This window comes from Phaethon aethereus, assembly GCF_964289735.1.
Source record: "Phaethon aethereus genome assembly, chromosome: 1".
NCBI classification, from domain to species: Eukaryota; Metazoa; Chordata; class Aves; order Phaethontiformes; family Phaethontidae; genus Phaethon; species Phaethon aethereus.
The window spans coordinates 210,933,064-210,999,589 of NC_138575.1; the positions used below are offsets into that span (position 1 = coordinate 210,933,064).

Genomic DNA, 66,526 nt, shown 5'->3' on the forward strand with positions numbered 1-66,526 from the left:
GAGCATTTAGTTGCAATGCCTTAGACCTCCTCCTCATTCACTGTAAAGACTTTAAGTACCTCCACAGGGCTGTAGATGGAGCTTGTGTGTGTAAGAAGGCAACTAATGAAAATAAATATACACAAGGGTGTAATAAGCTATGTAACAGGAACCTCGGGCTTCTCTCCCTCACTGGCAAGAACAAAAAGCTTCCCCTACCCCATAAAGAGCTAGGAAAATGGTCACCCATTCTCTGCAATGTGTGGCTTTTGAGAAAATTAGATTTCAGCTACCCTCTCTCCACCCCTGCTAAACGGCTTACTTGCCACGAAGAAAGGGCCTGGCACGCTTTCAGTTTATAGAAGTTTAAGAAGAGTGCTGTTATTTTAACTTTGAACTACAATCAAAGCTTTTGTTCTGAAAGCCAATTGGTCCAGAGATATTTTAGTGTGTGTGTGGGCTACGAAGGGAGATGCTTTACATACAGGGGCCTCCAGAACTGGATCCAAATAGTTCAGAGATAATGGAAAGCATAGGTAAGTATTTGTTTGTGCATGAAACTGTACATATCAGCTCAAAATAACATTCTTGTCAGCAATACATACGAACAGAATAAATGCCTTACCCGATTGTTTTCAGCTGCCCAGAGCAGCAACTTCTCTGGATTTTTTTCCATTTTTTTTTCTTGCATTTCATACCATTCCTCACTTCTTTCTTGTTCCTCGTCGTCATCATCAGACTGTCCTGACCAACAGCTCTGAGTCCCTACAGGAATCAAATGCCTGTGCGTCTCCAGCAATTCCAGTTGGTTAAAATTTTCCATAAAGTCTTCGAACTGCTCGCTGTCATCATCATCTTCATCGGTATGTTTGTCTTTATTCATTTTCAGTTCGCATCTGTAAGTAGCGGATATACAACGATATTTATAACTTTCACTGTTATTCAGGCACTAATTATCAATAAAAACACCTGACGGATGATGCAGACATTGGCCACACCACGAGCAGCAGAACTCAAGAGCAAACTCCACGTTCCTCCACTACGTCGGGCTGTGCCAGCCCTGCCAGAATCCCCGGAGTGCAGCAGCGGTGCCAGGGAGACGCCGCGCTATCCCGGCCCCGAGGCGGCACCGCCGGTGCTCCGAAAAGACCAGCGTGCTTTGGCTTTACAGACAGCAGATTTGTCGAAAAGACCAGACTTCACCGCAACGTTTTTGCTGGCCGAGAGCCGGCCGCGCCCGGCGCTGCCCTCCCTTCCCCCTCACGCCCCGAGTGAGGACCGGGCGGGCCGCGCCAGGCCCGGCCCGGGAGCACCGGCCTGGCGCTCCTCCGCGTGGCCCACAGCACCCCAGGGGGGGGCGCCTCAGCGCCCGCCCGGCAGCTAGCCCGCCCCCGAGGCCAGGGCCGGCACCCCCCCGCTTCCCCGGCCCTGCCTGCAAGCTGCCGGGCTCGCTGCCGGCGGCCGGTCCCAGGCCACGCCGTCCCCCCGGGCCCCCATCCCCGCTCGCCACCCACCGGACCCCGCGTAGCTTCGCCCACCACCCACCGCGCGGGCGCACGCACCTGCGGCCCGCACCAACGGGGAGCTGCAGGGGCGGTGCCACGCTGGGGCGGGGCCAGTCGCCGAAGGACGCACGCCCATCACCCGCCCAAGGCGTCCTTCCGGCTCGCGCCCGCCAGCGGATGTGACGCCAGCAGCTGCAGGGACCTGTCCCCGGCCGGCCAACGGCGGCGGCCCCGCGGGAGAGCCGGTGAGCGAGCGCGCGCTTTGAGCGGGGTGGCTCTCGCGAGAGCGGCGCCCGGGCCGCGGCGCCTGGCCACGCCCTTCTCGGCGCCATGGAAACGGCGCGCGGTGGCGGGTGGTGGCCGCGCTAGGCCGCGGGTGAGGGCCGGAGCGTGGGCCCCCGGCGCAGGACTGCGGCCTCCCCCGGCGCTCTCCGTTCTGGGTAGGGCGGCGCCCCGTGGGGTGTCGGGCGCCGGCTGCTGCCCCGCATGCTGAGCCCGATGGTGGTGGTGCTCGTGCTCGTCCCGGGGACCCGGCGCCGCCGTGCCTATCCGCCCTGCCTCCGTTTTGCGGCCGTTCCCGTGTAGTTGCCCGTTCCTTGCCAGCCTCCTTGCCGGGGAGGAGGGCGCCGGGAGCAGCTCTCCGTTCCCGGGCGGCCAGTGTGAGAGGGCTGGCGGCGCCGCGCCGGGTAGCCGTGTGTCTTGTGCGGTTGTAAACAGTTAAACCGAGCACGGATCTTTCCTTATCTTGGGGTTTCTTTGCAAGCAAGAATTACCAGTAAAAGACTGGGTCGTTCAGCTCACTGTGCCCTCCCTTCCAATTCGTTTATGTTTTTGTCTCTTAGGCTTTAGGTAGCATCTATGAAGATAGAAACTGACTTCCCGACCTGACTTACCAAGTTGTGTCCAGAGCATTTCTGTGAGGAGTCTTGGCACGAAGATGAGTACCATCAACTCGCAGTAAGCTCCTGTTGACTGCAGCTCTGTGCAGTTCTGTCATCAGATAGCAAGTCTTTTGTATGCTTGGAATAAGTTAAGAACTCAGATCAGCATTTATATTTTCCCTTGGGTCCTTATGATCATCATGCTTGCTTTCATACATATGTAGATTACCAGTGCGAAAAGAGAAATTGGATGTTTGTTCACCAAGTCTTTTTAAAAGCAGAAAACATAAAAAGGATTCTTTAGTTTTTCATTAGATACTTCACAGACGTGGTTGCAGCCCTTTACTACAGTAGACTGATTGGCTTAACCAAATTTTCAAACTGGTTGGTTTTTTGAAGTGCTATTTGTGATGAAAGTAGTGAAATGTGTTGAGAATATTACAGGAATGAAATTTTGATAGGGTTCTGTAACAAATCTCCTCTGTATTTAATGACTTCGGACAGAACACTTTACCTTAATAAAGTCTGTGTTGAAATTCTTAAGTATATTGCTAGCTAATTTTTTTAATTTTCCTGCCTTATTCAGGGATGATGAAGATACTTTTAAAATACTTATTGCTACCGATATTCATCTTGGCTATTTGGAGAAGGATCCAGTTCGTGGAAATGATACATTTGTAACTTTTAATGAAATTTTGGACCATGCTCAAAAAAATGAAGTAAGTACTGCTTTTTGGACAATGAAGGAGTGAGACTGTGGAAATTACATTCCAACCTAACAGAAGCTATAAAGCTCAGTCCTGGTGCAATCTTCAGTAATATCAAAATAAATGACTAAACTGTTTATTGCAACCAGTTACGTTTCTGTTCTACTAAAAGGAATGACTACTCCTTTGTGAGAGCGTTCTTATTAAATTAGGACCCTAGTTGCATTAACGGTATTTTCAGATTGCCTGCACCAGTTCCAGTGGTGTTTAGAAGGCGTTTGTCACTGCAAGAAGGGAAGATAATTGGGGAGAGTGAACATAAGGATACAAAGTCCTCAGACAACTCAGAAAGTAGGAAAAAAGTTAGAAACTTTTAAAGTGTTGTTTCTGTTTTTAAGGATTGAATGTTTCTTAGTCAAATTATTTGTAATTTTCATGAAGATGATTTTTTTCCCCTAATGCTTTTTCAAAAGCTAAATATATATAGAAACTGCAACTAGTACCTTCTCAAAGTAATGTGGCGATACCTACTGATTTGTTCCCACTAGGTATCTGTGGTGGGTTGACCCAGGCTGGATGCCAGGTGCCCACCAACGCCGCTCTGTCACTCCCCTCGTCAGCTGGACGGGGGAGAGAAAGTATAACGAAAGGCTCGTGGGTCGAGATAAGGGCAGGGAGAGATCACTCACCAGTTACTGTCACGGGCAAAACAGACTCGACTTGGAGAAATTAGTTTAATTTATTGCCAATCAAATCAGAGCAGGGTAATGAGAAATGAACCCAGATCTTAAACCCCCTTCCCCCCACCCCTCCCCCTCACCCCTCCCTTCTTCCCGGGCTCAACTTCACTCCCCATTTCTCTCCCTCCTCCCCCTGAGCGGCAGAGGGGGACGGGGAATGGTGGTTGTGGTCAGTTCATCACACCTGGTCTCTGCCGCTCCTTCCTCCTCAGGGGGAGGACTCCTCACCCTCTGCCCTGCTCCAGCCTGGGGTCCCTCCCACGGGAGACAGTCCTCCACGGACTTCTCCAGCGTGAGTCCTTCCCACGGGCTGCAGTTCTTCACGAGCTGCTCCAGCCTGGGTCCTCCCACGGGTGCCGTCCTTCAGGAACAGGCTGCTCCAGCCTGGATCCCCTGCAGGATCACAAGTCCTGCCAGCAAACCTGCTCCAGCCGGGGCTCCTCTCTCTCCCCACGGGGCCACAGGCCCTGCCAGGAGCCGGCCCCAGCGCGGGCTGCCCACGGGGTCACGGCCTCCTTCGAGCATCCCCCTGCTCTGGCGTGGGGCCCTCCCCAGGTGCAGGTGGAGATCTGCTCCCCTGTGGAGCTCCATGGCTGCAGGGGCACAGCCGGCCTCCCTGTGGGCTTCCCCAGGGGCTTCCGGGGAACCTCTGCCCCAGCGCCTGGAGCCCTTGCTGCCCCTCCTTGTGCTCTGACCTGGGTGTCTGCAGGGTTGTTGCTCTCACATACTCTCAATTCTCTCTCCAGCTGCAGTTGTGCAGGTTTTTTCCCCTCTTAAATGTGTTACCCCAGAGGTGCTGCCATCCTCGTTGATGGGCTTGGCCTTGGCCAGTGGTGGGTCCATCTTGTAGCCGGCTGCATTGGCTCTGTCAGACACAGGGGAAGCTTCTCTCAGAAGCCAGCCCTGCAGCCCCGCTGCTACCAAAACCTTGCTACGCAAACTGAGTACAATACCATAGCAATGAAAATATATTGTATCTTTTCATGCCTGTCAAAGAAAATGTTCAGGACCCTATTTGGAGACCCTCATTAAAACACTTCACCAGTATTTTCTTTCAACACTATCTTGTTTTCGCCTATAACTCTTCATAAATGGGTCTTTTGGGCTTTGGTTTTGTTTTAACAAATAATTTAGTTAATGTTTTTTTCATGAGGTAATTAAATACTGTGTTTGCAACTACCAACTTGTTTTACCTAGAAGTCCAGATATGAGAAGATATGTGGAACTCCTTAGGAGAAATAATTTAAACAGTTTGCTTGGAAGTCTTTCAAGGTAATGCAAAATGTTGTATTAAAATAATAGAGCTTTTTATTACATACAGGTGGACTTTGTTTTATTAGGTGGGGACCTTTTTCATGAAAACAAACCTTCCAGAAAAACAGTACACTCTTGTTTGGAGTCACTAAGAAAGTACTGCATGGGTGATCGTCCTGTTCAGTTTGAAATTTTGAGTGATCAGGCAGTTAATTTTCATTATAGCAAGTAAGTATGTTCCTATAAATTAAGGTGTAAGGTTTAGTTTGCATATTCGGTGAATGTGTTGTGATTTTTATGATTTATATCCTCTGTGACTGGAACCTTGAAGTTTTAGGCCTGTTTGTATGGGACAGTTTACAGAATGACTTCCCCTGTCATCTTTTATAATCTAAGTTTCTAAAGGAATGTACACATTTTTTTGAGAAACTTCTGAATGTGTTGTGACATTTGATACGTTTTTGTAATATATAGTTTCTATCCTGCAAGTACAATGCAATTAAACCAATTTACATGAATTGCTGTGGTAAAATCAGCAGAGTTCTTTGTGTGTAAACAAAGGTGGTACAGCCCAGTCCGCTGCTCTTGCACGTACCACATGTGTTGTACAATTCTTTTCATAGGCTTGCTCTAAAAAAATTGGATTTTTCTACCCTGTTCCCAGCAGGAAGTGCCATTCCAGTCCATGAGTAAGAATCTTATGCTGTGCATCTTATTCGTAGCCACTTAGTACTCATTTGTGCTGCTATCATGGTGTATTTGTGATGACACTAATTTGAAGAGAATATTGGGGATTGTCCACAAATTTGCAGATACAGTTTAACTTTTTTTCCCTCTTCTTGTTCAGGTTTCCATGGGTGAATTATCAGGATAGAAATCTCAACATTTCTATTCCAATTTTTAGTATTCATGGCAATCATGATGATCCCACAGGGGTAATTACTATCATAATTGTGCTATACTGTTATATAACAAAAATAATAATATAGAAATAGAGACTTGAATAGAAATACCATTCTTGGAGAACAGGCTAGTTTTAGTCATCTGCTCCACTCTTCACATAAATATTTTGTGCATCTTCAGGAATTCTCTTAATTAGTGACGAGAAGTTAAGTATGACATTAAAAGAGAGAATGGAAGAACTTAAGGGATCCATATGAACTATGTTTAAGTTCTTAATTTACATAGATTTCTGTCATTGAGAACAGCATCACTTTTCATGCCAAGAAATGGCAGCCTTTCAGAAAGCTTCTAAACCAAATTCTATCTGTAGAGACTGAAAGCTTTTTTCTTAAAGAAGGGGAAGTTTGATACTTTGACTTGTGCATATGCAATTGATATGCATCTTATATTTTCCAGGAAGATAACCTAATAATGATGAAATGGTAGTTTAAAAATCAATAACTAAAAGCAAGCAGGAAAACGACATTTAGACAGAAGCAAAGCACATGTGTTGAATTAATAATTTTGTGTTTTGTATCAAATAGCACTGTATCATGGAGATGAGTGTTTAACAACAGAAGTTTAACTTTGATCTACTATGAAGTCGTTAGCTTAGTCAGATAATTTTCTGTAGTAGTTTAGAGACTTTGGCTGTTTGGTTTTGGTTTTTTGTTTGTTTTGTTTTTCTGAATGATTTAATGTTTAATTTCATGTTGTTCAAATGAAGCAAGACTTGTAAGGAAAGGAGATTTGCTTCTGTACCCATGAGTACTAAAAAAAAAAAAAAAAAAAGCTAATATATGTAGTGAGGTTTTTCAACTGCAGAAGTTACTTGAGGAAAGATACTCTTTTTCTTTTGAGACTTTTTCGCTTAGACTTTAGAGACTAATTGTTCTGTTCAAGGTTCTTACATTTGTTTCTTAATATTTTCTACAGGCAGATGCACTGTGTGCGTTGGATATTTTAAGCTGTGCAGGACTGTTGAATCACTTTGGACATTCACCTTCTGTGGAGAAAATAGATATTAGTCCCATTTTATTGCGTAAGGGTAGAACAAAAATTGCTCTGTATGGCTTGGGTAAGTATTAGTCTGCCAGACTGTGGCTAGACTGTTCAGGTGTTACTGAAGCTCCGTGGGTCTAAATGAAGTTGGAACAAACATACAGTGCTGCAACAAACATGAAGGTCCAATTAATGCTAAATTAAAGCGTATCAATTCTGTGATGGTGTCAGGTTTCTCCTCCTGCTGTTTTTTTCTCTTCCTTTGTTTTTTTTAATTAAAAAAAATCCTTCAATAACTTTATTTCTATGCTTTTATTGGTCTTAAATGAACCTGCTTAAGTTAGTCATAGATAGTGCTTGTGTATCGAGTCAGGGCAATCACGTTCTTAAATTCTCACTGTTGTATATTAAGGTTACTTTCTCCTGTTCAGGTAAAACTTAAACACTGTATATTCATGTGCCATTTTGGTTATATTTAAAGGCATAAACTGTCTGAGCAGAAACCTAATGTCTGACATGTCTGTCTGAAGTGGTTCATGAATAACATCTGTCACAGGTAAACTCAGTTTCTTTAAAGGAACTTATGAAGAGTTTCATATTTTAAAGGTGTTCTATGGTGCGTTTTCAACTTCGGTTTGTCCCTTTTTATTTTTTCCTCCACCTTCCCCTCTACCCGCAGTTCTTACTTAGAATGGTTATGTTTGACTGCGTTCTGTCTAAAGAAGTTAACTATTAAGATCTTAATTTTTCCTTTTTATTTTGCATCCAGTCATGAGTGCTTAAATACTTATTTCCAAGCAACTTTTGTAGCTATAAGTTAAGTCCTAGTTGGCCATGATTTCATTTGTTTAATAAGATACTTTAAAAGCTTCCTAGGTGTTCTGAAGGTTATTAGTGAGGGTTCTAATACCACAATATGAAAGTTTTCAACAAGCATTTGAAGTTTTAATACACAAAATCAGTACTGGGAAATGCAACAGCTTTCTAAATTATGGGTGTTGCTGCATGAAAATGTTCATGAGATGTTTCTTTGAGCTTGTGCCAGGATTATATACCCTCTTGACTTTCCCTGATTTAGAGAGCACTTGTTCTTATACAAAATATGTAAATTCCATATGGGATTTTATTGAAATGCATCATGAACCCTGGATACGGATGGTTTGGGTTTGGTTTTTTTTCCCCCCTTGTTAAAAACATCAAGGAAATAATCAGTGACAAACAGTGTAAAAGTACTGCAGACTTTTTCCAGCTGTGTGGGAAAGAACAGACTTTGCAGAATTCATAGTTTATTTCTTGTTTTGCAGAGAATTTTAAAGTATGTTTAAGAACTCCATCTCTACGCAGTATTATCTGTTTTTAGACTCCACCTTACAACAAAATATACTTCTTAATCTGTCAACAAGAAACAAACAAGCTCTTCTAATGTTTTTAATTCTGCCCATAGTCGGTTGGCACAGAAAACTGGAAGGAGGTCTCTAACTAGATGTAGTTAATGAAACTGCTTTTAGTGGTTGTTTAAAGGTAGATTTCACGTTAAAATATCTTATTTTCAGAAGTCTGTGTAGTAAAATAGCCAGTTTATACTTCGATCTGTTCAAATTCATAATCGTGCCTCAGATTTCTTATGTCATGAAAACGAAGATCTGATCTTGCCACAAAGTTGTGTTCTTCATGCTCTTTTTAATAGAGTTGCTAATAAAAATGCTTTAAAATAAAGAGTTGGTTTACCAGACAAAAATAATTCAAAAATAATTCAAAAATAATTCAAAAATAATTCAAAAATAATTCAAAAAATAATTCAAAAATAATTCCGTTCCAGGAGCTATTCCAGATGAAAGGTTGTATCGTATGTTTGTCAATAAACAAGTAACCATGCTGAGGCCAAAGGAAGATGAAGATAGTTGGTTTAACTTGTTTGTGATTCATCAAAATAGGTAACAGTATTGAATGAATTACACTGACTTTTAAACTTATTGTGTTACTTCATTAAATTGCCTTGAAAAGGGTAGTGTTTGTCCATCTTGTGAGTAGCTGGTTTCTTATAGATTTTTCCAAATGAAAGTGTTGTTTTACAGCTCTGCTTACAGAAGAATCATAAATAAATGAATTAGGAATGTTGGGAAATCTCTTCCCAAACTCTTATAGTTAGGGCCAAAGGAGGGTTTGTGTTGTAATATGCATATAATTAAGTCTTGTCTGCTTATTAGAGCTGAAAGAGCATTAAACTTCATATTGTATTTTCTATCCTTGTTTGAATCATAATTTGACAGGTACTCTGTCTTCAATTTCACTGCTATGCGTTACAGTTTCTCTTGAACAGAGGATAGGCAGCATGTGTTCTTTCTGCCTGCACGCTTCTCCCAGCAGTGGTAGTAGGAACAGGCAGAGTTCTTTTCCAAATACTTACAATTTTTCCTGAGTAAGAGTGCCATCCTCATGTGCAAGTAACAATGAGGCAGAAGTAAACAAATATAGCTCAGATAACCCTGTCTACTCATCACTGTCCAGTAGGCTGAAGGAGCTCACTTCTCCATCTCCTCCATCTTCTGGAAAGGGACTAGGGGAGATGTCCCATGTCTGTTTAATTCAGTGGGTTTTACCCCACTGTCAAAAAAAAACCAAAACAAAAAACAAACCCAGAACAAAAGGCCATGAGGTACTATAAAAGCATTCATATGGAAAAACACCCTAAAGTCTTGCAAGCCAAGTAAGAAGAAAAGGGATATCCAAATAAAAGGAGGGAAGCAGAAAAGAATGAGCTGTGTAAGTTGTCTTTTTGTTTATCCAAACACTTTAAACCATTGCGTAAGGAATAAATGTGAAGAGTACCAGATGTGAAATGTATATCAGATATTTTTGCTGGAGTTCCTGTATCTTTAAATCACACTGATGTCTTTCTCCTCCTTCATTCCCCCTTGCCCTCCCATGACTGTACACATTCTAATTATTTTTCTCTGTTCTTGTACAGGAGCAAACATGGAGCCACCAACTACATTCCAGAGCAGTTTTTAGATGACTTCATTAATCTTGTTGTGTGGGGTCATGAACATGAGTGCAAAATAGCTCCATCCCAAAACGAACAGCAACGTTTCTATGTTTCTCAGCCAGGAAGTTCAGTGGTGACATCTCTGTCCCCTGGAGAAGCTGTGAAGAAGTGTGTGATCTTTTCTGTTTGTTCTTGTTTATCCCTTGCCTTTTGTCTCTCATGGTGTTGTGTTGAAAAAGGAAAAATATTTCTATTAAGTATGAAAGGACTTGTCTTATAGTGTGGATTAGCTTCAGAGTGTAACATAACAAATGAAGTAGATGGAATCAGTACCTAGAATAACTTTTGCTTTACTTAGGGTTAAACCTAAGGTTTAGGTTCAACCAAATCTTAGGTTAAACATTTGAAGCAAATGGAACTTGTCTAAGAGGAGTTGCATCCTGATCAATTGGAATGCAAGTGATTGTGTACATGTGCTCATGTATAGAACAAGCATAATCTAAATATAATAGAACTTAAGTTTGGCAGGGCCAACCCTGAAGTACAGATCCAAGAACTTCCTATAGCTTTTAAACTTTTGTTCCTGAAAATTGAACATGAATTTAAAACAAATTTTTATACCATAGTTCTCATAAGTTTATCTTCTATTAAGTTATCTTTCTCTTTTCTAGACACATTGGTTTGCTGCATGTCGAAGGGAAAAAAATGAAAATGCAGAAGATTGCTCTAGAGACAGTACGAACTTTCCACATGGAGGATATTATTCTAGCTGATCATCCAGATCTTTTTAATCCTGACAATCCTAAAGTAACTCAGGCAATACAAGCGTTCTGCATGGAAAAGGTAACTTGTAATGCTAACAGTATATGGGTAATAGTGTATGGACAGGGAGTGGGATCTATGACAGAAGACAGTGGCAGAAGTAACTAAGCAGGTTTATTAAGTGGTCTTGGTTCTTAGGTCTGTGAAAGTTTGTTCCTGTTTTTCCCCGGAACTAGAAATTTAGCAAAGAATAATGGCTATAAGGTAAAATAGTATGAGTGATCAGTGATGTAGATACTGCTGGACTATGCTATATCTGAAAGCTAAGCCTTTCCTTGTGACTTTTTTCGCATTCATTCCTGTGGCTTTTGGCTGGATACTGGTACGTATGTGTGTTCAGGAATGACAGCACATCATATGATTATTTATTTTTATAGCTTTCCCCTGCAGCTGGATGTGTTTTAGGTTATACTTGAAGGACTCGGGCATCTGTAAGAGAATAAAGTCAAACTGAATTTCTAAATCTGCTTCATAGGTTGAATTGATGCTGGACGGCGCAGAAAGAGAACGCTTGGGAAATCCACGTCAGCCAGAGAAGCCTCTGATAAGATTACGAGTAAGATATTGTTTAGTTTGGATTGCTTTGTTTTGAAAAGTCACTGTGAAAAGTTTCAAAGCAAAGTCGTGCTTTTTGTATGACTACATAATATATAAAATTTCTTACTGTGTACAGGCAAATACACATCTCCTTCATACCATGATTTTCTTTACCTGTGGCATAAATAGTATTCCATGGTAAAGGATGAGATTGGTCATAAGTGTACTGAATGAATCTGGGCTGTTATTAACTATTCTGTTAATATTATTATTAGCTATTATTATCCATTAACTATTCTACATAGTATGATAAAGCATTAATTTTAGGTTGACTTATTTTTTACTTTAATTTTTCCTTTGAAGGGTAAGAAATGCATCTTGATTTGTGTGGCTTCTCTATTTCTGTTTGTTTCATATTTAATTTTTTCCTTTCCTCTCTTAGGTTGATTATGCAGGTGGCTTCGAACCATTCAGTGTCCATCGTTTTAGCCAGAAGTACATGGATAGAGTGGCTAACCCAAAAGACATCATACACTTTTTCAGGCATCGTGAACAAAAAGAGAAAAATGGTAATTTTAAAAGGGAAAGAATCATTGGCTTGCCTTGATTTTCATTCTTATTCCTTTATTTTGTTACACAGCACTTGTAAACGCTTGATGTCTACCATATAACGTGTTACAGGAGGAGTAAAGGTGCATAGTCTCATTTAAGTGTATATATCACAGAAGTATTTCTGTTCTCTTTCTGGGTTTGTCTAAAATTCTGATACTCAGCATAGCATCTTCTGACAGTTAGTCATAAATAATTCCTTTTTCTTTGGCCTCAAACCTTATTGAGTTGCTTATAGGAATACATATAACCCCATACCAGACTGAGTTACTCCATGATTCTATCATAATTACCATGAAAGGTATTAAACATCTCACTCTTGAGATTTCTCAGAATGAGGTGGTTGGTTTTGGGCACTCTGCAGGAAAAGAGATTGGTGTTGTGCTTTTTCCCTTTGTTTTTTAATCTACTTGCTGTAGGAATTCATCTGTTTATACCTGAAATAGTAATGGAGGGGATCAGCTTGTATATATGTTTGTATACTTAAAAAAAAAAGGTCTGAATGTATGACAGCATTTTATTTGCCTTAATTAATCATGTGTATTAGGTGCTCTTGGCTTGTCTGTTCCAGGTATGTCTCTATTCAAGCATTTCTACAAAACAAATAATAACTGTTTTACTGTAGCATTTCTCACTGTGCCTGGAGTTTTTAATAAATAGTTAATAGATGTTGCCTAAATACTGGATTTGTAATAGCTGCTAATGAAGATATGGATTGCACAAGAACATACTGTGCTGAAGAGCTGTTAATATTTCACCTTAGTTCATTCTAAGTACTCCAGTTCCATTGACAGTTTTTACGTACACTGTCAGTTTTATAAAGTTCAAAACATCATGTTTCCTGAATAAAAACTGCTTTTAGTGAGGTTTTTTTTTAATTATGATGTATTGATCTTGTTTTATTTTGCTTTGTTGTTTTTTTTAGTAGTTGTGTAATCCCATTAACATTTTCATAATACAAGATGGCTGCTACATCTGTCACCATGTTTCATCAATACATTTTTTTAAAATTTTCCTACTTAACATGCATCTCAGCTTCAGGAAGGGAATATAAAAAGAATACCATGGTTCTTTGCATTGCTTTATTAGATATCCTCTAATACAAAGGAGGTGGCTAATAAAGCAGTCAAAATGTTCAGTACATGTGCACATAATGCTATGGTTCAGTACAGGTGATGTTAAGACTTGATGAGCTCAGAAGTTGTTATTGTTTCTTTTGTCATAGCTGCTTATATAACAAGGCTAACAAAACAGTGTTTTGTGCTTGCAAGTGGCAGATATCTGGAAGCAGTCAGTAGTCACTGTATTTTATGTTGCGTGGTATGTGCTCATCTCAGTTAATTATCCCTTTAATTCTTCTGTCATTCCTACCTTGCTGCCTGAGAATGGGGGGCAGCCTCAGTGAGCTATGGACATTTTCTACTGAAAATCGGTCAGCGTGCTTTGGAGGAACATTTTGCCTCTATTAACAGAGTTACTTATAAAAAACCCCTTGTGCTTTGATGGGTCCTTTGATTTTCTTCTATTTGTGATCTTCTAGAGTTCAATTATAATATCCTTCAGGACATAGTGTTCAATTTATAATTCCAGACATTTGTCTTGTACAATTATTGCATCCGTTATGTTTACCTGTGTGTCCAGGCAATAAGCTCTACAGTTAGAACAAACAACCTTTACATATAAAAGGGACAATAATTCTTAAGAGGCCTATATTAACGTTTTTTCCTATTACTATCAGTGGGATGATAGTAATTAAAAGCTGCAAATGTGGGTGACAGTGCCACTGTGCTTTTCTATTCTAGACAGTGATGTTAATTTTGGAAAACTGGTTAGCAGACCTGCTTCTGAGGGGATGACACTGAGGGTGGAAGACCTTGTAAAGCAGTATTTTCAGACAGCAGAGAAGGTATCTTTCTACCTTTTATAATTTTTTAAAAATGGAACATAACCTTTTTATCTTTTTTTGCATTCTTAATGGAAATAGTGTGCCCTGAAAAGACTCTGACATTCACCAAGGAGTGAGTTTATTTCCTGTATAACTGTATGTGAACTCCTGTATGAGGTACATGTTTTAGGTTAACAAGTAACTGTTGTATATAGGTTGTATAGGGTATGTGAACACATGCTGGTTTGAGAACATTATGCTAACTCTTCATGTGAACTTGTAACGTCTGCCCTGTACTAATGATGTGTCATATCCTTACGGTAGGAAAATGTGAGGCAGCATGCTCTGAGAAGCTACCTTAATTTACTATAGGGTCAGTGTGAGACTGTAGCATTTATTATTATCAGCTGCCTTGGAGTAACTTGTTACTTTGCAGTATATTTGTGTCCTCAGACATAGTGCAGTTCTGCAGTATATTTAAAGCAGAACAGGGAGAAGGAAGAGAGCCCCCCCCCGTTTGCTTTTCCCTCACCTTTTCATTAAACCTGATTTATTTCCCTTTCCCAACACCAGGGCAGTAACATGTCAGAGGTACAAAATAATAATCAGTGAGTCAGACTCCCAAATGCTTGATCTGGATGATCAAGCATAATGTTCAGAAGCTACTTCAGAACACGCTTTATAGAAAGTCATTAGAGCAAGGATTCCCGAGGTAAAGATCCCCCAAATTATATCATTTTGCCTAACCTTAGACACATGTTAGGAGTATTAAGATGGCATAAATCATGCCCTGGAAGGGCTGTTTGCTTTCTGAATATGATAGGGAACCCAGGGTGACTAGTTCAGAAGTAGATACTTCTTCAAATGCATGTGACCCCTAAATCCTATGGGGAGGGGTAGCAGTGTCAAAGACAGGACACTATTATTCTATGAAAAGTAAATTTTGCTTTTAATCTCTTTTCCTCCTTTATTCTGCAAAAATGTTCCTGTTACACCATCTTCCCAATTTGTTTGTATGTTCTTGTATGAACAACTCAGTTACTGGTCCCTGCATTTGAGGCCTGTTTCAGCAGCTCAACATCTGCAAAGGCTTGAAAGGATCCGTTGATGTTCTGTGAAGTCTTGCAGTAGGCGGATAATACATTTTAAGTTAACTCTAGTCATGAAAGAAAGGGGCAAGGGGGGAAGCATATTGTGCCCCAAAATGGTGATAGTGATCTAAAACATTATGTTAAGATAGCTTGTGCTTCAGGCTTTGCTAGGCACCTGATTTTGTCTGATTGGGGAAACAAAAGAGTCCCTGGACCCTGAGGTGACAGAGGGCTGCTGTTGGATGTTCAAAAAATGTTAGACCAAAAATGTCTAATAAGTACCAGATGCTGTTCAGTTCCAGTGTTGCTGGTAAGCTGAGGCCTAGGAATTAAGATCACTGCTATTTGTCTCTTTAGGAAACTTATTTTTTTTCATTTGGAAGAAAGCTGAATTGCTGAAAGTCAACATGAACATTCTGCATCACTACAATCAGTCACTCTTTTGAGACGCTTATCTTATTTTTGTGTAAGGTTCTTACTTTATAATAGCTGTAAAATTTATCCCTCTCTGCAGCATTATTTCAGGGAAAGTTTTATGCTTCCACTGCAACCTTCAAAACAGTTCCTAAAGGACACCTGGAAGGATCAAAAATCATTAATAAGCCTATATAATGTTCATTACTAAGAAATTATCTGTGCTGTAGTTTACAGACACAAGAGGCTGCTATTTAAGCATTACTATCCATATGGGGGTTTCTTTCTCAGAATGTCTCATCTTACTGTATTGGGAAGGAGGATAGAGAAGAGAATGGCTGTGAAACACCACCAGTAGCATCTACTACTTTTACTAATTAGTGTCCATGGTAATATCTTAATGTAAAATATCTTGATGAATATCATCTCACTTGATGAACATCTGAGAACTATCGGTATTCATAGAATTACCTTTCAGTGGAGTAGACTTCTGCTTAACAGCTCCTAATGCTTCATAATAATAATTTGCCCTGCTCTGTAACTGCCATTTTTTAATGTTAGAATTGTACAGTAAAACTTAGTAATTTAGCATCTGTAATAACTAAGGGCCTGTTTTCAGTAACATTTTTATTTCTCTGCAAGTTGATCTTTAGTTTAAAAAGGGAAAGGAACTAGGAAAGAATACAGTTTACCTTCTCTACTCTCAGCAATACATTTCAGACATTATTTTAGATATGACTAGCACTGTAGTTTCTTTACTGTTTATGAAACTTTTTTCTTTGACAAGTCTGGAAAATACTCTGTTAAGTAGGTGTAACATGCTAGGAGCCAGAGGATTGTAACTATATTACGACAAGTAACATGTTTGCTTATTGCTGTGCTTTTTTGATTGAAATCTTCAATGGACATTACTGGTTTTGGAACCAACCTAATGTAATATTTATCTGAAACAGCAGGAATATTACTCACTTTCTTTGATGGCAGATGCTTCTTAACAAAATGTTTTCCCCAATTATAAAGAAAGTACAGCTTTCACTTCTAACTGAAAGAGGAATGGGAGAAGCAGTGCAGGAGTTTGTGGACAAAGAGGAAAAAGATGCCATAGAAGAGTTGGTGAAATTTCAACTAGAAAAAACACAGAGGTTTCTTAAGGAGCGTCGCACTGATGCAGAGGAAGAAAAAATAGACGAGGAGGTAATATTCTGTTAATGTTAATTCCTTAGGAGAGGTCAAGAAAGATAGTAGAAAAAACGGTGCTCAAACCTGGTTTAATAGATTTCCTGTGTGTGGAGCATGTGCAACACTCGCCTCTGGTCATTTTCTGGAATTAATAAATGTGGTAGTGAAGTTTCAAATATACAGTTTAAAAGCTTGTATTGAAAATGGGGGTTAGGTATGCTTATAATGATTCTCACTGTATTTGCACATGCATGCATAGAAGAGATCTCTCTAATATATGTAGAACTATATATCTCTCTCTACTGTGAGAAGATTAGTAGATACAATCTCTTTCTTCCCTAATCTCTTAGGGAATAGTGCAAGAACAGGGTAAGCATAAAGGAAGCTTATCCTTCAGCTGCTCTACTAGCTTCTAACTGCTTGCAGCTAAGGGTCTTCAGAGACAAACCTGGTTTGTGTGTATCTAGTAACCCTTAACAGACTTCTCTGTCAACTCGTTGAGCTTCCACATGAGCCCATGTATTCAGTTGTAATATTCAAGCATTGTATGACAAGTTGTTCTGCAGCTTAACTGTGTACTGTGTAAAGAATAATTTAGTGTGGGGAGGAACCTGTTTTCTTGCTGATTGCTTTAATTCATGAGGGATTGAAAGAGACCATAAAAAACCAGCACCTGTAGGCTTTCTGTGCCACTTTGTTTTTTTTTTCTTTTGTTTGTCTTGTGGACTAATACCTTCTTTCCCTCTCACCCATCGCATCTTTTTCCATACTTGACAAGTTGAGCTTTCTTAGTTGTACATGCATTGTAACGTTTGTCTCTTCTCAATATGGTTGTCTTCTATCTTCCTTCTTCATGTCTACCCCTTCTTTTCCCGTTATTCATATTTCACTGTCCCTGATTGTCAAATTATGTATACTCTGTTGAACATAGTATCTCCTACTTTTCATCATGTCCCAAGCTTTTTTCTCCCCAGTGATGTAGCTCCAGTTATTAATAGAACTCCAGACTCTTGAACTGTAGGACAGCATCAAAAGGCTCTAAAACTGTTTGGTTATTCTTGAAGTCTTCTTCGCCTCTCACATGAGCTTGACTTAATAATTAGTGATCAAGACTTCTCACTTACTGTGTTTTGATGGTTGTATGAAACGAACTGTTATTTTACTGGGAACTCCTTTCTTACTCAGGTGCGAAAATTCAGGGAGAGTAGAAAAAAGAATACTGAAGAAGAGGATGAGGAAGTTCGTGAGGTAACTCCTTTGAATTTTGAACATAGGCTGAATAATGGAATGGTGACTTCTGCATATGAATAATTTTTAAGTCTCCCTTGGTATAATGTGTGCCTTTTTTATATGCACATATTATGCCAAATATGTGCATATAAGTTATAATATGTGCCTATAATATGTTTGGCTTTTGAGATCTCTCTTCTTGTGCAAATTTGTGAACCTGAATGTTCCGGTTTGAATGAACTGAGTTTAGACCATGCAGGTGACCTTCAAAGATCTGTCATCTTAAACTATTTGTGATCCCATCATCAGTAGACATGTGGATGGACTGTACTGAGTGATATTACTGGAACAAATTGGTATTATTCATAAACCTTTAGGTACTGTTGTCCTCATTAGCATTCTTAGATCTCCCAGAGATTCATGTATAGATTGCATATGTCTTTGCAAAGAGAATTGCCAACCACTGACAGCATTGGTGCTCCTTTGTCTTTGCAAGCTATGTGGGACTGGAATGAAATTTTGCGAAAAAGGACATCTCGGGTAAGATTCCATTCTCCTGACCTGAGATACCTTCATATGAACCAGTTGTCTTAAGCACCTGCTGTCATCAATGAAGATCAAGTCAAAGGAGCCCAGAGGGTGCTGCCTTTGAGCAGATATACATAGCTGACATAGGATGATCTGAACTGTTTGCCAAACTCCACTGACAGTGTGTCATATTACCTAGCTCTGTTCTGTTATCAGAGCTTAGCTAACTACTTTGCATATACACATCTAAATTAAATAGACTAAATACCGACCCTGCTTTTTGACAGACTTCCTTGCCTTCCATAACGCTGTGTATTTGGGTCTTCTAAGCCTCAGTGGTTTAGAACTATGTGTCACAACTAGGATTTAACACTGGTGCATTTCATCATTTAAGATTCTTTTTCCTATAGCACTTACTGTTCCATTTCAGGCCATGACTAGGGCTAGAGCCCACAGATCTGAGGATGCAGTTCTTGTCGCAGCCTCCAGTGATGAAGAACTCATGGATACAGGGACGAAAGGCACTGGTGATTCAGATGATGGCCTTCCTGCAACACTGAGACGGGGAAGGGGTGGGGCAAGAGGTAGGGCAAGAGGTGCAAGAGGACAAAATTCAACAGCAAGAGGTTCATCTCGAAGGGGAAGAGGTAAGAAAAACTTCACATTCTTTGTATTGCAGTTACTGACTGTTGTTTTTTTAAAGGGGAACTCTCTTCAGATGCTTCCATCAAGTGGAAATTTGTTGCTTAAGGACTGCTACTGGAAAAAAAATTCTTCACAAATATTTTTTGGTATCATATTTCATACAGTTGACTGCCTTACAAAGTTTTAAGTTGTGACTTTTTCACAGGGTGATTAAAAGAAAAATATCTTGCTTTCCAGCTATGGAAACATAGTAGTCTCTTAAAAGATGCATTATTGGGAAGGTCTGTGCTATGGATTGCATGGATAAACGTTTTGTACTGCTAATGGTAATGCATTTAATCAGTATAGAAAGGAGGTACAGATTGTCTCTATCCTAATGCATTTACAAGAGACTTCATTGTTTTTGGTGACTGAGAAAATGGGGGGTGTTTCCCAAGCAAAATTAATTAAATAGTCCCTTGTGCTCGTGTGATTGTGCACTTTATAGTGATAGCAGTACTTCCACAATGTATGTACTTCCATTATATAAGTAAGAAAAGAAAAGATAGGGTTTTGCAGTAATCTATTCCTTTGAGTTGTCTCAGTAATACACCCGGAGGTCTAAGAGCAGGATGAGTTGAAACAAATGCAGTCCTTAGGACTGATCTGGTTAGTGCCTTTAAACTAGTTCTGTGAGGGTGTGCTCCAGCACTGTTGTGATCCCATCAGAGCAGGGGCGTGTGTGTTAAGAGGCTGTGTCTGTGGAGTTTTGAACACTTGACCCAGAGCAGTTGTTCTGCCTGTAAGGAGGGCTTTGACTCAAGGAAAAAAGAGGGATGTAGATTTTTAAGTGACTTCCCACTCGATAATGATAGACTAAAGGGGAAAAAGAAAGATAACCACTAAACAGATTTGTTTATTGTTTATTATCCCTACAGGAGGCACTAGCCAAGAGTCAGCTACTAGCAGCAGAACCTACAAGCCTGTATCTGTGCCTGCCAAGAATATGTCTATCATGGACGGTAGGCCTTCAATCTGACCATTACTCTAACCTGGTCTCTCAAAGTGTAATGAAGGTGTTTGTTTAATGATGAAGTGCCTTAATTGTCTTTATTTCTGTTAGTCCAATTCAGCTGTGAGAGATTCTTTAGGTTTTCATGAAATAGAATAACTAACAGTGATGAGAGAAAGAAAAATGGAGGGGAGAAAAAAGAATAGTGATATCCTGCTGTCATGAGGTAAAATGAAATGTGTCAGGAACTTCTGATGAGAACTGGAAATAGGGAACATCTTACTGTATGCAGTTCCTTAAGGAATAAGCATAGAAGGAATGTGGCTTAATAGCATGTATTTTGTGCAGAATATTCCTCAGTGGATAAAAAGTTTAAACTTCACTGATGTTTACAAGTTAGTAAGCTTTAATGTAAATCCATTTAGTCTTATATTGTAGCAAGTTTTGGAAATGCCAGTTTGTACTAGGGAAGAGAAACTTATATGTGATTTCAGCCACATATGTGAGACTAGCCCTTCCTTGCTGCAGAGGACAGGCTCTGAGGAAACAGCATAGATAATCTGAGTATTAAAGGAAAAAATACTGGTCACAAATCTATACATGAATCCCACACAAAATACCCAAAGGTAGAGCAAGTTTTAAATTAATCAGCAAGTTACCTGAGTTTTAAATTGTTCAGCAAATGATCTAAAATACTGCAGAGAAATCAATTTTGGCAGATGTGTTAATGTCTAAACTAAGTGTTAGGCATACAGGAATATCAATTATAGTAGTATTTTTCTCTTCCTCTTAAACAAAGTTACTGAAGGGGTTTCAGCCAGACTGGGAAGCACTTGCTGCTGCACAGAGGGTTAGATCCCTGGGTTGTCAGACTCTAGCAAAGGCTTAGCTTATGTTTTGGTTTGGGAGGTTTTGCTTGTTTGCTTTACAGGGTATTTTGCAGAGGAAACCTTCTAAGTAGGTCTTAAATAAAAAGAATGATATAACATTGTTTGCATTTTATTGTGTGAGCACTTAAAAGATATTACATTTGTTTTATTCTAGCCTTTAGGTCTTTGAAACAAGAGCCCTCCTTGAACTCATCTAGATCTTATTCTGAGGTAAGAAGCATCTTGCATGAGTGAAGTTGTGCTACCTTTTGCTGTCTTCTGATTTGAAAAATAAATACAAGGTCAAAAAAAATAAGCCTAAGTCAGGAGACATTCCCAAGCTATCAGTTCCAGCAGTAAGTTTCTGCATGTTAATTTGTAGACCTTTTGTACCCCTTTTTTGTATGGGGTCTCTCTGAGAAAAACAGAGACCATGTTTTATTTGTGACCATAATCTAAGATACAGAGTGTATATATATGAGTATTTTGGGGATTTCTGCAAGATCAAAGATCTGAAGCGCAAAACTTGTGCTGTATTTGCACATTGTACAGTTCTAGCCTGGAGCCCTGTCAAGTGTATAGTATAACTACGTAGGTATATAGTTGAAAAAAGAAAAAAACACAAACATTGTATGCTCTAGGACTGTAGTATATGCATATATATATACCATATATATATGCATAATATGTCCGTAAGAATAAATTCTGTGAAAAAGCTTTATAAGTGGTATCATTTTTTCAGGATATTATAGATGATGACTCCGATCTAGAAGACATTTCTATTGTTCCTTCTTCCAAAGTAAATCAAAGGTCAGTATGTTTGCTTCATGAATGCTACGATGACTGCCTTATTTCTGATTGGCAATCAGCAGAACCCAGGGATCTGATCCACTACCTGAAAAACAGACTTTTAAGAAAGTTACAACACTAGTTAGAGAATTTATTTAAGTTTTTACCTATTAATGTGGATGATCTTTCTATAACAATAGATTGGTCTACTGATTGAGATGAGCTAGGTAACAGTTTTAGAATTAAAATGTTAGTTCGAAATTCGAACTGTTCTACTTATTGTAATTTCTGTTAATTCTTAATCTCTGTATTGGTGGTCCAAATCTAAGTTAAAGGGAAAGTTATTGGAATGTCTGGTAATCGGGAACACACTGATGCCTTTTTTTCTCTTTTTATATTTCAAGGTTGTCAACTACATCTTCTCTTAGTAAAAGAGGTTCACAAAGCCAAACATCTAGAGGAGTTGATTTTGAGTCAGATGAGGTATGGTATATAGTGGTGGTTTTATCTTTTATTTCTATAGCTTACTGTTTTACAGCTATTTGAATAACGCATTTCAAAGTAAAACTGAGTATTTTTTTTTTCACTATCAGGGCTAAATTATTGTAACCAACTTTAATTAGAATGTATACAAAATCATAAAAATAAGTCTAGAGGGGACATCAGGAAAATACCTAGTCCTTTTTCCCTTCAATTTTTAATCAGTTAATTGTCATGCCTGAAATATATGCAATAGATTATTTTGCCTGGAGAAGAAAGTAATCTAATTTTTTCTAGTGGTTGGCTATGTCCTTTAATTTGTTTATGAATTTTATTCTTGTAAAAAGGAAGAATTTTATTTTTTTGCATTTAAATGACTATTTTCCAGGGCACTTTATTGTTGCAAGTTATGTAAATAAACTTAAAAAAAAAATTAAAACACTATCTTCAGGTTTCAGATGTCTCTTCTTGCAGTATTTGAACTGCTAGGAAATGGTTTCTTCTATAATTAAACAAGCAGAACTTTATTCATGGCTTTGCACTGAATAGAATACACATTATGCTGTCAAGCACTGTGCAGTTTGTTTTCACAGCCTAGCAGACTGTCATCTGTGGTTAGGATCCCAGCCTTAACGATGTCAGATGTTGGCCACTTCAGAGAAGGTGTTAAATTCTTGTCCCTTCTCTCCTCTATGCTATCTCTTTTTCTTGTACCTGAAATACAAAACTACATGTTTGCTTGAGCATGCAAAAAGGAACAGTATTTTTGATTTATGCAAATCTCAGTAAATTCTGGTGTGTGATATGTGTATGGATGTAACTTCACTGAGGTAGGTGCTGCTCATAATGATAACATTTTCCTAGGTCACACCTGAAATACAGATTGTTCTTCATTTCAAAGCAGCTGTTCTGATCATATTGACATAAACTCAGTGTCTGTGAGTTTGTGATCTGGACTTTTAAATCAATGGATAATCTCTTTCGTATCAAAACCAACAAAAACAGATCTGTCAGAAAACATGGACTAATGTCACCAGGCTTTCTAGTTTAATCTAAAGGTGACTTTACTTTTTATGACTCAATGCATGGTAGTTCTAGTAACGCATCTCTGTTTACAAATTGCAGGATGAATTTGATCCTTTCAAAAGCACTGCAACATCAAGAAGAACTAAGTGATTTCTGGCTTGCTATACAAGAGAGACAGTGAAAGTTAGTGAAGAAAATGGAAAGCAGTTTGCAAGGCATTCTCTACATGACATTTCTCTGTAAATGGTGGCTTGCCTTCAATTTTCACTTCTATGAAATGTTTTTGGGTTTGGGTTTGGGGATTTTTTTTTTTTCAGTGGCACCAAATTTGGTATAGTTTGGGTGTTGCATTGCTTGATGCATTAGACTAGACTTGCCTGAAACTGCAAGTTCTTTCTAAAACGTCTAAAAGCCTCTTTTCTTTCTGCTATGATAATGTAAATAAGTCATATCTTTTGTAGAAAACTCCATCTCTTGTGCTTGAATATTGTAAAGAAGTAGATTTATAGTAGTATGCAAGTATGGATATGGACACAGACTCAGTCAGCATAATGAAACTTGTACTGATTTGCAATTTCTACGGCTACAGTTGCATACTCTGAAGAGTAATAGTTTGACCCAAAAACACAATTTTTCAGTATCAAAGCTGAAAAATGTTATAATACTTTCAACTCTGCTAGGAGAACTAAACCCACTATTGCACAGTTATTAAATGTCACAGTATACAGGAATGAATTCTGCTCTGTAATTCAAAAGAAGTGCCAAAGACTTCAGATTGAATTGCATTGTCAGCTTTTACCCTGTAAATAAGATGTAAGGGCTAGAACCTTACGGCTTCACAAGGAGTGCTGCTTGAAGAATGAAGCAATTGAGTCAGTAATGGGCAGGACATTGCCTCTTACCTTTTTCTTAGCTGATGTTTTTCAGGTATCTGTTTCCTCAGCCCACTGCTTCAGTAACCCTCCTAAAATGTCATCACTATTTTCCAAATATTCTCCAAATGAGGCTTCTAAAATATGGTATTGTATTCACAGTGGGGGAACCACTCCTTCTCTTGAAGGAGCCGAGACCTAGACCTATTCCTCCTTATCTTTCCACCTCTGTACACCCCACTCCCCCAAAAATGCTGTTCTAAAGCTATGGCCATTAGAGCTAATCAAGGAAAAGGCCATAAGAGTTCATCACCTAACGCCCCAGCATGTCAGAGAAGCACTAAATACATTGAGTAGCTGCAGCTCTGCCTTTGCATTTTTACTTTCTCCTCAAAGAGATAGGATTGGGCAGTTGTGTTTTTCTGGCTTTCACTGAACATGACTATTGTTACTTTGCCTGCATATATGCTGTGGCAGGGAACCTAAATGAGCCTTGAGCTTCCTAAAGACTTCCATAAAAATGATCAAGACCTGCAAATTTCTAGTGTAGAGCTTAGTAGCAACTTAAAAAGCAGTGCAATTGCTTAACATATCGGCAAATAATTTGATAGTCTTGCTCTTTCCTTTCATTAAGGGCTGTCAAAGCTGTATTATTACCTATGCAATTAAAAAGCTGCTGTAAATACCCTTCAAGATGAGGGTTTGGATTATTTTTTTTAAATAAACTATTTCTGTGAAGTAAATCATGAATGTCAGTTGTACGGACTACACTGAATCTGAGGGATTTTAATTTTTAAAACACTTTGCTGCTTTATGTTGCTCTCTGCATGTATCGGGTCTGGCTGGGCTGGAGTTAACTTTCCCCGTAGCAGCCAGTGCAGGACTGTGCTCTGTATTTTTAGCTAGAAGGGTGTTGATGCCACACCAGACTTGTGGCTGCTGCAGAGCAGTGCTCCACAGCGTCAAGGCTGGCTCCTCAACACTCCCAAAAAGCCTCCTCCTCCTGGGGTGGGCGAGAAGTTGGAAGGGGACCCAGCCAGGACAGCCGACCCCAACTGACCGCAGCAATATTCCATCCCATGTGGTGTTGTGCTCAGCAAGAAAAGCTGAAGGAAAGGAGAAGGGGGAGACTACATTTGTTATTAAGGCATTTGTCTTCCAAAGCACCCAGTACACGTACCGAGGTGGCTGGATGTCACCATGGACTACCTCAGCAGAGGATATTTCAAGGACCCAAAAGGGTACCGGTGGGCTTTTGGTATAGCTGCCTTGGAGACGGAAGAAATTAAACAGCTGTCCACCTTGCCTGGTCTCTCAGAGGACCCTTCTGTGGTGGGGTTGCTCAGGGTCAAAGAACAACAGGTGCCAATCGCTACCACAACAGTGCACCGGCGGCAATATCGCACCAACAGAGACTCCCTGATCCCCATCCATGAGCTGATTCGTCGGCTGGAGAGCCAAGGAGTGATCAGCAAGACTCGCTCACCCTTTAACAGCCCCATATGGCCAGTGCGAAAGTCTAATGGAGAGTGGAGACTGACAGTAGACTATCGTGGCCTGAATGAAGTCACGCCGCCACTGAGCGCTGCTGTGCCGGACATGCTAGAACTTCAATATGAACTGGAGTCAAAGGCAGCCAAGTGGTACGCCACCATTGATATTGCTAACGCGTTTTTCTCGATCCCTTTGGCGGCAGAGTGCAGGCCACAGTTTGCTTTCACTTGGAGGGATGTCCAATACACCTGGAATCGACTTCCCCAGAGGTGGGAACACAGCCCTACCATTTGCCATGGGCTGATACAAACTGCACTGGAACAGGGTGAAGCTCCAGAGCATCTGCAATACATTGATGACATCATCGTATGGGGCAACACAGCAGAAGAAGTTTTCGAGAAAGGGAAGAAAATAATTCAAATCCTTCTGAAAGCTGGTTTTGCTATAAAACAAAGTAAGGTCAAAGGACCTGCACAAGAGATCCAGTTTTTAGGAATAAAAGGGCAAGATGGACGTCGACAGATCCCAACAGATGTGATCAACAAAATAACAGCTATGTCTCCACCAACTAGCAAAAAAGAAACACAAGCATTTTTGGGCGTTGTGGGTTTCTGGAGAATGCATATTCCAAATTACAGTCTGATTGTAAGCCCTCTTTATCAAGTGACCCAGAAGAAGAACGGTTTTAAATGGGGCCCTGAGCAACGACAAGCCTTTGAACAAATCAAACAGGAGATAGTTCATGCCGTAGCCCTCGGACCAGTCCGGGCAGGACAAGATGTTAAAAATGTGCTCTGCATGGCAGCCGAGGAGAATGGCCCTACCTGGAGTCTCTGGCAGAAGGCACCAGGAGAGACTCGAGGTCGACCTCTAGGGTTTTGGAGTCGAGGATATAGGGGATCTGAGTCCCGCTATACTCCAACTGAAAAGGAGATATTGGCAGCATATGAAGGAGTTCGAGCTGCCTCAGAAGTGGTTGGTACTGAAGCACAGCTCCTCCTGGCACCCTGACTGCCGGTGCTGGGCTGGATGTTCAAAGGGAGGGTCCCCTCTACGCATCATGCGACTGATGCTACGTGGAGTAAGTGGGTCACGCTTATTACACAGCGGGCTCGAATAGGAAACCTTAATCGCCCGGGAATCTTGGAAGTGATCATGGACTGGCCAGAAGGCAAAGATTTTGGAATATCACCGGAAGAGGAGGTGGCACGTGCTGAAGAGGCTCCACCATATAATGAACTGCCAGAGAACGAAAGGCAATATGCCCTGTTTACTGATGGGTCCTGTCGTATTGTAGGCAAACATCGAAGGTGGAAAGCTGCTGTATGGAGCCCTATACGACGAGTCGCAGAAGCTGCTGAAGGACAAGGTGAATCAAGTCAGTTTGCAGAGGTGAAAGCCATCCAGCTGGCTTTAGATATTGCTGAACGAGAAAAATGGCCAATACTCTATACTGACTCATGGATGGTGGCAAACGCTCTATGGGGGTGGCTACAGCAATGGAAGCAGAGCAACTGGCAACGCAGAGGCAAGCCCATCTGGGCTGCTGAATTGTGGCAAGATATTGCTGCCCGACTAGAGAATCTAGTCATAAAAGTATGCCATGTAGATGCTCACGTACCCAAGAGTCGGGCCTCTGAAGAACATCAAAACAACCATCAGGTGGATCAGGCTGCTAAGATTGAAGTGGGTCAGGTGGATCTGGACTGGCAACATAAGGGTGAATTATTTATAGCTCGGTGGGCCCATGACACCTCAGGCCATCAGGGAAGAGATGCAACATATAGATGGGCTCGGGATCGAGGGGTGGACCTGACCATGGATGCTATTGCACAGGTTATCCGTGAATGTGAGACGTGTGCTGCGATCAAACAAGCCAAGCGGTTAAAGCCCATCTGGTATGAAGGACGATGGTTGAAATATAAATATGGCGAGGCCTGGCAGATTGACTATATCACACTTCCACAAACTCGCCAAGGCAAGCGCTATGTGCTTACCATGGTGGAAGCAACCACCGGATGGCTGGAAACATACCCTGTGCCCCATGCCACTGCCCGGAACATTATCCTGGGCCTTGAAAAGCAAGTCTTATGGCGACATGGCACCCCCGAAAGAATTGAGTCAGACAATGGGACTCATTTCCGAAACAACCTCATAGACACCTGGGCCAAAGAGCACGGCATTGAGTGGGTGTATCATATCACCTATCATGCACCAGCTTCCAGAAAAATTGAACGATACAACGGACTGTTAAAGACTACCCTGAGAGCAATGGGTGACGGGACATTCAAACATTGGGATAAACATTTAGCCAAAGCCACCTGGTTAGTCAACACTAGGGGATCTACTAATAGAGCCGGCCCTGCCCAATCAAAACTTCTACGTACTGCAGAAGGGGATAAAGTCCCTGTGGTGCATGTGAGAAATATGCTGCGGAAGACAGTCTGGGTTACTCCTGCATTAGGCAAAGGCAAACCCGTTCGTGGGATTGCCTTTGCCCAGGGACCTGGGTGCACTTGGTGGGTAATGCGGAAGGATGGGGAAGTCCGATGTGTACCTCAAGGAGACTTGATTTTGGGTGAAAACAGTCAATGATTTGAATTGTATTATGTTAATTGTTCAGTATGACATTACTACTATGGCTGCTATCTACCATATCAATGGTATTATAGTAAGAATCACCCAGACTGATGAAGAATGAGCTTCACTGAAACCAAGCAACGTGCAGCAGTGATGGAACCAGAACTGGCTTCAGCAGCTTGCGCCCAACAAATCCCTCGAGACCAACATCTTCGACCTGCAGGTCATGGACATGGACCGTGCCAGATGACAATCCAACACTACATACCATCTCCCCTGCCCTGAGAGACTGCTATGATGGATGAAGCCCAGAGTCATGGACTGACTGAACTCCACAGACATTTTAAAGTGATGGCCCATGAACTAAGAAAGTGATATCTGTGTGTATATATTAAATGACAGGAAGAGTAATAATGAATAATTGGAATGTATTGAAAAGTATAGGACCCGGGCATGACATAAATGGTATGGAATAAGGGGTGGATGCTGTCCTGGTTTCAGCCAGGATAGAGCTGGTTTTCTTCACAGAAGCCAGTGTGAGGCTGTGTTTTGGATTTGGGATGAGAAACTGTTGATAATGTCCTGATGTTTTGGGTTGTTGCTGTGTAGTCAAGGACAGTCCAGCTTCTCGTGCTGGGCTGCCAGCGAGCAGGCTGGGGGTGCACGGGGAGCTGGGAGGGGACACAGCCGGGACAGCTGACCCAGGCTGGCCAAAGAGATATTCCCTACCATACGACGTCATGCCCAGTACATAAACTGGAGTTGGCCGGGGGGCGGAAATCGCTGCTCGGGGACGGGCTGTCGATCACGGGGTGGTGAGCAATCACTGTGTTGGGCCTCACTTGTTCTTGTACATTCCTTTGTTGGTATTATCATTGTTGTTTCCTTCTTTCTTTCTGTCCTATTAAACCGTGTTTATCTCAACCCACGAGGTTTTTTTTTCCTAATTCTCTCCCCCGTCCCACTGCGGGAGGGGGAGTGAGTGAGCGGCTGCGTGGTGCTTAGTTGCCGGCTGGGGCTAAACCACGACATGATGGGACATAAAGAACAAATATTTTCATGCTTTGCTTTCACACACAACATTTGCTTTTTTTCCATTAAACTTCCTCTGTCTTGATCCATGTGTTTTTAATCCAATTTTCTCCCCCTGCTAAGGATGGGGAGTGAGCAGCTTGGTGGGCACCTGGCACCCCACCAAGGTCAACCCACCACACCAAATTAAACTGTTTTATTATAAAGACTTAAATTGTCTAGTTTATTGTGTCACTAAGGTCTTAAAGGGACTCTTATCTTTTAATGTTGCAGGCACATCCTAGGCAAAGATTTTAGCAAAATATATAGGATTAATAGAAATCTTATCAAAGGTTCTTTCTACCTTTTTCACAGCTTTTTTTCAGTCAGCTGGCAGATTCATAGCAGCTTTGTTTATAGTGTTAAAGTGCAGCAGATCTCGAATTGTCTTGTACAGGAGATAAAGACGTCATCCTTCACTTCAGGGGGAAAAATAGAACCTGGTGTGCGTGGAAAGACTGTACTATAACCAGATACTCCTCTTCATCGTTAATGTGATTTGTGATACGTGGGTGTAAGATGCTCAGAAAACCAACATTATTTCTCAGACATCACACTGGCTAGTTTTTGAAAAGTCACTTCTCACATGTAACTTCCAATCCACCTGACGCAGGAAAGTTCAAAAATTTAGCAAAGCCACAGCTGTGAAAGAAAGATTGTTCCCAGGGAGATGGTGTGGGTGTGGTGTATGTGCATACTCTCTTGTGTATTTAAAAAGAATAAAAGGCATTATTCCTTTTTTTTAATGCTTTCAAATTGCATTTTTTTTTAGTGTGTCTGGGTGATTTTTTTAATATTCCCCCTATAACCTTTTTTTTCACCAGGCCTCTCTTCTAATTTATTGTAATTTTAAGAGTGCTATTGCACAGATGGTTTTGGTTACTTGAATTCATGAACTGAATAGCTTTATTTCAAACATTCTCTAAATACTTTTCACTTTATAAATTACATTATTTCACAGATACCTTTTACAAAACCCAGGTACAACCTACCAAATCCTGACGTTCCTGTGCAGCTGCCTCCTTTGCTGTCAGTGGGTGCCAGGGATGGTGGAGCACGGGTGAAGTCAGCAGGAGCAGGTACCAAGCTGACAAATCTATTACAGCCTGCTCTCCAGTAACAACCACACGTAGGTGAACTGGTCAGGCAGTTCATGCTGGGGTATGTTTAAATACAAACTAAACCGGAAGGGTGATGCAAGGCAGAGAAGGGCACACGGGTGACGTGGGAGAGGTGTGATCCAGGGAGGTTCCACTGGGCTTTTTCTGTGAGCCTTTGTTGGTATTTTGGGTGGGCCTGCCCATTGTGTGGTGGGACCACCTCCTTTGTGGGTCACGAGATGCTGAGTCCAGCTTGGAGGAGGGTGGGCTTAGGCTGCACGGGAGGAGATGCCCAACTTCCCCCCCCAGCAGCCTGGCTGAGGAGGTGAGGAGGAGGCCTCCTGCTCCCGTGGAAGCACCTGGTCTTCAAAGGCAGCGGCAGCTCTGGTTACACATGCAAGGATATCCTGCTAGAAGTGCAGAATTAGATCAAGAGGAATAAATAGACAAATAATTTTTGCTGAAATATCGATTATAGAACAGGGGAGCAGGATCTGATATATGTGGAAGAATAAGAGCTGGAGTGTGAGGGTCAAGAAGACTGAGAATACCCTTATCCAGTGGCCAGTGGCACTGAAAGGGAAGGGGACTTGGGAGCTGCTGGAGCAGCCACAGTGCTCTGTTCTCATCCCAGGCCCACACCAGAATGCTGCCCTGTTGTCCTGGGTTCGTCTGGGATAAGAGTTAATTTTCATCCTAGTAGCTGGTATAGTGCTGTGTTTTAGATTTAGGATGAGAATAATGTTGATAACACACTGATGGTTTAGTTGTTGCTGAGCAGTGCTTACACTAAGTCAAGGGCGAGGAGGCTGGGGGTGGACAAGAAGCTGGGAGGGGGCACAGGCAGGACAGCTGGCCCAAACCAGCCAAGGGGATATTCCATACCATACGATGTCATGGCCAGTATACAAACCAGGGGAAAGCTGGGCAGGGGCTGCTGCTTGGGGACTGGCTGGGCATCAGTCAGCAAGTGGTGAGCAATTGCATTGTGCATCACTTGTTTTGTATATTCTATTATTATTTGTTATTATTGTATATTCTATTATTATTATTATCCCTTCTTTTTACGTCCTATTAAACTGTCTTTTTCTCAACCCATGAATTTTACTTCCCCGCCCCCCCCCCCCCCAGATTCTCTCCCCATCACACTGAAGTGGGGAGTGAGTGAACAGCTGGGTGGTGTTTAGCCGCCTGCTGGGTCAAACCACAGCACCTGTCCTGCTTTCTGCCATTTCCCTGGGCCTTTATGTTACCTTGTGAGACTCTGAGTGTTTTCCTTGCAGCATCAGATCAGGGGCATCCTCGCTGGCCAAGCGCTTCTGAGCTGGACACAGAGTTTTTTCTTCTCTCTGAATAGTTACAGGTGACTGCCACCTTAGAGCTCCAGTGGGTTCTTTATCACAGAATCACAGAATCATTGAGGTTGGAAAGGACCTTCAAGATCATAAAGTTCAACCGTCAACCCAACACCATCATGCCCACTAAACCATGTTCTGAAATGCCAGGTCCAGACGTTTTTTGAACACTTCCAGTGATGGCGACTCCACCACCTCCCTGGGCAGCCTGTTCCAATGCTTGACCACCCTCTCGGTGAAGAAATTTTTCCTAATATCTAATCTAAACCTCCCCTGGTGCAACTTGAGGCCATTTCCTCTCGTCTTATCACTAGTTAGTTGGGAGAAGAGACCAACACCCACCTCGCCACAACCCCCTTTCAGGTAGTTGTAGAGAGCGATAAGGTCTCCCCTCAGCCTCCTCTTCTCCAGACTAAACAACCCCAGTTCCCTCAGCCGCTCCTCATAAGACTTGTGCTCCAGACCCCTCACCAGCTTCATTGTCCTTCTCTGGACACGCTCCAGCACCTCAACATCCTTCTTCACAGAATCACAGAATCACAGAATCACTAGGTTGGAAAGGACCTTTAAGATCATCAAGTCCAACCATTAATCCAGAACCACCATGTCCCCTAAACCATGTCCTGAAGCGCCACATCCACACGTTTTTTGAACACTTCCAGGGATGGCGACTCCACCACCTCCCTGGGCAGCCTGTTCCAATGCCTGACCACCCTCTCGGTGAAGAAATTTTTCCTAATATCCAATCTAAACCTCCCCTGGCGCAACTTGAGGCCATTTCCTCTTGTCCAATCACTAGTTACTTGGGAGAAGAGACCAACACCCTCATCGCCACAACCCCCTTTCAGGTAGTTGTAGAGAGCGATAAGGTCTCCCCTCAGCCTCCTCTTCTCCAGACTAAACAACCCCAGTTCCCTCAGCCGCTCCTCATAAGACTTGTGCTCCAGACCCCTCACCAGCTTCGTTGCCCTTCTCTGGACACGCTCCAGCACCTCAATGTCCTTCTTGTAGTGAGGGGCCCAAAACTGAACACAGGATTCAAGCTGCGGCCTCACCAGTGCTGAGTCCAGGGGCACGATCACTTCCCTACTCCTGCTGGCCACACTATTGCTGATACAGGCCAGGACGCTGTTGGCCTTCTTGACCACCTGGGCACACTGCTGACTCATGTTCAGCTGGCTGTCAACCAGCACCCCCAGGTCCCTTTCCGCCGGGCAGCTCTCCAGCCACTCCTCCCCAAGCCTGTAGTGTTGCATGGGGTTGTTGTGACCCAAGTGCAGAACCTGGCACTTGGCCTTATTAAACCTCATACAGTTGACCTCAGACCATCGATCCAGCCTGTCCAGATCCTTCTGCAGAGCCCTCCTGCCCTCAAGCAGATCAACACTCCTGCCCAACTTGTTATTGTCTCCAAACTTACTGAGGGAGCACTCAATCCCCTCATCCAGGTCATCAATAAAGATATTGAACAAGACCGGCCCCAGAACCGAGCCCTGGGGAACACCGCTTGTGACTGGCCACCAGCCGGATTTAACACCATTCACCACAACTCTCTGGGCTTGGCCATCCAGCCAGTTCCTCACCCAGCGAAGAGTAAACCCATCCAAGCCACGAGCCGCCAGTTTATCTAGGAGAATGCTGTGGGAGATGCTGTCAAAGGCTTTACTAAAGTCCAGGTAGACAACATCCACAGCCTTTCCCTCGTCCACTAGGTGGGTCACTTGGTCATAGGAGATCTGGTTGGTCAAGCAGGACCTGCCTTTCATGAACCCATGCTGGCTGGACCTGATCCCTTGGTTGTCCTTCACATGCCCTGTGAGCACCCTCAAGATGAACCGCTCCATGATCTTCCCCGGTACAGAGGTCAGACTGATAGGCCTGTAGTTCCCAGGATCCTCCTTCCGGCCTTTCTTATAGATGGGCGTCACATTGGCAAGCCTCCAGTTGCCTGGGGCCTCCCCTGTTAACCAGGACTGCTGATAAATGATGGAGAGTGGCTTGGCAAGCTCCTCCGCCAGCTCTCTCAGTACTCTTGGGTGGATAAGCTGGGAAGCTTCCTCTGAGACATGCAAGCTATCAAAAGAGCTCGAATTGGACAATTTTGTGGAAGAAATTGATGCTGGCAGCTGTTTGCAGAGGAGCACTGTGGGCTGGCCATGCTGCTTGTCCAGCTGTGTTCAACCTTGAGCAGTGGTGAGGAGAAAGCAGCATGACTGGCTCTCTGGGGGATTCACATGCATCTTCTGGAAGAGCTATTTTCACCAGTGAATGACCAGTTTATAATACAAGCTTTTCAGATAATGGTCTTTTAAGTGATGGTTAAATAAAGCCTTTCCTGCACAAAACCTGCTCCGGCCAGGGTTAGCTGACACCACCCAAGCAGATCTGTCCCCAGCAGAGAGGCAGCACCTTACACATGCACTTGTGGAGGAGCAATCTTTTTGTGCTGTGTAGGATTTGTGGCTCTTGGTGTCCTGCCACTGATTTTAAATTTCCTGCTGTTTTTTGGGGGGAGAGGTACAGGGAACATGCATGCTGCCATCTCACCAGCGCTTGGGTCCAGTGTATGGCTGCCCATTGCTGTGGATACTGGACTCAGTGGGCTGGGACATCCCTTCCCATCCTGCTTGTAATCTCCTAACTCTCACTGTATTTCCACAAACCCTAGAAAGCACAGTTTCTCATCAAACTTTTTATTCCCTTGCCAAGAGGAAATCCCTGCTAGGGGAAAGACTAAATATTTCTCTGTCTCTCTGAAGGAAAAAAGGTCTTTGGAAAAATACTGTGAGTGCAGTAAGCTCGCTTGTTAGTCACAGTTCATCTGTTATCCCCCTATTCTATGCTATTTAGTAAATGTCATGCTGTGAAATAGGCTGACACTTACCTGCCAGACCTTTAAAACTGAGCTTAAATTTGAACCGTGTCCTGGAAGAGCGCAGAGCTGCCACACATGCTGCTGCTTTATGAAGAGCACAGGATTTGCACGAGCTGGGTTGCTGGTAGAGAAAAAGGATGCTGGCAACTGGAGAGATTGATTTGCCTTTCTCACAGATGTGCTTATCTTGGGGTAGCACCCGGGGGAGCGTGGCTGCATGGAAAAGCAGCACGTCAGAGCAGAAATAATGTCATGCAGCCCAATGGCCGCAGAAGATCCCGGTGCGGAGCTTGCGTCGGGGTATAAAGCCGGCCGAAGAGCAGCAGCAGGGGCGAGGCGAGCGGGAGAGCAGCACGCTGCGGGAGGCAGGAGCGCCCGCCCGCCGCTGCTGCTTGCGCGCCGCGCTCGCAGCCCCCGAGCACGCCTGGGCTGAGCGAGGGGAGGACGGCTCTCCCGGCACACGGCGTGAGCTCTGCTCCCTCGCAAATGAGCTATTTCTGAATTGGAGGAGCAGCGGCGTTCCAGAGATGTTGTCCTGTTTTCTCTGGCTATCCCTCCCTGACTGGGTTAACGCCTTTGCGACCCCAGGGCAGTTGCCCCTCAATGGGAGTCTGGAGGAGCCTTTTGTAATCCCAACCATCTCGGCTTTCTTTTCCTGGGATAACGAAAGCCTGGCCGACTGGCAGAGCTTCGTGGGCAGGAGCCGGTACGGAGCGGAGTCGCAGAGCATCACAGTGAAAGCCCTGCTCGTCGTGGCGTACTCCTTCATCATCGTCTTCTCCCTCTTCGGCAACGTCCTGGTCTGTCACGTTGTCATCAAGACCAAGCGCATGCACTCCGCCACCAGCTTGTTCATTGTGAACCTGGCTGTAGCCGATATCATGATCACGCTCCTCAACACGCCTTTTACACTGGTAAGACCGGGGCAGAGACGCCGTAAAGGCTTTGCAATTACTTCGGTGGCCTTTTCTTCTTTACACCGCCATAGGCAGTGCACGAATGTCTTGCAGATAGCTGTCCAGTCCAAATTACAACAGTGATTGGAGTTATCTTTGGAAAATTCCACACATATTTTTCTTCTGTAAGTCCTGTTATCTAGTTGAAGACCTGAAATTATCCATTTGTTAAAAGTGGCCCTGATAGCACTTGAACAATAATAACCTCACAGTGATTACTTAGCGCTTCGTAGTATCAGGTCTTTTTTTTTTTCCCTTCTCTGAAGTATTTTCAAGGTAATACTATGAACCTCTTGAAAAAAAGATTAATGCTCACCATCATTTTACAGCTGTGTTGAAAAGCTGTAGTTTGCTTTGAAGTAAGATAAGGCATACGAGTCAGCCCTATCCTGTAAGGAGGGCTTAAAAGGGAAAAATAAATGTATTGACTCAATAGTTAGACTACGGAAGGAGACACTGTGAGTAAAACAGAACAAACATCTTTGGTACTGCTCTGCGGTGTTGTCCTGAGGGTATTGCCGGGCCACTGAGCAGCACTAGCTTATCTCTTCAGAGTTCAGCAGCCAGAAAATTATACAGTTATACTCAGAACCTGCTATTTTAAAAATATCTTTTACATAGCACAAGGAATTATCCGACACAGAGGTGTCTCGGATATCTATAAACATGTGGAAGTGTGGGGGGTGCACAAAACTAATTGTATACTGGTTTTAGGCTCGTTTTGTGAACAGCACCTGGATATTCGGGAAGGGGATGTGCCACGTCAGTAGGTTTGCCCAGTACTGCTCCCTCCACGTCTCTGCCTTGACCCTCACAGCCATTGCCGTGGACCGGCACCAGGTGGGAGCGCGCTGAAGCGGGCAGAAAGCTTGGGAGGGCATAACGAAAATGAGAAAGGATGAATCAATGTCCTTTCCTTCTCAGCTCCCAGGTTAATGTAAGATGCACGAGGAGCTGACAGGGTAGGGGAGCGGCTCTTGCTGTCAGATGGAAAGAATAGTTTCAAGCCCGCAGCAAGGTGGGAGATGGCCATCGCCTTGCAGTCGCTCCCAGCTGGGGACTGGGAGCTTTTCTGCGGTGGGTAATCCAGTAGCTCTCAAACAAGGAGAAAGTCCAGGATCCTGGTAGGAATCCATGTGGGCAGCCCTGATCTGGGGTGATTAGTGCTGCCCATGGGGGACAGCACCAGGGATGCAGGGACATCCTGGTCAGCTTCCGCAGCTCTGTCTCCCTTTGCTCTGGGACGTCTCACCCCTTGTAGCCCCGAATGCTGGAGAGCTGACTGTACCATACTGGTGTTTGTCACGAGCAGAGCTGCAGCTTGCTGTTGATAATGGGCTCAAAACTGGGGACAGTCGGGCATTATCAGTTTGGAGTCACCCAACAACCACACAAAACAGTTGACAGTTGACATTTTCTGCTCGAAAGCTTCTAGTTTCCAGAAGATGCACTTGGCTCTCAGGTGCATGCCCAGGGAGGTCTGCTTAAATCATGAACCCGTGGCTCTTTGGGTCACCGGTACTGAAGAGTCTGAGACTATTTTCTTTTTAGGGTTTTTTTAATTTCTATTAAGTAAATTGAATCTGGAAATGAACATGTGTGCAAGATCCTCTGGTGCCCAGTTTTCCCCACCTAGATGCAAATATTGAAACGTGAGGGTAGGACTGGGATCTGACTTTACCCATTCCCATGGAGGAAAAATTCAGGCTTTCATGTATAGCTTACAGCCAATGGGAGCTGGATGAAGACAGTACTGCTTGCATGCTAAATTTTCACTTTAAGTGACAGATTCAAGGCTGGAAGATTATATGAAAAAATGGTATAATTATTTCCCAAAATGGCATAAGCCTGAATATTGGTTTGTTTTGCACAGGTTATTATGCACCCTCTGAAACCTCGCATATCTACTGCAAAAGGTGTTATCTACATCTCTTTAATCTGGATCATGGCAACTTGTTTTTCCCTACCACATGCTATCTACCAAAAACTCTTTACCTTTGAATACAGGTAAGGATGTGCTTTGCTTTCCTCCAGAGCCTCCCTGGGGGCCAGACTCTCAGTTGGCCATACTTTGGCACCTTCTACTGAAAGCCCTGAACTTATGTTGAGGTCAGCCAAATATGGATCTAGTCTATAATTTTCATCAGATTCCTTTTGCAATGGCTGATATCCTGTTCTTGTTTCTATTTTTAATTATTTCACCTTTATTCTGTCACACTAATTGTATGAAATAGCATAAGAAGTTAGAGAATCTGGCCTGGACCCTCTATTTCTATATGCTGTCATTTTATATGCTGTACCAAATCCCATCTGTTTGGGCATACCAGGAACGGGGAAAAACCTAACAGGTTTTAATTCTACTCTTTGGTCCTGGGATAGTGACAGAAGCTCCCTCAGCTGCTTGTTTCATAAAAGGCTGTCATGAGCCTTGGTATTTGGAAAGCGCTTTAATGAGGGAAAGGTCCTTAATATGCTCAGAGACTGTGTTTCTGTTTGCCAGAGGACAGTGAATAAACCCCTGCTTCTGTGCAGCTGGAAATTTTGTAATTGATGAAATTCATAAAATTATCATAATGTCATGAATGCCCAGAAGAAATTATCACCACATTGCTCACAGGCTGCTCCATGGCTCAAGTCCTTGGACAGCAAAGCTCCACTTAACTGTGATACACGTGCATAAATGAAGGGTCTACCTCCAGGTTTTGTGGCAGGAGCCCCCTCCCTCCTACACCCATGTTTCTTGGCCATGGTGCCAAGCTGTATGTGCTCTCACCCCCCATCTGGTATCTCTGCTCGCAGTGAGGAGGTTACCCGGTGCCTGTGTCTGCCGGATTTCCCTGAGCCAGCTGACCTCTTTTGGAAGTACCTCGACTTAACCACCTTCATTTTGCTCTATGTCCTGCCCCTGCTGATCATCTCTGCTGCCTACGTGACAGTGGCCAAGAAACTCTGGCTGCGCAATGTCATCGGGGACGTCACCACTGAGCAGTACTTTGCCCTTCGCAGAAAGAATAAGAAAACTATAAAGATGCTGATGCTTGTTGTCATCCTCTTCGCAGTCTGCTGGTTTCCCTTAAATTGCTATGTCGTCCTCCTCTCCAGCCAGACCATCCACACCAACAATGCCCTGTACTTTGCCTTTCACTGGTTCGCAATGAGCAGCACCTGCTACAACCCCTTCATCTACTGCTGGCTCAATGACAGCTTCCGATCAGAACTGAAGGCTTTGCTTAACATGTGCAGGAAACCTCCCGGACTTGCAGAACAGAGGCTTCCCTCCACAATCCCATCCTACCGACTGGCTTGGCCAGAAAACTGCAACTTCAAAAGGTTGCATGTTTCCCATGTCCTTCCATCAGCATCCAACAACCAGTCAGGAAAGACAGACATCTCTGCAGTTGAGCCAATAGTAGCTGCGAGCTAAACAACTGGGAAATCTAAAGGACCACACTTAGATTTGGCTAGAGCTAAAATGGTGGCAATCATAGAATCATTAAGGCTGGAAAAGACTTTTAAGATCATCAAGTCCAACTGTCAACCCGACACCACCATGCCCACAAAACCATGTTCCAAAGTGCCACATCTACATGTTTTTTTGAACACTTCCAGTGATGGTAACTCCACCACCTCCCTGGGCAGCCTGTTCCAATGCTTGTTCTCCAGGCCCCTCAACAGCTTCATTGCCCTTCTCTGGACACGCTCCAGCACCTCAATGTCCTTCTTGTAGTGAGGGCCCCAAAACTGAACACAGGATTCGAGGTGCAGCCTCACCAGTGCTGAGTCCAGGGGTACAATCACTTCCCTGCTCCTGCTGGCCACACTATTGCTGATACAGGCCAGGACGCTGTTGGCCTTCTTGGCCACCTGGGCACACTGCTGGCTCATGTTCAGCTGGCTGTCAACCAGCACCCCAGGTCCTTTTCCACCGGGCAGCTCTCCAGCCACTCCTCCCCGAGCCTGTAGCATTGCATGGGGTTGTTGTGACCCAAGTGTAGGACCTGGCACTTGGCCTTATTAAACCTCATACAGTTGACCTCAACCCATCAATCCAGCCTGTCCAGATCCCTCTGCAGAGCCCTCCTACCCTCAAGCAGATCAACACTCCCACCCAACTTGGTGTCATCTGCAAACTTACTGAGGGGAGCGCTCAATCCCCTGAAGGAAGGTGTGGAGTCCTGGCCTACTTAGGGACTGTGCAACCACATGTGATAAAACCAAGAAGGAGATTCTGCAGGAGGTAGTATGAAAGAGCTGCATGTTTGATGCAGGGTGATGATAATGGCATGGAGCCCCTAAAGGGGAGAAAACAAACTCTTCCCAGGAAGGAACACTTTTTGTCTTTGTCAAGTTGACTTTGGATCAGCTTGTGGGATGGGATTCTTTGCATGTATGTTGCTCTTATCTGCATGACTAAGCCTTTTACCACTGGGGCTGTGTGTGTGTTTTGCTGGTATTTAAACACTAAAGCAACAATCTGATCACATCAGGTCTCCCTCCCCCTTTTCTAAGTCTCTTAGTAGCAACATGGAAGTGATCAAGATATAGACCTTTAGGTTGCTGGCTTAGATTCAGTGCAACAGGGTAGGAGGGCATTCCTTCTCAACTGGGGCCTGACAGGTCAAGATCTGTTCAGAATGAATGAACAGCTATATTTCACTAATCCATTTTTTTGTGGAAATACCCTTAGAGAGGTGGAGGGTAAGATGCACATTGATAAATAGAGCAGTCTCTTACATCGCAGGCACTTTTTCTAAGAAAAATGGATGCCTATTCTTTGAATAAGTAGGTGGCAAACACCAACCTCAGCATCTGTTGCCAGTGCTAAATCACACAGAGTTTTTCTTTCATAAGATAAAGCCATGAATATTCAGAAAGCTTTTCTTCAAATAGAGAACTAAGCCCCAAAAAGCTACTCTGGACAATGTTGGGCATACCATCCACAGCTGGAGAACCGGTAATTAAACACTACTCTGAGTTTGGACTACGACCTTTTGATCAGAGCATCTCTGCATTATTGTGAAGCGGCAGCTAAAGGGTCCCACAGTTTGACTTTTTAATTTGCCTTTGAATGTTGCTCTCTTATTCTGTAAAGCACCTGAGTACTTCTCAGATCAGACATTTGGGACATTTCATCCCAGCTAAGGTGTTAGCTCTCTGGAATCAGTTCCTAAATGAACTGCTTTGAGAGAACAGATGATATCTGTGATAGCAAGTAGTAAAAATGGAACATTTCTCTGCAAGATATCCTCTGGTGATTGCACAATTTTGGTGCATTTAAAGATGAGTGAGATGTGTCCTTCTTGGGGTGGCTAAGAAAATTGATGTGACTGCATCTGTCTGGAGCAGTATGAGAAACATAATGTTCTTAGCAGAAGAAAATCTGATTTTGAATAACAAAAAAAAAAAAAAGGCATTCCAAAAACTGTACCTTGTATTGCACAGGAAAGCAATAGCTCTCCCTGTGCTGTGGAAATTAGCTTGAATGTCACACCAGGGTGCCCCATTCCACGTTCAGCCTGCAGCAGCCAGCAGTAAAGTGAGAAAAATCTTTTTATAAATGAAAAAAATGAAGGGAGAAACTGATTTTCCCAGTATCCTGTAATAAACTTGCATTTCTGAAATAATTTTAAGTCTTGTGCAGGTCTTTCACACCTGAATATTTAAAGAGACTGAAATGCCTACCACTCCTTGCAGCTAGCCTGTCCTTTCACAAGTTGTTACCAGTCTCTCCCTTAGAGTCCAGTGCTATTTTACTACCCTTTGTCAAGGCCCCATGAGTCAGAGTACTTTGTATCACTGATACGCAGAATCAAACCTTTGCTCCTGCCTGCTTTCACCCCTTAAGCTAAATCCCATTCCCTCCCTTAACATTTGCAACACGTCAGCCCTGACATGGCCAGGCAGTTGAACTAGATGATTGTTGTAGGTCTCTTCCAAATGAAATCTACCTCTCCTCTCCTCTCCTCTCCTCTCCTCTCCTCTCCTCTCCTCTCCTCTCCTCTCTTCTCTCCTCTTCTCTCCTCTTCTCTCTTCTCTCTTCTCTTCTCTTCTCTTCTCTTCTCTTCTCTTCTCTTCTCTTCTCTTCTCTTCTCTTCTCTTCTCTTCTCTTCTCTTCTCTTCTCTCTTTCTCTTTCTCTTTCTCTTTCTCTTTCTCTTTCTCTTTCTCTTTCTTTTCTTCTCTTCAGCTGGAAATCCCAAATGTGCAGAGCCTGTGAACGACGCTGCCCAGTCCAGTGCCAGCAGATCCCAAATCTTTACCAGCAAATAAACTTTTGGGAATGCTGAGTACCTAAAAATCTAATACTATGCACTTAAAAGAGGAAAGCAGAGATGAGGTATTTTTAGAACTGCTGTAACCTTGGACATACTCTGAACTGTTGGAAATCAGACTCATTCCGCCATTTTAGTTGGTCAAGATCTGACCTGTATGTTCAGTAGAATGAGTTTTAAATTAACATGCCAAAGCATGTGAGAGAACCAAGGACCTCAGCCCATTTCTGCTCTACAAGAGGAAGAGGTATGGTAGTGTTGGAGAACCCTCTTCATGTGAGTTTGGGAAGTTAGCCCATCCTGTGGACATTATCCTTTAATTTTTCCCTTTACCTCTTCCTTCCTGGTAATTATCCAGCTCCAATTTAATTTTGGAGTCCCTAATAATCCCCTGTAGTCATCCTTATAACTGTTAAACTATCTAAACTTCTCTCCAAGGTACCAAGATACTTCCCCAGGAGAGGAAAAATGTGTGCGTGCACAGACGTGCAAGGCATAAAGCAACAGATTAGCTGCTGCATTTGGTTCCTTCGGTCAAAAGAAAAATGGTCTGTGTTTATGGGCAGTTTCTAGTAGCAAGTGTTCACTTACTGGTAGCAAAGGGGAGGGAGAATAGTGGTGAGGAGGAAGCCAAGAAGGGAGGGAATGTGTGATGGGAGCAGGAGGAAGAGGAGGCTCAGAGACAGGACAGAAGGGAAGGGGGTGACGTGCGGAGAGGAGATACAGGGAGCTCATGCCACCTTCTTCCTACCTTAATTTTGTCACATGTTTTGTAGATGTTGAACAAACACATTTTGATGGCTACACTATTGTTATTTTGTATTCATTAATCAAAATCTTTCCTTATGTGAATTTCTGGAATGGCTTTAGCCAGCTTAAGCTAGTAATGAACAGAAGAGCTTCCCTGTCTGGGATAAAAGGAAGAGAGTGAGAGGAGGTCAAGAGACCCTTCCCAAAAGCATCCTTTCTTCACTCAAGGAAGCAAATTATCAGGGCTATCATTGCATTTACCTATAGAGTCACCTGGCTTGAGGAATGGAAAATGTCTACTTGTTTGGGTTTTTTTAAAAACTCTGCCCTTTGAAATATTTCAAGTCTTCATATAGTATCCAATGTTTTGCAGGATTCTTTCTCTGCTTGGTCACGAATGACTTGAGAGAGGAAGTCTGCCTGGAAATCTACTTCTGAAAGTTAGATTTTGCTAGTAGCTTAGTCTTCTGCTCTGATCCTTCAAAGCATCTTCAACTCCTAGCAATGGCCATGTGCCGCTTGTGGCTTCTGCCAGACCAACACTACCGTGGCTCTGTCAGCATCACCGGCCGGCGGGGGAGAGCTGGGTGAGCACAGGGCTGGGCGACTCTCCTCAGAAAACCAAAGCAAGGCATCTTCAAAGCATGATTTTGTTGTTGTCAGTCTTAATCAAAGAGGAGAGGGAAAACATTTTCTTTTGCATTTTGGATTAATCTTTTTATGCTTTCATGCTTTATTTTTTTCTGTCACATCTTTTCTTTTTTTCTTTTTTTCCAGTGAGTCTGTAGCTTAAAAGACTCAAGCACAAACACTTCAATTGTGATTATACTGTTTGTTGTCTGATGATGACTCAGTTGAGTTAGATGTCCAAAGTTTCTTTCTTGCCCATAAATCATTACTTTCAGGGTGTTTTCAGTGTTTTGTCTGAACAAGTGTCTTTGACTTGGGATACTCATCATCATCAAACACAGGCAGGAATTTGCACTCTGTGCACCCCCCAGGTGCAAGACTGATCAGACACCAAAGGGCCTAAAACTTTGAGGGCAAAAAGTCTCTCTGTTTCCCTGCCAGAGAAGGACATGCTGCCATGACAGCTCTTGCACCAGCTGTCTTCCCATCATTCTGGGGACTCCTGGGAAATCACTACGACTGCTGAATGGACCTTGGTCCTACTGGTCTTGCTGGATGTACTGGGAGCTCCATCTGAGGAGCTTTTGGTGTGAGAAAGGTTGCAGGTTAACAGTCTTGGAGCTGCTGGAAGGACCGGCAGCAGAGGTGAGCCTCAGGTGATGCTCTGCCTACCCAACGCTTTAAAACAGCTTTGCCAAACCAGAACCATTTGGACTGAGCCATGTTTTACATCAGAGGTCAGTCTTTCCCTTTCACTGGATGTGAAGCCGTTATTTTCAAGCATATACATAGAACCATATAATCATAGAATAGTTTGGGTTGGAAGGGACCTTTAAAGGTCATCATATCTTATAACGGATCCTGCAGCTAGATTCTTGTATGCAGCTTTGTCTGGGACCAGGGGCTTATGGTCTGAACTCAGTAAGCTGTTCTTTCTGAAGCTGAAGGTAACCTTTGGCCATCTTAAGATTCACCTTCTTTGGCTGCCGTTATCAGCCTTTGAAGAGCTACATATGCATTAACCTGCCGTGACTCCAGCAGACGCAATGCCTGGTCACGGTGGTGTTCGTTCCAGGTGGGTCTGAGCAGGGCTCCCGCGGTTACAGCTCTGCATCCTCCACCCCTGCGGTGGGTGGAAAACCTTTCTCCTCCAGGCTCTGCCCAACCCTGGGGGCACAGAGGGGCTGTAAGAAGTGCTGAAGCTGGTTTAATTACAGAGGCCAGGAGGGGTGGACCTGGTAAAAAGAAAAGAAGAGGCAGATTGGACAGTGAGCCTTAACTGCCTGCTCCAGGGAGGAACAAGCAGCCAGTGGCCAGCAGAGGTATGAGTTTTAGAGAGAACAGGACAGAAACGTGCAAGAGAAGGACAAGCCCATCGTCAAAGCACTAGAAATGGTGCCCTTGACAACTGTGTGTAATACACTGTGCTACAAACTACTTAACAGGGTACAGGGCAATTTCTGATGAGTGTTTCCTAATTAACTATTTTTCACTTTCTTCATATCTGATTGGGGATTCTGGAGAAACATTTTGCATTCACTGGTGCTGCTGAAATCAGTGGGGGTTGTGCTCTGAGCACACAAATTGCAGTGTGATGCAAATTATTCCAAAACCACATCCTGGGCAATTTAAATCGAGCATCCAGGCTTCATGGATATTTTTGCATTCTACCCCGGTCTCTTGCAGACCAGAGGGTTCTTTTAAAATGTGAATACAGCTGTTGGTGTGTAAACTGCATTCAGACGCCACCTCGGTGAGTGTGGAGGGGTGGTCTGAGTGATAAGAAAATGAGATACGTGTGCAGGGTGGAGAGTATCTTCTTTCATCTTCCCTTTTGTGTGTGTTTGCCTGCTGCAGTTGGACTTTTTGCTATGTTTCGATTTTTGGTCTTGTGCAGTGCTTTGAAACAGGTAGTTTAGTAGCTAGCCTTAGAAAACCAGATCTGCAAGGACAAGCCCCTGGGGGACTTTGATGTGAGAAGGGACAGGTTATCTGGAGCATGGTAAGGATCACGCTGTTGGGAGGCTTTTCTTTCCCCTCCAGGAATATAATGAATCAGAGCTAAACATGAGGTGTTATGGAAAGGGAAGGTAATTTTGTTTTATTATCTGACTTTCTAAGCAAGTCATTTCTCCACACTCTCACCCTCATACCCATGTCCTCAGAAGCACCAAGACCTGTGTGTGTGTCCAGCTGGCCTGGCCAGGCTCACTTCTGTTTGGCACAGAGCTCCGGGGATGCTGGCTAGTGACTCCTCATTATGTCTTTTGGGTTCCTCTTTGTTGAAAACCGTGAACTAGATTTTGGACGGGTGTTTCTAAGAGTCAGCGATTATTATCGTTACCTTTTCCCTTGAAATCTTGCCTGCTTCTGCTTCCATAAATCTTAGGCAAAGCCTGCTGGGTTTTCCCCCCCCTTTTCAGTGTCTTTTTAGATACAGACTGTCCTCCTGTTGGGGTGAAGGAAGAGCAAAGGTACAGGTGATGTACTGTGACCTTGTGGCCATCCTCCTGTCGTCACACCACAGGTCTGCTGCTGACAGATTTATCAGAGGACGGCTCCCTGGTAGTCCATTCCCCAGAGCTCACCAGTTCGGCTGCCATCAGTCGTGTCCTCGGTTATCAACACAGGTCGTTCTTTTAAACGTGGCTGAGTCGTTCCCTCCGGAGCTTTCACACACGCGCCTCTGGAGCCGACTGGGAACGCGGCGGAGCAGTGGCTGCTGGATAACGAAGGGCATGCGAGGCACTGAACAGCCGCTCGCTGCAGGAGATCCACACAGCCTGAGCACGGGACTTCTGTGGAGGAATGAATTGCGTTTGGAGAATGCATCATCCGGCACGTGGATGAGGGAACTTGGTTAAGGTCACACAGGTGAAGTTACTGCCGGCACCTGCAAAGCCTTGAGTGGCACGCTCTGCAACTTCTGTGGTTTAAAGAGTGCCATGGTTTTTCTATTCAAAAGCAAAATTATTTGTATTGTCGATACTGTTTTCTTATCTTCCTATTTCATAAGATAACAGGCCTATGAAAATTAACTTACAAGTTCTATGAATTCATGAATGTCAATTCTTTGTTTCTAGCAATGCTCCTACCGTTTTATTCATTTTCTCCATGTAGAATTATGCAGAGACCTTGAAAGGGAACAAAGACGATGCCGGGCTCTCTTTGGCAGCTCATGCTATTCTAAATATACTCAGGGGAAAAATCCCTGAAGCCTCTCTTGCACTTGTTGATGTCAGATGAGGTTTTTCCCTTCCAGCTTTCATTCCCTCCCTCTTCCCCTCCCTTCCTGCCTTGAGGCTCCTGTCCCTAGGCCTGTGGTCCATGGCACCTCTACTGGTACTGTGACACTTTCCAGCATCAGTGCTGTGAAGATAAAATGTAGCCTCAGCCCAGGGCTTTGCAGCGTTGCAAGTAAAGCCTTTTGTAAGCATTTAAGGGAAATCATCATTTTTGCAAATGAATTTGGTGGCTTGTGTTTCATGCCCTTTGTGAAGAGCTGTCTTTGTTACACTATTTTTCCTTTTGAGTAGTCTTTTCTTACTTCTCCCTGCTCTCTTCTACAAAAAACAGAGCTCTTCCAACTTTTCCTTGCAGATGCCACTTTCTAAGCCTTTAACCTTTCTAAGCTATTAAGCTTTCTAAGCTATTAAGCTTAGAAAAAATACAAAAAAACATTATGAAAAATCACTAAATTGCCTGTAGATGAGTTGCTTCTACTTTGGTTTTGTGTGATGAAGTATAAACTCCACCTGGGACAGGGAGGGAGTGAAGGAAGGGAAAAGGAATCGCTTGCTGACACTACTCTTTCCTGTGAATCCCAGGGGCATCAGTTGATGCCAGTGCCAAGCATCCAGTGGTCACGCTGCGCTGGGCTCTAATGTGTCATTTCCAGTGTGCTGTAAAAGCATATCTGCTCATGATGGCAACAGAAAGTACAATGTGTGACTCCTGTAGAACAGTTCCATAACTTCGCTAGCTGAAATACTGCAGTTATCCACAGATGCAAATGTAAGATGGGCAGGAGAACCACACATCTGTTCCCTGCAGCCCCACAACCCCTTGCCCCATGTTTGAGGGGAGGAAAGGGGCATTGAGTCACTAAGAATGATTGGGTTGGTCTGAGAAGCCCTTAGTGCTGGTGCAGCTACCAGATTAGCCACGTGTTGCCCTTTTGCTGGGTTTTGCTGTGTGCACTGCTAGTGCCTGGGGCCTTTGGCTTTCCTGGGCTGGAACAAAACAGTTCATCTCCCTGAAGGTAACCCCTCAGGGTGCAGAAACAGTAACTGTGAGACTGTAGAGACAGGAGAAGATAACTGGAAAAGATTTATTATTAAGAATAATATATAACTTATTATTATAATTTATTTCTATAGTAATTTATTTTTATCTCCATGACACTCCTTTCACTTGGAATGTAGCACTTATACCTTCTCTAGAGTACCCCGTGTTGGGCGGCCGCACTGTTTGGAAGGCAGGTGCAAGTAGGGCAATGACCATATGTTGGAGCTTGGCCATGAGGCAGCCTTGGCGGAGCAGCAGGAGAGGTCACCACATCTGTGACTCACCGCAAACCGTCACAGATGTGAAGCACACTAGCCCAGGGAGCCTGCATAGCTGATAAATCCAGATGTACGGATGGAAAGGAGGGGGCTCCCAGCCTGGTGTAAAATGACTGTTTGGTAGGAAGTATACCATGGTGTGCTGAAGTAGTAGACGGAGCAGAAGCAGCCTCCTGGATGTCAGCTGGGCTGTGGCTGTGGTGGTAGGGATGCACGGGCTCTTCTGATTTAGGTAGTTGCTTTAGCACGTGGCTCAATAGGTATGGGCTTACTGGGTGCAGATGTCTAGGTGTCCTCCCGTGCAGCTGCTGTGAATGGATCGTTCTCCTCTGCAGAAGCAGCTCCTACCATAGGCTGAATGTCTGAGCTTCTTCTCAGGCAGCCTTCCTCCAAATCTTGGTCCAGTGAAAATGCAGCTGGTGGTGTGTTTCTTACACCAGCGCTTTGCTTACAGATTCTTAGCAGGTAGGGAAAATCTCTATTAAAAAATGTGTTATAGTAGAAGAGTAGCTAAAAAATGCAAAGGAGAGGAGTTAGTTGCCATCATTTCAAGACTGCGAAAGACAGAGATACGATAACTAAGTATTTGAATAAGAAAAGACAAACACAAATATTAAAAAGGACTCTCAAGGGCATCTTAAACCTAATGTTTAGGCTGAATAAAATGTTCAGTACAGTTCTGTTAAGTAATAACCACACTTGTGTTTTTGCCTCTTGGGATCAAAGAAGTGTAGGATTTTTAAAAGCATAAAAACTGATTTAGAAACCCAAATACCACTACTTTTCAACCACTTCAACATGGAATGAACAAGTAGGTAATAATATGATGCTGACATGTATCTTCTCAGCATTCAGCAGATGCCACAAGAATTGGTACTGGGAGCAGTACTGTTTAATACCTTTACCAATGACATGTCTAGTGGGATCGAGTGCACCCTCAGCAAGTTTGCAGGTGACACCAAGCTGTGTGGTGCGGTTGATTCACTAGAAGGATGGGACGCCATCCAGAGGGACCTTGACAGCCTTGAGGATTGGCTGCATGTGAATCTCATGAGGTTCAACAAGGTCAAAGGCAGGGTCCTGCACCTGCGTAGAGGCAACCGCCAGTATCAATACAGGCTGAGGATGAAGGGATCGGGAGCAGCCCTGATGAGAAGGACTTGGGGGTATTGGTGGATTTAAAATTGGTCACGAGCGGGCAACGTGCGCTCACAGCCCAGAAGGCAAACCATCTCCTGGGCTCCTTCAGAAGAAGCGTGTCACAAAGTCAAGGGAGGTGATTCTGCTCATCTACTCCACTCTGGGGAGACCCCACCTGCAGTGCTGCATTCAGCACAGGAAAGACATGGACCTGTTGGAGCGGGTCCAGTGGCCACCAAAATGATCAGAGGGATGGAACAGCTCTGCTGTGAGGACAGGCTGAGAGAGTTGGGGTTATTCAGCCTGGAGAAGAGAAGGTTTTGGGGTGTCCTTATTGCAGCCTTCCAGTACTGCCTATAGGAAAGATGGGGGCAGACTTTTTAGCAGGGCCTGTTGCAGCAGGACAAGGGGTAATGGTTTTAAACTGAAAGACAGTAGATTTAGACTAGATCTAAGGAAGAAATTTTTGACAATGAGGGTGGTGAACCACTGGCCCAGGTTGTCCAGAGAGGTGGTAGATGCCCCATCCCTGGAAACATTCCAGGCCAGGTTGGACAGGGCTCTGAGCAACCTGATCTAGTTGAAGATGTCCCTGCTCATCACAGGGGTTTGGAATAGATGATCTTTAAAGGTCCCTTCCAATGCAAACCATTCCATGATTCTATGGTTCTACTTTCTGCATGCTTTTTTCCTGAAAAGTAATGACCAAAACAGAACATTTCAGGTACTCCCTGCCCCATCTCAAGTGCAACAGGAAAGCCATCTCCTGAGCCTTACACCTGGCATTCCTCCTGTGGTAGTCCAGAGTGATGGGGCAATTTGGATGGGGGAGTTGGAGGGTTTTATTGCAAAAGCATCACAGATAATTTGGTGACTTTAAATCTCCTCCTAATGCCTACCTGACTATTCCCCATATAATTTCTCCCTCCTAAGTATAGTTGTTATTTTGCATTTGTCCTTATTTAATTTCATCTACTTGAGTTCAGACCACTTCTCAAATGACTTGTGCTCATTAGTCCATCATCCACTTCAGTACTGAACAGAACAAGCCTGCAGGGCCCCACTCACAGTGTCCTCCCAATTAAATTCTTGAATTTAAACCTTCTCTATATTCTTCATCATATTATTTAATGTCCACCAGCAATAGTCTCATGGGAAGCAGGCCAGTTCTGTGTCAGTCTCAAAGTCTTTAGCAGCAAATCACGAGCCACTGCCATCAGACATTGTGGTGGTCAACAAGAAATATCCACACCTTTCTTTATTCCACTACATGTTTTTCAGTGACAGAGAAATTTCTGTTGCAGCCAAAAAAATGTCAAGGGCCAGGTCCTCAGTGGAGATAAATGGAAGGTCTTTTGCTTCACACATGCTTTGCTATGCCTGCTATAATTAGCAGCAAGCCAAGTCAGAGGCTGTCTCACCCAAAGGAAAGCAGCAAACAGCTGAAGCATTGTACCTTGCATCCATTAGATATTTCATAGAGTACAAGAAAAACTGACAGCACACAGCACAGTCAAAGCCTCTTGCTATAATACGTAAAAGGAAACCAAGACTCCTTGAAGCATGCTGAGATCACCACACAAGGAAAAGATGAGAGATTTCTCCTGCACGGAAGAAATGAACCTCAGCTTTGGTTGGTATTGTCTCTGACTGCAGAGCAGCCCACCCCTTCTCCTGCCAGCATGGGATGAATACATTCTCCTCTCAGCTGATGGAGATGAGAAGAGGGCTGCTAAAAAATACAGCAATTATTTCCTGGAACTTCAGGAACATTAATGCCACTGTCTCAGAGGCATTTTCCAAGGGTATCAGGTGCCAACTCCAAATTATCTTTACTTCCACTGCTATTATGGGAAAAATACTGGGAAGTTCCAGAGATTTCAAAATTCTGATAAGTATAAACCTCTTCCTAATTTCCTTAATGAATGTATTTAACTAGCCACTACTAACTAATACAAACTTTATTTTTATCTCTGGAGCTCAAAGCACTTAACAAAGGTTGATACCATTGTCTACATTTTGATACCACAAAGAGAGAGCAGTTACTGACCCCCATTGTTCAATTACTGAGAGTCTTAAACATTTGCATATTGAATGTGAAACTTCACGGTGCTTTTTGATGTATTTTGGGTAGATCACGATTAAAACAGCCTGGCTATGTCCTGCATAGAAGTCATTAACGGACCACAGTGCAATACCCTAACATCTTTGCTAGCTACGGACTTGTTTGCTCTGCAAAAGCAGAGGCTCCCCGCCTTGCTGCAGGATGTAGGCTACATCTGTGCAGTGAAACTACTGAGCTGGGAGCTCATCCCGACCTCAGCCACAGCTGGATGAAGCTATCCAGCTCTTGGACATGAGTAGATACATCTGCACAGCGTGGACTTACCAGATGAGTTTCAGCTCTTTGCTGTACTTGTGAGCTGCAAGCACAGCCATCACAGGGCCATGGGCAGGTATTCCCGGTAAAATTAGACCTCCATGGACTTATACGAAGCAACAAACATCTACTATAAAGTGTCAGGTAGTGGAAAAATGTTTCAAGAGCTTCAGGGACATCTTATTCTTCTAAATAGACTGACCTAGAAACTATGTGGACACACAGGCAGAGCTTTAGAATAGCAGTTTCCCAGGAGACAGAGAATAACTATTATTCACGACTGCCTTATTCATAAATCCCTTGAGTGCGGGTGAGACGGCGTAGCCGGCTCTGCTGCCGACGCAGCCCACCAGCCTTGCGTCGAAGCCACCGGGCTGTGACAGTCTGCACCCATGGAGGCATCCACATGGCACAACGCTCTCGGAGGCCTGGCTGAGAGAGCTCGTACCTTCCCCAGCCTCTGCGTCGGGCACGTCGTGACTGGTAGCTTGCTCTCTTATTTCTTCATCTTCCTCATACCACTGAAGGGGGATGAGGATGGGATTCTCCGCTGCTTCCCCATCCTGCACAGCCCAGCAGAAGGGCAGCCCCCGCTCCTTCCCAGGGGTGACATGGTGGGCTGGGGAGGCTTGGCCTGACACTAGAGAAACAGAAACAAGGAAATTCTTTGTCCCATCCTTCCTTCTTCTGGGAACCATGTCTCCCTCAGCCCCTGCTCTGGTTTGCAGGCTTGAAGGGATTTCTGTGAGCCACAGTGAGTCACAGTGAGGTCAAACTTCCAGCTCTTGCCTTGGGCCCAAAGCCTTTTCATGACCCTTGGAGAGACAGGGATGGATCTGGTCATCACCGCAATGCAACCATCCTGACCAGAAGAAAAATTGCACTTATCTACAAAACAAATGCATGGAGATTTTACCTTCCTTCAGATCAGTCTCTCAGTCACCTCTTAAGTGTCTCTTTTCTCTGCAGGCTCTATCTGGCAGGCAGGGCTTTTCAGGATGAGACAGGTCTGTCTATCCAACTAAACAACTGAAGGTCTGCAAATGATTTCTGGCTCTAAGGTGTCAGCTCACTTGTTTCCGCAGTGTGTAGGGCTAGCTCTGTCTAGAGCAGAGCTGCTATGTCATGGTACACAGTCCTTGACTGTGAGCCCCTAGGTTCACAGGGATATTAAGACACAATTACATTTTTTGTATGCTTTCGGTTCAAAGCGCTATAATATGATGGGTTTGCCAGAGCTCACCACAGCAGTTTTTAAAAACACAAAGCTAAGGGCATGTATTTCATGTCCTAAAAGCACGCCATCAGAGTCTCTGAAGGTGCAAAACTTCATGGGATAAGTTGGAGGAACGTGTAGGGTGGTGGGAACCAAACCGGTATGGTCTCATCCCTGCTGCCTTTTGGGACCTGCTCCTGAAGCGAACTGTTCCCAGAGGCTTGCGCAGAATTTGTCTTGGAGAAAGCCCAAGTTAAGGCTCGGGAATGAGCTAACATTTGAACAATGAGGACAGCAAGGACCCAAACCTTCAGCTGTGTCCCTGGCACTCCTATTCGGCAGTGCAAACACATTCCCAGATGTCAAACACACAAGCAGCCCTCGGGTCTGTTTCTCATCCTGCAGCCCAGACTCCCTCAGAACAACTCCTTCAGAACGACTCAGGGAGTTGCTCTGAACTGTGCAGAATCACATAATTCTCTCATCCCAATTTAGCACAACTAAGAGGGAAAAAGCAAACAAAAACCCCAATTTTTTTGTTGCTGCTTGAGAGACTTCACTTCCGTTGCTTTAGGTGCATGAGGTTTTTAAGTGTGCAAGAGCTAAAGCAACTAAAAACATAGCACAAACACGGTGAGCCCAGGCTATTTTCATCCCTGGACTGGTTGCCCATTCAAATGCCTTCAAAGGCACCTACCACTTTCCCAGGACTATGTGAGGAAGTGAGGCTCTGACTTTAGAGGATTAATTCAGCAGACACCCGAGTTGTGTGGGAGTTCATTCACATGCAAGGATTTTCATTTACATTAGGGTGTTTGGTTAATCTCAATGATATAAAGAGTTTGTAAATGGGTGAGGCAACGCACATCAAAAAATCTGAAAAAACAAAAGAGAGGATGCAAATTTTACTACTTAAAAAAAATAAATCAAGTGTTATAATGTGAGTTCTGTGTCACAGACTTTCAGGGGAGGGTTGATAACATGAAAATGTTTTGAAGCAAATGAATGTGTGAATATTTAATGATATAAAGCCATAATAGATTTATTCTTTTCATTACATTGTGTCACTTCAGAAATATACTTTTTAGTGTTTAATAGGGTAATTACTTTTTGAAATTATACTTGTAAATTATTATAGTCAGTTGAATATTCCATTATGAAGAAAAAACAGCCAAATTCCAATCTAATGTTCTGATAACTTCTCTCTCGGCCACCCAGTTGGCTTGATGTGATTGCCTTACAATTGCAACGATGTCCAGAAGATCTCTGCTTGTTCAAGCTATCTAGTATCATCTTCACTATTACATTCCTCTGAAGAGTGCACTTTGTTTCTCAAATTCTGCCTCACCCCCAAACCTGCTCAGTTCTTTCCCAAAGATCATCTCCCTCTAGAGAAAACCTAAGAGAAATAACTAACTTTTGGACAGCTTTACCACCAGCATTTTCATTTCCAGATATTATAGTCTCGGTACCGCATTGAGCTAGATCAAGTAACTCTACACGCCAAAACTCACTTTCCAAACCAGATATAATCTCCTGAGAGGTGACTAAGTGTTAGTCATTTCACAGGTCGATGATAAAACAATAAGGAAACCATTTGTGTGCAAGGATAACAATCCTCAAAGCACTTCAAGAAATCCCTCAGGAAATAATAGTTAAACAAATGCCAGGATTTTACCTGCCCTGTGAAAACCGTGATGTTGCAGCTGTTCATGGAGGAACCACAGACCGAGTTCCAGGCTTCGCCCCATCACTTTAAGCAGCATTCACCCTTAGAGCAGACCAAGGCTCCCCAGAAGCATCCAGCTGCAGGAAGGAAAGCAAATCTGAAGGGCTGAGGTATTGTTTTGAATTGTCTGCACCTGACCCTTTTCTTTCCTTCCAGTGAGTTTCTCCACCTTGGAGAGCCTCAGCACCGTGACTTCCAGGGCAATTCTCCTGTGGGAGAGCCAGCCTGTGTGGGAAGAGGGCTGCTCATCACTGCTAGCACATAGGCAGCGTCCTGCCTCCTCTGGACCCACAGCCTCGCGTTGTGCAGCTGGTAGCAAGTGTCTTAACTCTTCACAACATGTGGATTAATCCCCACATTGACAAGCTGGGGAAAGGAGATGTGGGTAGCACAACACACAGTGGAAATAAAACCAGTAAAATGTTAGTCTTACTGACTTCATAAATTTTTATTTGCTTTTCTGTGCATCTGTGCCTGTGTCTGCAGCATATCAAAGCCCATGTTGGTTGATCTGCTACCTACGGAGCAAAATAAGCAAACAGGATATTCCCCAAAAGATGATAATGAACCTGCAGTCATGTTTCTCCAGACTGGTTGGCCTTGGAGTGCTCTGGACTTGTTTCAGAAGAATATCACATAAAAGAAAAAGTCATCTTTCGCCTTCTATTTCCTGTTTTCACATGGTTTAAAAAAAGTCTTAGCTACTCAAATATATGGAATTTTAAAAACAGAGGGTTTTTTAAATTCACTTATGCAACATATATTAAAACTGGCTGGGTTTGTAACAATGCTGGTGTACTTTGAGAAAGACCTCATGGATTAAAACTTTGGGAAAATTTCTATTCAGGAACTCATATGTCAGCTTAAAATTCAAATATGTTTTGGGCAACCGTAGCCTGGTTAAAATCTTATGTTCTGTTGCAGTTCCTCATTACTTTAACACAAGGTTAGAAAAATGAACATTTCTCTCATTATGTTTCTCTGGAATCAATATTCCTCTGATACTGATGGAAGGTCAATGTTGTGTAACATTATAATAAACACAGCTTTTAAAAGAACAGTAATATTACGAAGAGAAACTAACATTTCACTCTTAATTTTGCCTCCCGTTGTAATACATGCATGATACAACTTTCAGTTATGGGATTACATGTTAGTTGTTCATGTTGTTCAACCAGCTGTATCTGGTTTACAGGAGGACAGCGTTCAAAAGCAGTTATTTAGTATTTTCTTTCTCCTCTCTATTGACTATGAGTGGGTATTCTTTTAAAACCCTGCACTGAATAGGGAATTAATTTCTTCAGAGTGCTTTTCGTAGCACTCAATTGAGGAAACATTTGCATATTCTGACACTTAACATTTTTTTAGAATGCCCTCATTTGCTGAAGTGGTGTTGTCACCACTATTTTATAAAATGGGAATTGAGACAGAGACAGAAGAGCAAATGCATCTTATATTCAGGATGCTTCTCTTGTACTCAACGACTTTGCCACAGTCTTCACCAGCAGCCTCTCTTCCCACACCTCTCAAGTGGAGGGACTGCAAGTTTGCAGATTATACCAAGCTGTTAAAGACTGGTGTTGGCTTTTGCAGGCTGCTGTACTCTGCAGTGATGCGTAATGTTTTACCTGGGAGATTTGTTTTTATGACACTGACCCTGAGTTTAATGTGGTATCTGAGCTTTGTACTAAAGCCACTACTGTATTTTGGGTACCATCTCGTGGAGACAATTAGCAATTATACTTCTTCCTCTGAATGGATTTTTATGGAGGAAATACAGAATGGCACCTTTGCTGCCTTCTACAGTGAGGTTTCCTCCCCCACTACAATAACTTTTCAGTATTTTGAACACCCCTGGGTAGTTAAAATACTTCTATTGGTATTTCTTGGGAACACTGTTTCGGTTTTGTCTAAGGTTAGCAAGCAGTTTAAGAATATCATCCAGAGACCTACCCCAAGGCTGGATAGTTATGAATGGCAGGGTGTGTGGAACAGCATGGGCAAATGCCTGGGGCGGTGGGCACCTCCGGTGTTTTGGAACTTCACTCCCGAACAAGTGCAGAATTCTGGTAAACTAGCAGAATATTTGGAAGAGGTATGCTGTCAGCCTGGCAGCTCCAAGGAGACACAAATCATTGCCATGTGCTGGGGCCTGGCCATGCCTACCGAGCTCTATTTAACACTCTGCAAAGGGGAGAGAGGCTCTCTGGGTCTGAGGACAATGCAACGGGCACTGCAGCTACTCCAACCCCTGCAGTGGGCACTGCAGCTGAACCGCAGAACCAACCTACCCGGTATCAGTCACCCCTGTACAAAAGAAGAAATGTCGGGGGCAGAAGTCAGCTCATTTAGTAAGGGATGAAGCAGCTTCTTATAAGAGGGAGCAGGAGCAAGAAATGGTGGAGGCAGATTGCTCCAAAGAAGGGCCATCATGAGAACAGAAGAGGGAAGAGAGGCGGTTGCTGCTTGGGAGGAGGAAGAGGAAGAACTCATAAAAGAGGCAGTAACCACCTAATCCTTTTCCCTGAGTCAGCTGCAAGATATTTGAAAGAATTTCAGCCGTCCTCCAGGTAAGCACATTGTCATCTGGCTGCTCCAATGCTGGGGTAACAGGGCCTGTAGCCTGGAATTAGCGGGTAGGGAAGCCAAGCAGCTGGGATCGCTGTCTAAGGAAGGGGGCATGGACAAAGCGATTGGAAAAGGGGCACAAGTCCTCAGCCTCTGAAGGCAACTCCTCTCTGGCGTGAAGGAAAGGTATCACTTTAAGGAAGATGTTATACATCACCAAGGCAAGTGGACCACCATGGAGAGAGGTATCCAGTACCTGAGGGAATTAACCATGCTGGAGGTGATTTATGATGACCTGAACAACAAGCAGTTATCCAAAGACCCAGATGAAGTCAAGTGCACCCAACCCATGTGGTGGAAGTTTGTATGGAGCGCACCACCGTCATATGCCAACTCGTTAGCAGCGATGACCTGGAAATATGAAGAGGGACCAACAGTGGATGAATTGGCAGGCCAACTCCAGCAATATGAAGCACATATCTCCTCCTCCCTATTGGCCTGCATCTCAGCTGTGGAGAAACTATCCTGGGAGTTCCAGCAATTCAAAGAGGATATGTCTACTCTCCACCTGTACAGACCAGTATCTCAGCTATTAGGAGTAAATGTTCTTCTGCTCAAGAGAGAGGATATAGAGAATACACACTGCGAGCTACCCTATGGTTTTACCTGTGTGACCACAGAGAGGACATGAGGAGGTGGGATGGAAAATCTACCTCAACCCTAGAGGCATGGATATGTGAGTTGCAAGGAAAAACAATCACAAAAGGGAGTTTGGGTTCTTCCAGGAAAATTGCTGCTCCATTTTCCAGCGGGTAGTTGCCAGACAGAATAGAAGGGCTGATCTTACTTCTAATCCTCTTGGAATGACTTCTGATTTGTATTTACAAGAAGTGAGTAGCAAATACTTATGACCAGGACCAGAGGGGCCCTGCCTTCATCCAGATGGAGGAGAGGGATAACAGAGTTTATTGGACTATGTGGATTAGATGGCCTGGCATATCAGACCCACAGGAGTATAAGGCTCTAATGGACACTGGCGCACAGTGTACCCTGATGCTGTCAAGATATAAAGGGACAGAACCAATTTGTATTTCTGGAGTGACCGGGGCATCCCAACAGCTGACTGTACTGGAGGCTGGAGTGAGCCTAACTGGGAATGAGTGGCAGAAGCACCCCATTGTGACTGGCCCAGAGGCTCTGTGCATCCTTGGCTTAGACTACTTCAGGAGAGGGTATTTCAAGGACCCAAAAAGGTACTGGTAGGCTTTTGGTATAGCTGCCTTGGATATAGAGGAAATTAAACAGCTGTCTACCTTGCCCGGTCTTAGAGGACCCTTCACTTTTGAGGTTGCTGAGGGTCGAAGAACAACAGGCACTACCACAACAGTGCACCAGCAGCAATGTCGCACCAACCGAGACTCACTGATTCCCATCCATAAACTAATCTGTTGACTGGAGAGTCAAGGAGTGATCAGAGCTTTAACAGCTCCATATGGCCAGTGTGAAAGTCTAATTGGAGAGTGGAGATTAACAGTAAGAAGCTGGGAGGGGGCACAGCCAGGACAGCTGACCCAGCCTGGCCAAAAGGATACGCCCTACCAGATAACAACATGCTCAGTACATAAACTGGAGCTGGCTGAGGGGTGGGAATCACTGCTTAAGGATGGGCTATTGGTCACCGGGTGGTGAGCAATTGTTGCATTGTGCATAATTTGCTTTTGTATATTCCTTTATCAGTAATATTATTATTATTATTTGTGGTGGGTTGACCTTGGCTGGATGCCAGGTGCCACCAAGCCGCTCTATCACTCTCCTCCTCAGCAGGACACGAGGCAGAGATTAGGATGGAAAAAAAATAACTAAACACGTGGGACAAGATAAAGGCAGTACGATAAAGCAAAAGCAAAGGCCGTGTGCAGAAGTAAAAGAAAACAAAAGTTTTAGTCTCTACTTCCCATCAGCAGGCAATGTTCAGCTGCTTCTTAGGAAGGAGGGCTTCAGTAGGCATAGTGGTTGCTTCGGAAGACAAATGTTGTAAAAAAAATTCCCCCCCCGCCTTCTCAGCTTTTATTGTTGAGCTGATGTCATATGGTATGGAATATCCCTTTGGCCAGTTTGGGTCAGCTGTGCTGGCTGTGTCCCCTCCCAAGGTCTTGCCCACCCCCAGCCCACTGGCGAGGGGGGAATGTTGGAAAGACAGCCCTGACGCTGTGCCAGCACTGCTCAGCAGTAGCCAAAACACCAGTGTGTTACCCACACCATTCTAGCCACCAGTACAAAGCACAGCGCTGTGAGGGCTGCTGTGGGGAAAATTAACTCCATCTCAGCCAGACCCACTATATCGTTATTGTTATTGCTATTGCTATTACTATTACTGTTATTGTTACTGTTACTATTACTATTTTATCTTCTTTTTTTTTCTATCCTATTAAGCTGTTTACTTCTCAGCTCACGAGGTTTTTTTCTGATTCTCTCCCCCATCCCACCTGGGGGCAGGGGGACTGAGCAAGCAGCTGCCTGGTGCTTAGTTGCTGGCTGGGACTAAACCACATCGCCTCACTATAGGTTACTACATCTGCGGTGCTGCCTCCTGAATTTTTTCACAGCCAGTGGAGAGAAAGAGAAAGGGCTTTGCTGGTTTGATATTTATTACATTCTTGAGCTCCTCAAAGCAGACTGTGGGTTTTGTTTTCTAGCAAAATGAGGATTTCTAAAGTCTGCAACAGTAGCCTCAGGCCACTTCTGGTGCTCTGACTATGTTTTTTTTATCCTGTCCAAGCTTCAGAGCGGGCTTGACTGAGAAAAGCCTGAGAAAGGACTGTGGAGGGAAGGAAAACCCCCGTTCTTTTTATTATAAAACACTTGAGAGGTGTTGGAATACTGCAGTGAGCAATGGGAGTCCTGTTCTGTACTAAAACCTGCTCCCTTGCCCAGCCTGGGGCGTGGGGACGAAGAGCTGTTACCTGCAGGGAAACAGCCCCAGCCATGCTGAAGGAAAGACGTTCTGGAATGACCATCATCTCTCAGATGCTCCTCCTGAGCCACATGGAGAGCACGGTATGAGTCTGAGGAGACAGATGTAGGACCTGGGAAGGGCTCAGACAGGCATGGCACCTGGGAGGGAGCCAGGAACAGGGAACATGACTCTGCAGGTAGGCAGTTCCACCACCCAAGTCTTTATTCAGCAGCTTACTTGTCAATACTTGCCAAGTACTACAAGGGCTGTTTTTTTGAGCTGTCAAGTCCTTCTGTATGTCAGTCCTCATAAAATGGCAGGGTCAAAATGGGCAGTACAATTTCTTCCTAGTTTTTGTAACCAAAGAAATGAAATTAAACTTTTTGGAACCCCTTGAAGTACAAGATGGGAGGTCTCTGTTCTTTTGCAACACTCTTCCAGAGCTTCCAGCCTTGTAGCCTGCAGGGCGGAAACCCATAAAATGCAAATTGTCCCTAACAGACAGCTAGATTTTCTTTTGTGCTACTCTAAGGTGGACTATACAAAATGGTGCTCAAAGAAATGTTTTCTGGAAAAGTTTACTCCAAAGAGACAGCTCTGATTCTGCCCTCCCTTCCATGACACAGACTCATCTCTACCTTGACTGAAGTGGCTGTCGTGGTTTAGCCCCAGCCGGCAACTAAGCACCACGCAGCCGCTCGCTCACTCTCCCTCCCACAGTGGGACGGGGGAGAGAATTAGGAAAAACCTCGTGGGTTGAGATAAACACGGTTTAATAGGACAGAAAGAAAGAAGGGAACAATAATGATAATACCAACAAAGGAATGTACAAGAACAAGTGATGCCCAATACAGAAATTGCTCACCACCCGGCGATCGACATCCCGTCCCCGAGCAGCGATTTCCGCCCCCCGGCCAACTCCAGTTTATGTACTGGGCATGACATCGGATGGTAGGGAATATCTCTTTGGCCAGTCTGGGTCAGCTGTCCCAGCTGTGTCCCCTCCCAGCTCCCCGTGCACCCCCAGCCTGCTCGCTGGCAGGCCAGCACGAGAAGCTGGACTGTCCTTGACGGCTCAGCAACAACCCAAAACATCAGGACATTATCAACAGTTCCTCATCCCAAATCCAAAACACAGCCTCACACTGGCTTCTGTGAAGAAAACCAGCTCTATCCTGGCTGAAACCAGGACAGTGGCCCACTGACTTGGCCACTGGGACAGAATCTGTTGTTTGTCTCTGAGCATTGTTTTATTCAGCCAGTAGCTTCACTTCTTTCTGTGGATCAGGGATTGTTTTGCAAATGTAGTTGTGCAGGAAGCCAGTGAGCCAGGCTGTGAGCAGTGCTGCCCCGTGAGCTGTTGGAAGCAACATGGACATGCTGCAAAAGGGGGATCAAGGACTGAATACATCAGCACATTAATCAAATCCCATGATAATTTTCCTGTGGAACTTACAATTTCCTCACCTAGCGGCTTCTGAATGGTGGAAGTTATCTGGGTTCCTGTAAGCATTGCCAGGGTCTCTCAGGGCACTGTGAACTTTTGAATGGTCCCGTGCTCAAGAACAGCCAAATTCATAAGCAGCAACAAGGATCAGTTTAACTTCTGCAGCACAAAATCACAGAATAGAATCTTTAAAATGTGGCCTTTCTTTTGAGCATATAGAAAGACCAAATAAGCAGGAGTAATGGCATTTTCCCTTTCCCTCAAATAAAACACAGGAGTTTTCATTAGTTTTGACTGTACCCCCTTAGTTAACTAGTATTACTTAGTACTGTGCTAAAAACATTGCAAATCCCAGGAACAGACACCCAGAGACCCAACTCTTCTCTTCGTTAAACTTGTTCCAATAGGCCAGTCACTTCAACTATTCCTCCTCCGCCAAGAAAACAGAGGATCATGTTGCTTGAGTAGCCTTTGGAAAGGAACTTAAAATCCAGCAAGAACAAGTATTGCATAGCTGCTACGAGAGGGAGATAAGGGCTTTACTTTTCTTTTATAAAAAGAAAAGAATCAATGCTGGTCTGAAAAGACCTAACACTTGTGGGAAGCACTTTCTAGGGCTGTGCTTGTGTCGTGGTTTCGGCAGTATGTACGTTTCTGTGCCTTTCCACCCACTGATGTTATTTAGATCGTTTTCTGAAGAGGTGAATTTTTAATTTAGTCCTCTGCCTGTATCTGCTACATACTAATGAAACACTGTCTGTTAAGTCTGAAAAGTCATACAAATCCTTAATCTCCCTCCTCTTTAACTCTCAGGCATACAAGAGCTATTGCTACCTACAGGCTTAAAAAGTGTGGCAGCAAATCTGGCCCAGCAAACAGCAGGCAGACTACAGAAACTCACCCACAAAATGCTAGTAAAGAAAAAAAATAAAAGTAAAGGATTTGGGTTAAGCAAGCCTGTGATTTCGGTATTTATTTGTTAGTACAAGCTCATGCCTCAGCCAGGCAAATAGTCTGAACTGCCCTCAAACCCCACCACACCTGGACACAAGATGCTACTTCCTAAGTCCCATCCCTATGTCACCAAGTAACCTGTATTATGTATCATGAACTGCTTTTTCAATATGAATTTCTTTCTTAGGGGATCTGAAGACTGCAAAGTTTTGGAAAAAAATCTCTAAAAATACTAAACATTCAAATGTTTTTCTAGGTCTAAATCCTAAATTTCTGTTCGTTCACATTCAGCCTTAGACATGTCTGGCTATGCTCTTTGGTAGCTGGTGTGTAGGTACACATACTGTGTGTGTTTTGAGGAAGAGTTAATAAATGAAAACAAAACTACTAGTGAAACAGAGTCCCTCTCCAATTAGTAATTAAATCCACATTGTATGTTTTCGGAGAAGTCTGGCATTACAATTTCACAGAATCACAGAATCACAGAATCACAGAATCACTAGGTTGGAAAGGACCTTCAAGATCATCAAGTCCAACCATTAATCCAGCGCCACCATGTCCCCTAAACCATGTCCTGAAGCGCCACATCCACACGTTTTTTGAACACTTCCAGGGATGGCGACTCCACCACCTCCCTGGGCAGCCTGTTCCAATGCCTGACCACCCTCTCAGTGAAGAAATTTTTCCTAATATCCAATCTAAACTTCCCCTGGCACAACTTGAAGCCATTTCCTCTTGTCCTATCACTAGTTACTTGGGAGAAGAGACCAACACCCTCGTCGCCACAACCCCCTTTCAGGTAGTTGTAGAGAGCGATAAGGTCTCCTCTCAGCCTCCTCTTCTCCAGACTAAACAACCCCAGTTCCCTCAGCCGCTCCTCATAAGACTTGTGCTCCAGCCCCCTCACCAGCTTCGTTGCCCTTCTCTGGACACGCTCCAGCACCTCAACATCCTTCTTGTAGTGAGGCGCCCAAAACTGAACACAGGATTCAAGCTGCGGCCTCACCAGTGCCGAGTCCAGGGGCACAATCACTTCCCTGCTCCTGCTGGCCACACTATTGCTGATACAGGCCAGGACGCTGTTGGCCTTCTTGGCCACCTGGCCACACTGCCGGGTCATGTTTAGCCGGCTGTCAACCAGCACCCTGTCCTGGTTTCAGCCAGGATAGAGCTGGTTTTCCTCACAGAAGCCAGTGTGAGACTGTGTTTTGGATTTGGGATGAGGAACTGTTGATAAGGTGCTGATGTTTTGGGTTGTTGCTGAGCCGTCAAGGACAGTCCAGCTTCTTGTGCTGGCCTGCCAGCGAGCAGGCTGGGGGTGCACGGGGAGCTGGGAGGGGACACAGCCGGGACAGCTGACCCAGACTGGCCAAAGAGATATTCCCTACCATCCGACGTCATGCCCAGTACATAAACTGGAGTTGGCCGGGGGGTGGAAATCGCTGCTCGGGGACGGGCTGTCGATCGCCGGGTGGTGAGCAATTGCTGTATTGGGCATCACTTGTTCTTGTACATTCCTTTGTTGGTATTATCATTATTGTTCCCTTCTTTCTTTCTGTCCTATTAAACCGTGTTTATCTCAACCCACGAGGTTTTTCCTAATTCTCTCCCCCGTCCCACTGTGGGAGGGAGAGTGAGCGAGCGGCTGCGTGGTGCTTAGTTGCCGGCTGGGGCTAAACCACGACACACCCCCAGGTCCCTTTCCGCCGGGCAGCTCTCCAACCACTCCTCCCCAAGCCTGTAGCGTTGCATGGGGTTGTTGTGGCCAAAGTGCAGGACCCGGCACTTGGCCTTATTAAACCTCATACAGTTGGCCTCTGCCCATCGATCCAGCCTGTCCAGATCCCTCTGCAGAGCCCTCCTACCCTCCAGCAGATCAACACTCCCACCCAGCTTGGTGTCATCTGCAAACTTACTGAGGGAGCACTCAATTTGAGCATTCACAGGACTTCAAGCTAAAAGAGCACTGAAAGGCTCTGATTTCTGACCATATTTCCCTGATGGCTAGAATGAAGTACAAATCTTTTTTTAATTTCAGCTTTAATTTTACAGTCTTTGGGAACAGGTGGATTTCACATACAATTAGGTTCAAATAGTTAGTAACCCTACTGCAGAAATACTAACTTTGAATTCTTAGAAATTTCTGCTGAGGGAGTTCCACCAGGGAGTTATAATTAAACCTCCACAAAGAAATAATCAAGTCCATTTTTCACCTGGGAACATCTGAGCTAGCATATCAGTGAGGTTGATCTTAGTAGAGGTGTAAGAGACTTTTGTTGGTGGAAAGTATCTGCAGGTATCTGAGTAGCATGTCCTGGAACACTAAAGCATGAGGAAAGGGCACTTCAGCTAATCTTCTTGGTGCTACTGATTTGAATTGGTAAAAATTGGAATTGAGTAATTTTAGTTCAGGCCACCAAGGCGTTAGTCTGAAAACACCAAAGGAGATAGTTCTCCATGACATTTAATCAAGGTGTGGAGCTCCTTGCTGTTAGGAATTATGGGTGTTGAAAGTTTTCATGAGTTCCAAAAGCAGCTGAAGAAATTTATGGAAGTAAATTCTCCAAGAAATTATCACATATAAAGGCTTAATAATAGCCTCCATTTCAGGAAGTCTTTAGTGGTGACACTGTTCTGGGAAAGCATGGTTATATGCTTGGCCATTAGCTACTACTGCTTGACCTATACCTACTATTGTCCCCTAGGTAGCTACTGTTGACCACTCTGAAAGACAAGATACCAGCATAGACGGATTTTCATCCTGACTGTCCTTATGATATCTTCTGTAAGGTCTGTTTGCTGGAACATGGGCTGTAAGAACTGTGGTTGGTAAAGTACTCATGCGAGACTCCTCTGGAATTAGTTTCTATCTGAGGGTACAATTGCATCTGGAAATGGCTCAGTTAAGGGCATGTTGCCCTGCAAGACTGTGCAGGATCCATGGGAAAAGGGGTCTTTGGTGGTGAATGAGAGTCAGCATGGGAGTGTTGTATGCCTTGATTTTAATGCAGATATTTACTTCCTGCTGGCTGCACTTCTGAACAATGGCATCTTCACATTTTATTCTGTATTATTATTTTATTTTGTATTCCATTTGATAGTCCAGGGCTTTTGCTAACTGCACACATCTAGGACATATTGCCACCACAAAAGCTCAGTCTTCTTTTCCCCAGTGTTGTCCTTCCTAGGGCACTTCCAATGCATCAGCTGTCACCCTCTGACTTCCACTAGGATTTTGCCTTTGATTCACTCGGGTGACTCTACCCATCACCTTGTGAGGCAAGAAGTCTTCTGAGCTGGCCACTGACTGAACAGGTTACATAAAATCCTCAGACAGATGATTTTGTAAAATCTCTTCCCAAATCAAGAAGTGGTTGTGGTGAGTCCATCTAGCAGGCCACTTCTGTAGTTTTTCTCAGTACTTAGAAGGAAGCTATGTGTTTTGTTTCCTCATTTTCTTGGTACCATATGAAAAAAACCCAAACTCTAGACCTTTTCAAATCTCTGAGTGCAAAGAATACTCCTGCATAAAGAGTCTAATTCTTTGGCTCACTTCATAGACAGTGCAAGGGTTACCTTGTACTCCTCCTAGCATGTTGTTTAACTCTTATTCCAGGAGTAAACGCCAGGGACCTCAATATGAGCCTTAATGGAGCAAGATACTCCTAAGCACAACACAGACATGGGGAGTACTTACTATTGAGTTCTTTCATCTGCTCTTGTTCTACCTGCAACAATCCACTTCCTGGAGCAATGTTGTAGTGGCATGAAAACACCTGTGTAGTGATGACAACCACTCTTTGAGGACAATACAGTCTAGGCTTCATTAAAAGAAGAATTGCAAAATTTCTTGAGACAGATATAATATTTCACCTATCTTTTAAAATACAATAATTGCTTTGATCCACAGGTTAGAAACAAGTTGGACAAGGATGTTCCTGTGAGCCTTTGAAAGCAAATCTACAGTACAAGCGTAGCTGCAGAAAAAAAAACCGCTCAAAGGCAGGTTGACAAAATCCTTTCAGTGTATGTAAAGTCTGAACTATCCCTGATTTCCTTAGTACATTAGAATACACTGCACTTCCATGAGAGCAGAAGCCATTCAGTGGAGACATCTGCTCTTTATGCGCAGTGCATAGAGATTTCTTTAACATCATTATTAGAAGAATATCTGATATACTGTTCCTATGGATTAAGGTAAATTATATTATAATTAATAAAATCCCTTACAACAATTTAGGGATGGACAATTCAGATTTTGATGTCTGAGGAGTTTTAAGTTGGGCAGGGAAGCAATCGTGTCACTGTGAAAGTTCGAGTTGTACATGATGTGAGCTGAGAGCAGCTAGCGTGGGAAAAGCATCTGCACAAGATTTCACCAATTCTTTCCTTAGTCCTCTCCCATCATTTTGGGCCACTCAGCCAGCTTACATAGACACCAAGAAGGCCAGTTCCACACTTCTGAGCAGGTATTATCATGGTGCATTCACTTCCATGGGACACGCACACAAAGCTCAACAGAGCAGT

General features: G+C 43.7%; 3 protein-coding genes across 3 annotated transcripts in view; 2 read left to right on the forward strand and 1 right to left on the reverse strand.

Moving 5' to 3' along the window:
- ANKRD49 (ankyrin repeat domain 49) overlaps positions 1-885 on the reverse strand; it is a 1,722-nt gene extending 837 nt beyond the window's left edge. The window contains exon 1 of the mRNA XM_082005831.1: positions 605-885. Within this exon, the coding sequence (XP_081861957.1) occupies positions 605-862 (258 nt within the window). The 5' untranslated portion in view covers positions 863-885. The remainder of the gene's footprint in view (positions 1-604) is intronic.
- Positions 886-2,421: 1,536 nt separating this feature from the next.
- Positions 2,422-23,947, forward strand: MRE11 (MRE11 homolog, double strand break repair nuclease; the record flags this gene model as incomplete). Its single annotated transcript, XM_082014108.1, has 19 exons — positions 2,422-2,441; positions 2,952-3,084; positions 5,134-5,294; positions 5,914-6,001; positions 6,945-7,086; positions 8,830-8,944; positions 9,979-10,164; positions 10,668-10,839; positions 11,294-11,374; positions 11,798-11,924; positions 13,767-13,870; positions 16,375-16,548; positions 17,719-17,781; positions 18,722-18,938; positions 19,854-19,937; positions 20,972-21,027; positions 21,539-21,606; positions 21,990-22,068; positions 23,191-23,947. The coding sequence occupies 19 exons, from the start codon at positions 2,422-2,424 to the stop codon at positions 23,239-23,241; spliced, it is 2,121 nt and encodes a 706-aa protein (XP_081870234.1). The 3' UTR covers positions 23,242-23,947.
- An 11,018-nt stretch (positions 23,948-34,965) lies between these two features.
- GPR83 (G protein-coupled receptor 83) lies at positions 34,966-38,818 on the forward strand (the record flags this gene model as incomplete). Its single annotated transcript, XM_082005842.1, has 4 exons — positions 34,966-35,352; positions 36,109-36,234; positions 37,268-37,401; positions 38,194-38,818. The coding sequence occupies 4 exons, from the start codon at positions 34,966-34,968 to the stop codon at positions 38,816-38,818; spliced, it is 1,272 nt and encodes a 423-aa protein (XP_081861968.1).
- Positions 38,819-66,526: the final 27,708 nt, after the last annotated feature.